Consider the following 66,503-nt stretch of genomic DNA (forward strand, 5'->3'; position numbering starts at 1 on the left):
GAGAGAGAGAGAGAGAGAGAGAGAGAGAGAGAGAGAGAGAGAGAGAGAGAGAGAGAGAGAGAGAGAGAGAAGAGAGAGAGAATGTATATATATGGGGAAAATAGGATGGAGAGAATACGCAGTTGACAATCATACCTGCGAAATTTTTTTTTAAATACTTTCTCTGGTAAAGGCCTCATTTCTCAAATATAGAGAGAACTTAGTCGAATTTGTAAAAATGCAAGTCATTCTTGAATTGATAAATGGTCAGAGGATATGAACAACTTTCAGATGAAGTAACCAAGGCTATTAATAGTCACCAGAAAATAAATGCTCTAAATCACTATTGACCAGAGAAATGCAAATTAAAACAACTCTGAGGTACCACCACAAACCTGGCAGATTGATTAAAATGAAAGAAAATGAAAATTACAAATGCTGGAGGGGATGTGGGAAAATTGAGACATTGATGAACTGTTGGTGGAATTGTGAACAAGTCCAGCCATTCTGGAGAGCAATTTGGAACTATGTCCAAAAGGCTGTAAAACTGCACACCCTTTGACCAAGCAAAACCCCTACTAGGTTTATATTGTAAAGAGGAAAAAATAACAAAAAGAAAAAGGTCTCTGTATTTGCAAAAATGTTTGTGACAGCTGTTTTTGTGGTGGCTAAGAATTAAAAATTGCAGGGATTCTCAGCAATTGGGGAATGACTAAGTTGCAGTATATGACTGTGATGGAGTACTATTGGGGTATAAGAAATGACAAGCAGGATGCTCTCAGAAAAACCTGGAAAGACTTACATGGGCTGATGTGAAGTGAAATGAGCAGAACCAGAACATTGACCACAGTAACAGCAATGTTACATAATGGTCAAGCTATTAGCTATTCACAGAAATTCAATGGTGCAAGAAAATTCCAAAGTACTTATCATGAAAAAAATTCTTTGCACATTCAGAGAAAGAACTGATGGAGTCTGAATGCAAGTTGAAGCAGACTTTTTAAAACTTTCTTTTTCTTTTTGATCTGTATTTTCTTTCACAACATTACCAATATCGAAATATGTTTTGCATGACTGCACATGTATAGCATTTATCAAATTGCTTGTCTTCTCAAGGAGGGGGGAAGGGAGGAGAGAGGGAAAGAACTTGGGAACTGAAAATAAAAAAAAGTTAAAAGTTGTTTTTACATGTAATTGGGAAAAATAAAATATTAAAAAAGAATAGATTCTATGACATATAATAAGACAACTCTCTATCCTCTACATGAAGAGAGATTTAAGATTGGGATCCAAGAGGGTGGGAGTGCATGAAATAAGAGAATTGAATTTTTATTGAAATATATCTATTTACCTAGATTTGGAAACAGAGCCCTGGGACACAAAAAAGGTTGGAAAAGATAGGTCTTGTCTGTGCAGGAATGGATGGAAATGACCTTACATTGTGAACTTCCAGCAAAATTTAGTGGTGTGCACTGGCTTAAAGTCCTAACCCCTTAATTCTTGTGGAAACACTATCTCCATGGAAGAAGACAGGTAACTCTGTTTCATTTAGATGGTTTCATGTTTGTGGGAGTTAGGAGAGGGGACTGAAATGTGAGGGGTTGGTAGCTTTTGGAAGAACCATTTACATCTTTTTATGAGGAACCTCAATGGCCACAGCTTTGGTGAGCCAAGACCCTGTCTCTATCTGGAAGAAGGGATAAGGAAATGTAGATCAAACCAGCTGGAATCACTGATTAGTCAGTTATATAGCCTATTCTCTTTCCTGGGATGTCTATAAGAGTGTCTGGCATCTGATTTCCATACTCCAGGTGATCACCAAACTATGCCTGGAGCCAAAATTTCTTAAGTCCCAGATTAGGGGATGGAGAACTAGTGGCTCTTCAGTCATGGTGTGTAGTCTTTAGAGCAAAAGGTATCCCACCAGGTCTTGTGTTTATTCTGCATGGCATCCTGGATATAATGCTTAACATGGACCCTGCAAGACACGGATTCAAATATTGCCTCTGACGCCAACCAAGTCATTCAATAGCTCTTTGCCTCAGTTTTTTTTTTTTTTGTGGTTAAAATCAAAAGAATAATACCCATAGTATTTATCTCATATAATTGTTGTGAAGCATAAATGAAATGATGAATAAAAATCCTTTAAATGCCTTAAATTATTCTATAGATGTATAATTAGCTGTATGACTCTGAGAAAGCAATTTAACCCTTTCTAACCTCAGTTTCCACATCTGTAAAATGGGGGTGAAGAATTGGATTTGATGGTCTCTTAGGTCCCTTGTAACTCCAAATCTTAATTCTGTGAAATGATAACAATATTTTCTAAACCTGCTATAGAAAAGTTAGATATTTGTCCTATTCAAGAATGGTATATTCAGAGGCACTTGAGGTCTGCTTTCCCTAGGCTGGTAAAAGGCTCCACTTTTGTTCATTATAAAATCCAACAGGCTGATTCCCTGAGCTGCCCAGGCTGGGTTGTCTGTCTGGGACAAACTGGACTGCTCCAAAACCAGAATATTCATACTCCAAATGGCAGTGAGGACAGAATATTACTATTATCATAGGATTTAGAGCTGCAAGGGATCTTAGAGATCACTCATTGCAAAGCCATCATTTTACGTGTGGAGGAACTAGGCCCAGAAAGGGAAAGTGATTTATTTAAGTTCACACAAGAAATAAAGAAGAGAGACAAGATTCAAACTCAGGTCCTCAAAGTTCAAAGCCAACATTTGTCATATCATGCCAAGACACATCTATAAAGGTACTTGCAGAGGCATGGAGCATACTTGGTTAACAGTAGATATAATATACATATAATCCTATAGTTATATACATTATAATATAATAATACTATATTAATATGATAAACTACTGTAATATTCATTATAACCCTACAATTTTGGCTTGGTATTACAAGGGTACTTATCACAGTGTAAATGTGAATTAAATATACAATATAGTTAACATTCTCATTTGCATATATACATATACATGCAGACACAGTGCATATGTATATGTATATACATACACTCACACACATACTAAAACAATTAATTTTTTTTTATTTTTTTAAGCAATTGGGGATAAGTAACTTGCTCAAGGTTACACGGCCAGTTATTTTGTGTGGGTGCCAAGTATCTGAGGCCGGAACCGATCCCGGGTCTCCTGATGCCGGGGCCGGTGCTCTTATTCACTGTGCCACCTGGCTGCCCCTACTATAACAATTTAAATGAAAAGCAAAATATAATTCAACCAATTCCCTGCATTATAGAGGTCCCCACTGCACTGGGAACTAGTTGGCATTATTGTTAATCAAGTACAAGGTTATTAGAGATAACTAGGACATTAATTATCACACTTTATTAACAATAATGTCATAATAGACTTTCTATACTCAGTTACCCTTTGTGGAAAGATGATTACAGCTTCCTTCTCCAGAGGAAAATCTTGAAGTGGTAAATATTTACATCTTCTAGAGCATGACCAATAAGATGAAATATAAAATCCTGCCTAGGCACCTAAAATCCTTTAAAACCTGCCCACTATTTTTTTTCAGTCTCCCTACACTTTACTCCCTTGCAATGAACTCTATTTTGATCCTATTGTGACACTGACTCTTTGCTATTCCTCATGCAAGGAATTTCAGCTTCTAACAATGCATTCTCACGAGCTGTCCCTCATGCCTGGAATTCTATTTTTCTTCCTCTCTGCCTCTTGGTTTTGATGGCTTCGTTCCCGGATAAAGGTGAATCTTCTGCAAGAAGCCTTTCCCAATCTCACTTAATGCTGATGCCTTCCTTCTGTTGATTATTTTAAACTTATCCTATAAATAGCTTGTTTGTACATAATACTTCACACGCTGTCTCTTTCATTAGATTGTGAAATACCTGAGAGCACAACCTGTCTTTTGCCTTCCTTTGTGTCCTTGCCCCTTAGCACAGTGCCTGACACATGGTAGACCTCGAATAAATGCTTTTTAACTTCTTTTTTAACCCTTCTTAGTGGGAAGACCACCATGCATTAAACAGAGGACGGGATTCAAGATCCAACTTGACCTATTATTATTTATATGACATCAACCAAGTTCTTTAGAGGCTAAAGTCTTTTTCATGTTTAAGTCTGTGATTTGGTTATTCTATGATCCCTGAATGGGCAAGTACTAAAATGGGGATAATATAAGGAGGGTAGTATGTTGATAAGAAAGGTCTAGATTGGAATGGCTAGGTGGTGCAGTGAATAGAACACTGGCCCCGGAGCCAGGAGGACCTGAGTTCAAATCTGACCTCAGATGCTTGACACACTTACTAGCCATGTGACTTTGGGCAAGTCACTTAACCCCAACTGTCCTCCAAAAAGCAAAAAAAAAAAAAAAAGAAAGGTCTAGGTATACATAAAATCCCCCACGACTCAACTTAGATGCCATATTTGCTCTCCTGGTGATAGTTTCATGTAACAATAAACAGTGTTAAATAAGTTCAAATTGGAGAAATCTCCAACATACTGAAAACAATGTATTACACCCATGTTTTAACCACCATAATACATCCCTCCTGAACCTTCACAGAGTTTCAGAGGCTGCTTTGCGGTTCACGGATTTTTTCAAAGCTTCTTTGACATCTTTGTTCCGTAGGGTATAAATGAGGGGATTAAGCAGAGGTATGACAAAGGTATAAACCAAGGCAAACTGCCGGTCCTCGTCCTCTGAGGTGCTGGACCTGGGACGCAAGTAGACCAGGCTACAGCAGCCATATTGCAGCAGGACCACAGTGAGATGGGAGGAGCAGGTAGAGAAGGCCCTCCGGCGCCCCTCGGCTGAGCGGATGCGCAAAATAGTGACAGCGATGAAAATATAGGAGATACAGATGAGTAGGAAGGGAATAACCAACACAAAGATACCCACCACATAGAGCACAGCTTGGTGCACATGGGTGTCCTCACAGGCTAGCCTTAAGACGGGCGGGGCATCACAGAGGAAGTGATTGATCTCTTGGCGATGCCCACAGAAGGGAAGGGAGCAAACCAGTGCTGTGAGTGGCAACGTAAGGAAAACAGCCAAGCAGAGGGAGCCAACCACCATCTGAATACACAATTGCTGGGTCATGATGAGGGTATAGTGTAGGGGATGGCAAATGGCCACATAACGATCGTATGCTATGACAGCCAGTAGGAAACAATCAGCACCGCCAAAGGTGAGAAAAAATAACATCTGGGCCCCACAGCCAGCCAATGAGATGGGTCTCTGAGCTCCGAAGATGTTGGAGAGCATCAGGGGCACAGTAGTAGTGGTGTAACAGATTTCTAGGAAAGACAGGTTGGACAGGAAGAAGTACATGGGGGTGTGGAGGGAGCCATAGGTGCACACAACCCCGATGATGGCGCTGTTCCCACAGAGAATCATTATGTAGAGGAGAAGGAAGAAGCAGAAAAGGAGGACCTGGATCTTGGGGGAAGTGGTTAACACTCGGAATACAAACTCAGTGGGGTCAGACTGGTTGAGATGGAGAGTACTGGGAGAAGACATCTTACCTGCCAAAAAGAAATAGAAAGTCAGGAAAGCTTTATTATGGTATTACCTAAAAAAATGGAGTCATAGAATTTTAGAAGTTTATGGCACTTTAAAGACCTCTACCTTCTCTGTACCTCAATATTTCCAACTAACACTATAATAATAATCGCAATAATAATAACTATCATTTAAATACACTTCACGGTTTATAAACTGCTTCACATAGGTTATCTCATTTAATCCCTGCAATTCTTCTTTGAGGTAGTTGCCATTATTCTCCCCATTTTACAGATGAAGAAACTGGGGCTGAGGAAAGCTAAGTAACTTGCCCACAGCTGTCATGCAGCTGATAAGTGATGAGGTAGGGGTAGTTCTTGATGGGCTCAAATTTTCTTTCCAGCTCTTACATACTAGATTCCATTTCTTTTTTTCTTTCTTTTTCTTTCTGGAGGGGGGAAGGTAGGGCGATTGGGGTTAAGTGACTTGCCCAAGGTCACACGGCTAGTTTTGTGTTAAGTGTCTGAGGTCAGATTTGAACTCAGGTTCTTCTGGCTCCAGGACTGGTGCTCTATTCACTGTGCCACCTAGCCGCCCCACTAGATTCTATTTCTAAGTACTTTCCTAGCATTGGCACTCCATGTTGCATGATCCAGTGCCCTTTCCAGCTCTGACATTCTGTGGGCTCCCAGTTTTAAAATTCCACACTCTATGTTCAAAGGTCCCTTTCTACACTCCAATTTTATGTGTCCAATTCTATCTGATTTTCTCCAAGGAGTAGTATGGTAGCACGGCCAGTGCACTGGATTTGAAGGCAGGGAAGGCACGAGTTCATTCCGACCCACGTATTTAGGAGCTGATCAATTTCATTTTTCTCATTTGTAAAACGAAGCAGTTGGACATGAAAGCCTCCAAAGTCTTTTCCAGCTTTGAATCTATGAGTCTATTATTTAGGACATAATTTTCCAGATGGCTATGGAAATAATCAAATGAGGAACTTTCTGATTTAAAGGCACCAGAATGAATGAACCAGAAAGGGTGTGAAATAACATTTTGTGGTGGTCTTTAAGAAGGAAGCAGTTATTATAAAAGACAAATATTCTAATTTTGGGGAATAGAAAATTCTGGAAGTCTCTTATATCCCCAGTAGTCTGAATCTGAAATCTTTTAAATAAGCTTCTTTGTCAGAACTCTCAAAATGTTTTTTTAAATAGAAATTGGTCAGATTCATAAAAAGTCTGTATGATTAATTTTTTCATTTTTATTCATGGGTTTTCCATAATTATAATGAAGACTGATGCATATGTGACCTTATAAGGTTTGAAAAGCACTCACATTATCTCATTTAAAACTTTTTTTTGCCTTTTTTGGAGGGCAATTGGGGTTAAGTAACTTGCCCAAGGTTATCATTTAAAACTTATTAAAATAATTTTACTGATGGAGAAATTTAGACTGAGAGAATTTGTGACTTGTCCAGGGTCACAAACTAGTAAATGTCTGAGGAAGGATTTGAACCCAAGTCTTCCTGACTCTAATCCAAGGATTTTTGCATATTTTATTGTCTCTAATATCTATCATTATGTTTCTGTAATTGTGGGGTAAGGTTACACCTGCTAAAGTCTCTATCATCCTTAGAAAAACTCTCATGTCATTTGACTGTCCTAGTTAGATGTTGTCTTAAATCTCTTCCTACAAACTCCGTTAAAAGCCATTGCCCAATGGCTTGTCCAATCTCTTCCTCCAAACTCCATTAAAGGTCATTTATATATCTTAGATATTTTTGCACAGGCTGTGGCATTTACCTGGAATTCTTTCTTACCTCCTATCTTCACATCCTTTTGACATTCCTGGGTTCATGTAAGATACAGCTCAGATGCCACCTTTTTTTTGCCTTTTGGAGGGCAATTGGGATCAAGTAACTTGCCCAAGGTTACATGGCTAGTTGTGTGTATGTGCGCGCGCGCGCGTGTGTGTGTGTGTGTGTGTGTGTGTGTGCATTAAGTGTCTGAGGCCGGAACCGAACTCAGGTCCTCCTGACTCTGGGGCTGGCACTTTACTCACTGTGCCACCTAGCTGCCCCCAAATTCTACTTTCTGCTGGAAGACTTCTCTCCCCCCAGGAACTTGAATCTTCCCCTCTGAGATTACCTTTCTTCTACTCTGCATGTGTCTCATCTTCCCCATTAGAATGTGATCTCCTTGGAAGCATGGATGGTTTTTTTTTTATGTTTTTGCCTCCTCCATGGCTTCACAATGTCATGAACAAGACCATGACTTCTCAAAGCTATAGCAGTGGAAGGAAAAAACAACAGAAGATTTCAAGACAAAACAAAACCTTTGGTGATGGCCGGTATGCTCTTTATCTCATGACCAGCCCAAGCATAAAGCAATTTTTCATCACATTGGTCTTAGCCAATTTTCAGACCCAGTCACTCTCAAAGATTGTCTATTGAGGCATAAGCTGGCACATTGGTGGAAGGAAAGATGGTATTCAGCAAATCACAGATCCTTGCACTAATGAAGTGTTGACATTTAGAGATGTTTCAGCATCACATAGACCCAGACAAACACCCCCCCCCACTTGATCTTCTTATGATATATGCTCCTCCTCTCTCTCATCCTATGAAATCCACCTGTTAGCTCTCAACAGAGAAACAATCTGAAACAATGTAGGATCTTTTCCTGTAGGCATATGACTCATTTCTTCTCTAATGTGATCTTCCATCCATTACAAAGATACATTAAGGATCTGTGTTGTCATTTGTTGCGGTAATATCTAGTGTAGATATTCCTTTCATTAACTCAAATTTCAACCCAACGATGGCTTAACAGATGCATCCTAGGGAATTGCCAAATGTACTTACCCACAAATGGGGTCAGTGAACAGTTGGACACAGATGAAATGACTTAACAACAACCTACAGGTGAATGCCTAGGATTACAGAACTAGTAAGGTGCCATTTGACCCCATATCTTTTGGACCCCAAGCCCAGTGCACCATTCAGGCCACCTCTGTATCGAACACTTTAAATGCCAGCTGCTTTCCCACTTTATGACTTCCTTTCTTGGAGCTAATGTCTACCCTCTCACAACATCTACTGCTATTTCTCATTGAACACTCTTTGCTTTATTTACCTGCATGGGGGGATGCAATGAGTTATATACACAGAGTTGAATAGCCTGGATTACAAACTCAGCTTTATCACTGGCTGACCTTAGACAAGTCACTTTCTCTCTCAGTTCAATGTCCTGATTGGTAAAATGAGGAAAATAGTACCTGCTTACAAGTGTTGCTGTAAGAATCAATTCAGGGAATTAATATGAATTGTGCTATGACTTCCAAACATCCTATAAATGTAGATGATTCTTAGTAATAATTATTCATGTAGTAATTATAATAAAACAAGTAATTATCATAAACTCAGAGATCTAATTTTTAGGACCTTATAATTATGACTCACATTTGCATAGTGCTTATGATTTACAAAGATGTCTTCCTATAATTCCTCAAGATTACTAATGGAGGAACATCAGGAAGAGGAGATGGAGGAGAAAGGGAGGAAGAAGAGAGGAAGGAATAGAGGAGGAAGAAGGGAGCAAAGCAGGAGCAGGAGAAGGAGGAAATGAGGAGAGAGGAGAGCTGTAAGTACAACCACAGATCACTATGCCAACATTTCATATTATTTAAGTTATTGTTGGAGGTTCTTGTCAGACTAAAAATTTAATAGGAGAAAAGAGTTAGAATGGTACCCAGAAGCCATCTAGTCTTGCTTATAATTTACTAAAATCCTTCTTTATAATGGTGACTGGCCTGAGGTTTTCCAATGGTAGCAAATACATTACCCGAAGCAGTAGTCCATTCAGTTTTAGGACAGCTCCGATTGTTTGGAGTTGAATTCAATTTCTCTGTGACTTCTCTTTATTCTTGGGTTTGTGCTCTGGGGTCGAGTAGAATAATTTGAATCCCTTTTGTACATGATGACATTTGGAATACTTGGAGACAACTATCATGCCTTCCCTAAGTCATGTTTTAAGTTTTAAATTATTTGACTGGAAGTAAAAACAAACAACCTCCCCTCCCCCAAGCAAACAGACGTAAAATGGGCTATGTTGTTGGACTGTTGAACTGTCACTTACTAATTACATGGCCTTGGGCATAACACTGCTCTCCTAGGACTGTTTCTGAATTTTAAAAAAGTGTGTTGGACTAGTTGATGTCTGATGATATAGCTCTAATTCTAGCTTTAATTCCTGTGAATCCCAGGATATAAGCACTCTTCACTCTATGAATAAATCAATGTCAATAAAAATTTATTAAACACCTACTGTGTGCTAATGATGGATGTCACAATTACTCTCCTAATTGGCAACCTAATAAATCTCTTCTCAATGGAACCTTACTCAGTAGATCATTTGGGGGTAGGGGAGCAAAGAAGAGAGAGGGAATAAGCATTTATTGAGCACCTACTATGTGCCAGGCATTGTGTTAAGCATTTTACAATATTCATTTGATCCTAACAAGAATGCTGTGAGGTCACTGCTGTTATTATTTCCATTTTATGTTTAAGGAAACTGAGGTTCAGTGACTTGCCCAAGGTCACATAGCTGGTAATTATCTGAGTCTGTGTTTGAATTCAGGTCTTCCTGATTCCAGGTTCAGTTTTATGTCTAATACACTATCTAGCTGCCTCAGTAGAGTCCACTGTTTGAGAAAGGGATTGTGAATCAATAACCAGGAAAAACTGACAAACGCTGCCAACTGCCAACATTAACATTCGATTTGTAAAGTACTTGGTTTCTGGGTAGGTTTGAGCAGGGAGAAAGGGACATCATTCCTGTCTTCAAGTATTTTGAAGACTTGCACATGTTAGGAGAATTAGGATAGGTTTAGGATCATAGGAAAAAAGGCTTCCTAATAATTAGAATATGTCCAGTTTGGCAAGGGCTGCTTCCAGAAGGAGGGATTTCCCTATCAGTGGAGACCCTTCATCAGACACACTTATGAATATGATCTTTAAGGCCACTTTCCAAACTTCCATTCTAGTGGTCTGTATGTTAGAACAGACTTTGTGATCCCTTTAGGAGGGAGGAATAAAACACCCTGGCTCCCTTCCATAGACCAGCTGATAAATGAAACATTCATTGACTTAGGGAAATCGTTTAGGGCTTGGTGAGAGGTGACAGATAGCTAACCTGAGTACTACTGTGGTACAGGTAGAATGTTAGAAAGCTTGGAGATGGTTCCCTAGGATATTGGGTAGCTCCATCACGGAGGGAATGTTTGAATGACTGGTAATCTACACCTGTGCAAGTGTGGTCCACTAGACAAGAGATCAAGGACCCATCAAAGGAATTTTTAGGTGAAGGACCCTGAGCTCCTAGTTTCCTGTGATGAACATACCCTACAGGGAATGTGCCCTGAGGAAAGTAGCTTTTACCTTTCCAGGACAAAGGCTGGACTGTTCCCTTTCCCTACAAAGCTAGACTCAAAGACATTTGCTGGGGCTATGGACTTAAGCGACAAGGGACGAATCAAGAATTTTACAGGCAGGACTTGGAGATACTTTGCTCCCATTTTGTATAGTATCTGAAGCAAAGGCATTGGCTTGGTGCTCTCTTAAGGAAGCCCACTGGACTAACCCAAACTCAATCAATTGAACACCCAGCCTTTAATGAACATTCTCTACTTGCCCAGAAACTAGGGAATATGGACAAGTGGAAGATGTACCCCATGCCTTTAAGGAATTGGAGGCAGAGAATGTCAGAGGGAATTTGAACCTTAGAACAGAGAACAGGATTTCAGAACTGGAAGGAATCATAGGACTGTAGGCTTAGAACTTTAGATCAACTTACCCATTATCTCGTTCACTTCCCTCATTTTACAGACAAGGAAACTGAGGTCTAGAGAGGCTACATTTGTAGTAAGTGGCAAAGATGTGATTTGAACCTTTTGATTCCAAATCAAGTCCATTTTATACTGAATCACACTGCACAGTACCTTAGAGATTGAATCTAATCCTCTACTTTCATAAGAGGGAAAATTCAGATCTAGATAAGAATAGTGACTTGTGCAAGGTCATATAGTAAATTAGCAGCAGGGCCAGAATTAGGACCCAGGTGTCCTGATTCCCATTCAGGGCTCCTTCCTCTAAGTCACTCACCTGGCAAATCTTCTACTGTTGCATACTTGCTAAAACAAGACTAACATGCAGATAAGCATTGTAGCATGGTCTGAAGAGCAGGTCAGTTAAGTTCCCCTTCCCCCGCAGATGAAAACATTCATATTTCTCCCTTCTTTGAAGAAGTTGTTGGGAGGGGGGCCATAAGGGTGTAGTGTTATGCACATACTATTAAACTTGCTTGATATGTTAGTTTTGCTAACCTCATTTCCCCCCCCCCCCCTTTTAAATGTTCTTCCAGGACAGGATTTATTGAATAAAGAAGATCTAAAAGGTACATTAAGAAATGAAGGTAAGGTAAAAATACATATGAATATTTTTTTAAAGAATAGCTCAATAATTAGGCAACTCTGTGACCACGGGCAAGTCACTTAACTTCTCTAACATCAGTTTCCTTATCTGTAAAATGAATGGCATGGACTAAATTGCCTCTAAGGTACCTTTTAGTTCTAGAACTATGATTCTGTGATGTGTGTGAGTATGCCTAGATAATTTCCTCTGTAAAATAAAAAGTATTATACTAGAAATGATTTCTAAGTTCTGAAACCTTAGAACTAAATGAAAATAAATAAATATATAAATGTAGTATCACAAGAACCTTCTCATACGTGAGCCCCCAAAGCAAAATACCAACTCAGAGTATATACAGAATTCTCAGAACCAGAAGGCATCAGAATCCTCAGACTCAGAGCCTAATTAGAAATTAGCAATAAGATCAATAAATAAATTATACCACATTCCAGTACTTCAGACTCCATTAGCCCTCTGAGGAAAAGCTCTGCTCCACAAGCTGTCTTTGTCCTGAGTTTCTCCTGGACTCAGTTACTCTCTCCCTCTTCATCTGCTTGGATTTAATAGAATGGAAGTCTATGACTTTCAGATGGCACATAGTTTCCTAGAAAGGAAGTCCCTGGATCATGGGTGGGCTTCCTGCCTCTGCTCTCTGGTTGGACCTCATATAACTGAAGAAAGGGAAAGGCTGTGGTCCCTTTAGCTACCTGTGTGTCTTTAAGAGAAAGGCTGTGGTCAAGGGCACCCCAGAGGCTTCCTAGATCAGAGAGCTTGGTGTCTCTTCAGCATCAGAAAATCAGCAAGGAGAGTTTGTTATCTCTGCTCATAGTCTAGTCATTCCTGCTTCAGCCAGGTTATTACTGTCCTCCCTGAGCTCTCTATCTCAGTGGAATGGATCCCTGGAGCATGGAGATTTTTCTAGTAGCTCCCTCTAAACTGGATGTGAATAAATATAGAAAAATGTCTAAGTCAAGGATGGCAAAGGAAAACTTAATGGGCAGCCAAATCCTCTGAGGTTTGATCAATGGAGATCAGAGCTGGTGCCTGGGGACCAGTGGGAGAAAATAGACCTCTTTTGCTCTCTCACGATCAGGGACTTAGATCACATGCCAATAAATCTTGGCAGTGAGAAATGGAGAAAATGAATTTAAAATAATTCAAGATTTTTGAAATGTGTGTGATATAATGCACAGAACCCTGAATTAGGAATGAGGGGACCTGGGTTTGAGTCTCAGCTTTGCCACTAACAAGCAAGGTGATCCTCTGCTATTTAGGAGGGATTGGGATGGAGTGGACACATAGTATAGGCATCTCCTCCAGCCATTTTCAGTGGAACAAATGGTGTTTTAACACCGAGTAGGCAAAGATGAAACAAGGCACAAATGCTATCCTATATATCAGCTTATTTTCCAGTAATTTCAGATGTTCAAGACCTTTAAAATTGCGTGTACTAATAATGAAGCTTAGGTCACACTGGTCAATACACAGAGATATCTGTGATATACATTATGTGTTATATACACATGTATATACATATATGCACATACATGTATTACACATACACATATACATTTGTGTGTTTATACCAGTTAACTTTTACATGGTCCTTTAAGGTTTAATAAATATTAAATCATTTGATCCTCTCAATGACTCTGGGTGATAGGTGGTATTATTATCCCCATTTTCCAATGAAGAAATTGAGGCAAAGAGAGTTTAATTTACTTATCCAGGATCATACAGCTAGTAAATGTCTGAGATGGACTTTGAACTCATATCTTCAGCATTCCATCTGCCTAGTTGCTTTGATTGGACTTGGAGTCAGAAAGACCTGAATTAAAAACTTCCTCTCAGATGCTTACTAGCTGTGTGGCCCTGGACAAGTAACTTAACCTCTGTTTGTTTCAGGTTTCACATCTGTAAAATGCTCATAATAATAGCACTTAGTTCAAGGCCAAGGATTGTTGTGAGGATAAAATGCAATCATATTTGGAAAGCTCTTTGCAAACTTCAAAGCAGTGTATAAATGCTAGCAATTTTAAATGCAGTAGAAGAGAACCTCCTAACAGTCCATTCCATTTCTGGATATCTCCAATTAGTCAGTCAGGAACATTTGGCATTTTTCTCTTACACCCAACTTAAATGTGTGTGGCTACAGTCCTTACCCATTTCTCCTTGTTCTTTCTTCTGGGATCAGTAGAAAAAGTCTAACACTCCTTCCATGTAACAATCCTTCAAGTACTTGAAGACAGCAGCCGTGCCTTTCCTCTCTCTAAGATTTCAGTTTCAAGTTTCTTCAATTCATCTTCCTGTGGTACGGTCTTTGGGTTCATTTTTGGTGTTCTCCTCTGGGCTGCCTCCAGTTTTCAACGTCCTTCCTGAAATGTGGTGCTCAGGAGTGAACAGAATACTCCAGATTTCTTCTCATGAGAACAGAAAGCAGAATCCTTTCACCTCCTTCCTTTTGGATGGTCTGTCTCCATTAAGGAGGCCTACGATCATGATCATTTTCTTTTTTTGGCCTCAACCTTGACCATCCACTTTGTGGTTCACTACCCCTTCTAGATTGTTGTCAAAGGAACCATGATTCTTTCACCTTGACTTTTGCCTATTCAATTTTTTTCTCTAAAAGAGGCATCTATCCAAAGTGAATCAAGGATCATCAAAACCTTTGAACCTCAGTTTCCTCATCTATGAAATGGATACATTGGATTAGATAATATTTAAGGTTTCTTTCAGTGCTAGATCCTTATGATCTATTTCATAAGGGAAAGAGAATAAACGTTTATGTCTATACCAGGTTTTATCAATATTATCTCATTCGATCCTTACATCTCTGGGAAGCAGGTGCTATTATTATCCCCATTTGAAGTAACTGAGTTAAAGAGAGACTAAGTGACTTGAATTCAAATCTTTCTGATTTGAGGCCCAGAGCTCTGTTCACTGTGCCACCTACCTGGTTATACTTAGCATTGAAAAATACATCAATCAAAGGTGCTACAGGTTTTCTGTGCTGAGATGCTGCAAACATTTTAATACAGCAGATACATTAAGCAATATCACTAGAAATCACCAGCTCACTCTCAATTCATTGAAAGGTCTATTCCTGACCTCTTGTAATGTTAATGGGATTTAAGATCTTCCTGACCATTAAAAGGTCTAATGTGGAACCCATTAAAGGAAAGTAGGGGATGCTTGCTTGGAGGAAGGCTTTCACACCTTTTGCTAATTTCTAATTAGGCCCTGAGGCTGAAGGTTGTGATGCCTTCTGGCTCTGAGAAGTGTATATATACTCTGAGTTGGTATTTTGCTTTGGGGCTCACTTATGAGAAGGTTCTTGTGATTCCTTGTTTGAGATTCTGAGTGGCTGTATGTTCAGAGCTCCCTGTCTGCTCACATGTAAAGACTCTCTTGATCCAGGGATGTATGTAAAGTATATAGTTAATTCAGGCAGTCAGTGCCCTGTTGGTCTTTATTTCTCTACTTGTATTTTCTCTGTTTGTATTTTCTCTGAAGTTCAGGGTCCTGACTTTTGCCCTGAACTAGTGAATGTAATTAAAAAAGTCTGTTGACCCCTTAAACAGCTATCATTTCTAGTATAGCAGATCTAAGAACCTGTGTTAGCAGCCATCCTGGGTATGCCAGAGTGGTTGCCATTACACTTTTATATACCAGAAGAGAGCTTCATTGGTGCCTGAATATCTGGAAGTAACCAAGGTTCAAGGCCATTTACCCTGCATACAATGGGAAAGGAAATGATGATCCTGTCCCCTTCTGGGACAAATCAAAATTATTTTGTCGACCGTATTTATCCCTATTCTTTTCTTGGTTAAGAATTCATATACTCGGGGCGGCCAGGTAGCATAGCAAGTAAGAGCACCAGCTCCAGTATCAGGATGACCTGGGGATCACATCTGGGCTCAGACACTTAGCACCCACCCAGAAACACCTGGTCGTGTAACCTTGAGCAAGTTACTTAACCTCAATTGCTTAAAAAATAAAAAAATAAAAAAAAGGGCCTAGAGGCAGGGAAGTTCTTAAATTAAAAAAAAAAAGAATTCATGTACTCTCCAGAGCTGTGAAAGACACATGATATGCTTCTCTTCTGACAGTTTTATGGCATCATTGTTAAGGTCCAGAACACATATACTTTTTGAATTTATGTTAGAATATAGTAATAGCGAGCTTTTAAAGTTTCCAATGTACTATGTATATTAAATTATTTGATCCTCACAATAACCCTGTGAAATAAGTGCTATTATTATCCCCATTTTGCAGGTGAAAAATCTAAGTGACAGAGAGGTTAAGTTATTTACTCTGGTTTACACACATAGAGAGGGGCTGAGGCAGGATTTGAACTTAGGTCTTGCTATCTCTAAGTCCTGACTAATTTCTGCCAGGTTGTTTTCTCATTTTCTTGGGAGTTATTATTATTATTATTTTGCTTTTTGGAGGGGGGGAAAGGTAGGGTAATTGGGGTTAAGTGACTTGTTCAAGCTCACACTGCTAGTAAGTGTTATGTGTCTGAGGCCAGATTTGAACTCAGGTCCTCCTGACTTCAGGGCCGGTGCTCTATTCACTGCATCACCTAGCTGTCCCAGGGAGTTATTATTAAAAAGGGAATTCCTGACTAACAATTTGTGTTTTAGGGTTTAGTTAACATGATTATTGTTGATTTCCATTATTATGTATTCCCTCTTGTCTGATACATTTTTATGATTTAGTTTTCTATTTTTTGAAACAACATTAAATGATTTTGTTAAGTGCTGCTCAATCACATAGTTCATTGTTTAGCTTCTGGAAGTTTTATTTGCTTAGCATTTTCATATGTATTTTTGATTATTTCCCTTGATATCCTATATATTTTGTTCCTCCAAGTGAACTTTGTTATTATTTTTATCTAGCTCTGTAAAATATTCCTTTGGTAATTTTATTGATATAGCAAGTTTGCTTTGATAACATCATCATTTTTATTATACTGGAAATGAAATATCTATTTTTAAAAGTTTTTTTATCCTTTGAACTTCATTTTAATATTTCCTGTTATCTCATGTTGCCATTAAGTTCATTTACATGCATTTAAAATTTCAGGAAGCATGTTTTGCATCCTTGTATTCCTCTAGAGATTTCATTTACTTTCTGATACTTTTCTCTTGATTACCCACTAAATTTAAAATATCACTTTTTATGTCTTAAGGGATCTTCCTTCCCCATCACTCCATGCCTTGATAAACAGCTATGGATCAAGTCCATGTTGGATTTGAGATATTATTTACTTCCTAAGGGGACAGCCTCTGGGTTCAATCTTAGTCTGCATTGGTTGTTTAACTACATTTCAGAGTCTAAGCACTACAATTATTGGGTCACTCCAGTTCCTGCTCTTATGAGGGTAGAGTGGAGAGGATGAAAAATGACCACATAGTGGTCATATGTAAAAGTTAGTGCCACCAAGTATGACAAAAAGAACATTTGGGCCTTGCAACCAGCCAGTTGGGATGGCCTTTTGGGGGCCAAAGATGTTGGAAAGCATTAAAAGTACTGTGGTTTTGGTATAACATATCTCAGTTAATAACAGATTGGACAGGAAGAAGTATGTGAGTGTGTTCAGGGTTATGTGAGTGCACACAAGCTCGATAATGGCAGTATTGTTAGTTAATGCATCAGGACTCTGCTATAGTCACCCTCCAAGGCCTCACAATATCATAGAGATGGCCTGTATTTCTCAGAGACTATGCCAGTGGAGCACAAACTCTGAAGGATCTCAAGAGGGCAGAAAGACTTTGAGGACAGACTGTGTGTTAGATCATGTGCTTGTTGCTTTATGAGTAATTGTAGAGTGGTTCATAACCCATTGATAGACTTTTCAGCCACAGCAAATCTGTGGCACAAAGAGATTCCAATTTCTACTAAGAGCCCAAGGTGACTAAAAAAACATGTCTTTAAAGTGCTGAAGAATACATGTCTTAGTGTCACAGACTCAATCAAATTCCCTTTCTTTATCTTCTCTTATAATCTGTATTTCTCTTTTTCATCTTATTAAAAACATCACAAGGGATCCTTTCTTATAAGTGTATTTTTCATTCTATTCTTCTCTTGCCTTTCTGATCGGCAAATCACAAATGATCTGTAATTTCCTCAGCTGAGGATATTTATGTTGTGGGAGATACCTTTAAAAATTAAATCTCACCCATCTGCGATTTAGCAGATAAGTTCTGGGGAGGAGTTTGAGGCATGGGCCCCTTACCCAAATGAAGACACTGGGAGGGACTCTTTTGTGAGAGAAGGGCACCAGAGAGCTTTCTTCCAGGACAAGAAGACCCCAGACATTGAAGGAATTTCTAGGGTGAATTTCTGAAGGAAAAATGCTCACACCAAAAACTTAACATTCAGAGATTTGAGCTGGCTCCAGCACATCTCTGGACTTTTAGATAGAGGATAGTGATTGAAAAGGTTTTAGATTCCTTGACTTAGAAGATAAAACAGAATTCTTCAACCCAGATGGACCTTCAAATATGGAGCATAAAAATGTCAGCATCAGAAGGGACTTTATTGATCAATTAGCTCAAAATCCTCTTAACAACTGAGGAATATTTGATCCAGGGGAGTGAAGTCAATCCACATACTCCAGAGAGCCGGCCGTGGTGCTGGGAACAGAGCCTTTTTCTCCTGACTTGTTTTAAGCCCCTTTCCTTTACATTGGTCACCTGGCATAAACTTGACTTTTGTGTACTTGATGAAAGAAGTTTAATACATATAAAACAATTGTGGTGTGTTGCAACAGGAATTAGGTTAGGAGTCCTGGATCCAGTTTTGCCTTATGCCCACTGTGTGACTTTCTGAAAACCACTTAAACATTTTGCTCCTTTTTCTGTCAAAGAAAGAACTTCAATTAGATGCTGTCTAAGGTGTCTCCAAGATTTTAGTCTGCTATCTTATCGAACTATATGACTAGTATGAACCTGGGGACATAGGTTTCTTTGTCTAAACAAGTTTCTTTTTTTGTAAAATGAAGAGGTTTAGCAGATTATCTCTAATACCCTTTACAACTCTCAAAACTAGAGTCCCAAGCCAGACAAGATGAAAAGTGAAATGACATCCTTGTCCCACCTTCCTACTTTGACTCTGCCATCCACGTGGAGAAAAGTGGTGACATAGATGTTGTCTTTGTCCTGAGATGCTCTTGGTGCAGCCTCTCCCAACCCCAACCCCCACCCCCCCGGAAAGTCTCCTTGCTCCCTCCATCCTCTTAATTTTGGGTTCAATGAAATGACCTTCAAAGTATGTGGGATCTCCTCAAAAGGAGGAACTCTAGCTGGGGGCTCCTTGTCTCTGCTCTCTGGATGGACCTCATACAGTTGAAGGTGGAGACAGATGTTCTACACTGCTGGTGGGCCTTGAAGGACCATCACTGCGCAGATGAGAAAGTGGAAGGAACCCAGAGGTCTCCTGTGCCAAGATATTGGGTATCTCCCAAGAATCATTACAGGCAGCAAGATTAATCCCAGGTGTTTCCATGAACAGTTTATTCATGTCTGCTTCTCTCCTGTTATGAGAGTCCTCTCTGAACACTCTCAAGGAAATGGCTCCCAGGAATAGAGAGACTTTCCCAATGGCTCCTTTTTCTATAAAATGTGAAACTATTTATTATATAACAATCGCTAGTATTTAGAGAAAGATTTGGGCAGGTAGGTAGCCTAGTCAGTAGAATGATCGACCTGGAGTCAGGAAGATCTGAGTTCAAATCCTATCTTAGTTAGCAGTTGTGTGATTCTGGCCAAGTCACTTTACCTTGTTTGTTTCCTCATCTGGAAAGTGAATTGGAGACAGAAATGGCAAAACCCTCCATCTTTGTCAAGAAAACCCCAAAGAGGTCATGAAATGTTGGACGTGACTGAAAAAAGAACTAAACAGCAAAAAAATAGAGAGATTTAAAGTTTGGGATGTATTTTATATATGTTATCTCATATGTTCTGAAATCTTAGTCATATATAAAATTAATATCATGAATTTAAAAACAATGATTAATAATTAATATTATTACTGCTTACTAATATCATGTAGACAATGAGATGGTATAGTGAATAGAGTGCTGGGCCTGGAATCAGAGACTTATCTTCCCAAGTTCAAATCTGGCCTCAGGCACTCACTAGCTTTATGGGTAAATTTACCTGGGTAAATCGCTTAATCCTTAATCGCTTAAAATGCCTCAGTTTCTTCACCTTGAAAAAATGCTGGAGAAGGAAATGGCAAAAACCCCTTCGATATCTTTGCCAAGAAAAACCCAAATGGGGTCATAAAGAGTCAGACATGACTGAAACAATAGAACAACGGCAATATCAACATGGTAAAGATGATTATCATTATATAATTGAATCTAGGATCAGACTGGTAGAAAATAAAAGTTCTCTAAACAACTGTAGGGTGCTACATAAAGGGAAGATATTTAAAGTCATGGTCTGTAGGACCGCAGGGGACCTGAGTCCTCGCTGATTCCAAAAACCTCATTTTAAATGTGGGAAATGGATTATCAAAGAGGGTAAGTGATTTGTCCTACTTACCATAGGGAATACAAAAAGGCAGAATTTCCACTGAGAACCACTGACTCCATGGCTACTGTCCGTTCCACAGTATCATGCCTTTATCACGGAATGGGAGGGGATGCTGTGTGCCCATGTACTTCTTCTATATACTTATAAACTGATACTTCAGATGATTGTCACGTTCTACAACTAATATTCCCATTTTATGATTTTCTGTAAACTAACTAGATAGATTCCTGATAATGGGAAAATTAATTGGAAGGAAATTAAAGTTATTTAGTTTATGTATTTTAGTTCAGTTGTTAACTTTATCGATGTAAGAAAATATTTCCATCAATGTATATAGATATTCCGGCCATATCTTATTATCTAATAGTTTTCAAGAGATATTGCCTGTTAAGTGACTTGTTGAGTGTTCTATAGTTGGTCTGTGTCCTAATGTGTGATATTCTTAAATGGTGATGATGACGATGATAAAATAGGTTCCTTCCTATGGGCAGATTATTATGGCTCCTTCCTCAGGAGGCATATTTCATGGTGGCAAACTCCTATCTGGCCTCAGGATGGCAGAAGATCATGTGCAGATGCCATGTCTGATTAATATGTCGTCAGGGAACCTGAGGTCCACAATCAATTCTTCTACTTCCTAGAGCTAGACCTTAACAAAGTCATTTCTGTTCTCTGGGTTTCAGCTCTCTTATATGAGAAAAGGGTTTGGAATACATAACATCTAAGGTGCCTTCCAGCTTTGATACATCATCCTATCATGCTATATTCTTTGAGTAGACAATTGCTACAGTGAGGGATGTAGAGGGACCATAGGGTGTCACTTTAAAAGGGGCCAAGTCTGTTTACAGAATGTTTGCATTTTAATCCATGTTTGTTCTCCTTGGGTGCAGAGTCTCAAAAAGACAAAACAAAAATAAACCTCAATAGTGATATGGACCCAATCAACCAGTCAGTTGACGAGCATTTATTGAGCATATAGTATGAAGCTGAAGAAACTAAGGAAGTATCAATTGTGACTCTTACCCTTCTCCTTCACAGATTCTCAGAGGTTCCCTTTTTGCTCAAGGCCTTTGTCAGAGCATTTTTGACATCCTTGTTCCTTAAGGTATAAATGATGGGGTTGAGGAGGGGAGTGACAAAGGTGTAGACCAAGGCAAGATGCCAATTCTCATCTGCATGGCTGGTTGATGGGGGCCGAAAGTAGACCAGGCTGCCACAGCCATATTGGAGCAGGACCACCGTGAGATGGGAAGAGTGGAGAAGGTTCGTTGGCGCCCCTCAGCTGAGGGGATGTGCAAGATGGTGATGGTAATGAAGACATAGGAAATGCATATGAGCAGGAAGGGGGCGGTCAGTACAATCATGCTTATTACATAGAGGACAGCCGTTGGCACACGAGTGTCAGCACAAGCCAGGTGCAGGACAAGAGGTACCTCACAGAAGAAATGGTTGATCTCCAATAAGTGTCCACAGAAGGGCAGGGTAAAAACCAACAATGTGAGTGGCAGGGAAAGGAAGAGAGCCAGGCCCAGAGAACCAGACACCATTTGGGTACACAGCTGTGGAGTCATGATGAGAGTATATTGCAGGGGATGGCAGATAGCCACATAACGGTCATATACCATGACAGCCAATAGGAAACAGTCAGTACTGGCAAGGGTGGCAAAAAAGAACATCTGGGTTGCACAACCAGCCAATGGGATGGGTTTCCTGATCCCAATGATGTTAGAGAGCATTAGTGGTACCAATGTAGTGGAGTAACAGATCTCCACGAATGACAGGCTGGACAGGAAAAAGTACATAGGTGTATGTAGGGAGGTGTGGGTGTAAGTAGCCCAGATAATGGCGGTGTTACTGCAGAGGATCATTATGTAAAGGAGAAGGAAGAAGCAGAAGAGGAGGGCCTGGATCTTGGGGGAAGTGGTGAGCAACCAGAACACAAACTCAGTGGGGCCAGACTGGTTAAGATAGTAAGTGTTGGGAGAAGACATTTCATCTGCCAAAGAGAAGCACAAAGTTAAGTTGAATAACTAGGAACTGAATAACCTAGATAAAATCCTGGAGTAATAAGGAGATTTTAGAGTTAATTCAACGGGGGTGGAAGGATTAGGGTGGATATCAATTTTAGAAAGGTCAATTTGACAGCTGAGTGGAGGATGAAATGAAGTGGTGCGAGACTCGGGGCAGGGAGACCAAGCACCAGGCTTTTGCAGTAGTCCAGGTGTGAGGTGATGAGGGTCTGAACCAAGGTATGGCAGTATGTAGAGGAGAGAAGGAGGCATGTATTGGAGATGTTATAAAGGTAGAAAATTTAGCATTTGACAAATGATTGGATATTATGGTTCTCTTGCAACTCTGATGTTCTTTTAAAAACTTATTTACAACCTATGTTTGAAGGTAATTTCTAGTTCCTAATTCTACGTTCAGTTTTCTAGATTGCATATGAGGGTTCCATTGCAACTCTGATGTTATGTGTTTTAAAGTTATTTATAACCCTGATAGTCTTCATTCTATATTTGAAGGTGCTTTCTAGTTCTCAGTTCTATGTGCAATATTCTAGAGTCTCCTTTGAGATTCTAAAATGGAACAAGTTAAGTTCTCAGCTCTGAAATTCTTTAAGTATGACATTATTTTGCCCATAGTTTTGTTATCATTAGTGATTTAGGCTAAACATCATAGGATTATAGATTTAGAGGTTTTCAGGAACTTAGAAGTCATTAAATTTAACCATCTCATTTTATAGATGAGAAAACTAGGCTTGAGAGAGGTTGTATGACTTACCTAGTTTTACACAGCTCAGTAACTGAAGCAAGACTTGAGCTCAGGTCTTGACCCCATCCCCACACACTATCTCTTGCACCACTCATCTCTGACAGTAGATGGGTTGTAAAGACTTAGCTCAGACACACGGCGGTAATTTTCCTGGGCTCCCATAGCCAGTAAGCATTGGAGGCATTAACTGTATCTAAGCCTTCTGGTCTACAAACCTACCATACTACCTGCTGGTCCATGCTGCTTCTCTATTTAGTATTTTAAACAATCAGTTATTTTCTTATCCTCTGATCTCCTTTCCTGGAGCTTATTATGTCTTCCATGTAATGATGCTTGCCACTATTTCTCTGTGAACAATCTTCTTTGCTTTATTTAACTTTGATGGAAAGGGCAGGTGAATAACTCTATCTCACTCTGTCTCTGGTGACTCTAATCAAATTGCTTTCACTCTCAGCCTTGGCTTTCTCAATTGTAAGATGAGCATAATAATACTGGTAACTTGCAGGCTATTATAGAGCTTCAGTAGCTAGAGTGCTGGCCTTGAAACTTAGGAAGAACTGGATTAAAATCCAACCTCAGATGTTTAGTAGCTGGGTGATCTTAGACAAGTCACTTGGATAACTCCTCTAAGTAGGTTTCATCATATACAAAATGGGGATAATTAAAAGCACCTACCTCCCTTACAACAATGTTATTCTAAGGATCAAAAGAGATAAAATATGTAAGAGCTTTGTAAATCTCAAGGAACTATATAATTATGACCTATTATTATTTTGAGGATCAAATGAAATATTGAATATAATATGTTCTGTAATTCTCAAACATTGTACAGATGTAAATTCTTTGCCAAGAAAAAATGTTGCAAAGATTTAGATGTGATTGAATTACTGAACTACAGCAATATTCTTAGTAATTTTTCTCAATGGCAATAATTATTAATTATTTGAACCCGTGGGGCAAAATGATTTATCATAAAACCAGCTTTTAATTAAACTCAGAGGATATCATCCCTATGATCTTAGACTAATGATCACTTGCATATACACAATCCATTCCTCAGGTTTGCAAGTGATCTCTTTGAAACAACCCTGAGAGGTCATTAATGGGAACACTGTCATTCTTGATGCTTCATTTCAAAACATCAAAGGACTCATGACCTCATTCAGCAGTGCAGGTCAATCCATCTTTCCTTCTCAGTCTGTGTGATTTTTGTACATGACCATGTCTTATAGAGGATCTACACAAGGTTTTGGAGATCTTCTTCTGGATCGTTTTTAGTTCATGGGACTGTGGTGGACTTTTGAAGATCTGTTTGTTACCCTTTGCTTTCACAATGTGACCAATCTGCCTCTTCCCTCATCACAGTTTCCTTAGACATTAAACTTCACATATCTTCCCACACTCAAGCTGTCATCATTTTTGTATTACCTATGCCATATATCTCTATTACCTCTTGAATTATCCATAACTTTAAGGCATTTGAGGCTGTGGGGTTTTGTGATTCATAAACATGTGGAAATGTACTGGGAGAATACTGTATTCAAAATCACATGAAAAAAACAACAACTTGGGATTATTGAAAAAACTGCCAGATTTTTAAATTCAAAGAAACTCTGCTTACTTTCTTCCTTTATTCTATTTGGGGGATGTGATAGTAATGGCAATTAAAGATTCCCCTGTATTGGCTTGGTTTTCAAATTGATTGTGTTAAAACCCAGAGCTTGTTAATCCCACCTGTGGGATGGACTTTTTGATGTGAAAAGAAAGTCCTGAACTGGGAGGAGCTGGTGACGTAGATTTGGAGAGATAAGAGAGAGGCGGAAGATCTTTTTTTGGAAGCAGCACCTCGTGGAGAGAGAGAGACTAAGAGAATTGCTGGTGGCCGCTTTGAATTGCCCTGGACTTTTGAGACCTGCCCCCTGAGCTGCCAAGGACTGAGGAGACATGGCTGTTTTGCTGGTACTTTGTCTGTCTGTTTTGATGTTGTTTTGCCAGATTTGTCCACTGGTGAAAGACAGTCCTTTTGTTGAAGAAGTCCTGGAACCTGGCTGTTCGCTAAGAAGCCCTGAGACTGTCCTGCAGACAGAGAGTGAATACTGTCCACTGGTGAGGGACAGTGCTGTTGTTGCAGGGGTCTGGAGACTGTCCTGCAGACAGAGTGAATACTGTCCACTGGTGAAGGACAGTGCTGTTGTTGCAGGGGTCTGGGAGCCTTTCTGTTGGTTCAAAAGCCCTGAAGAAGGATTTTCTTGTTGTATGTTTACAGAAATCCTGGGAGAGGGCTTTGCTAATGTGTTCAGGGGTTCTAGGACTGTTCTACAGACAGAGGATAAATTCATGAAGGGACTGGCAATGTATCTTATGGCCTTGCTAAGCCTTGTCTCCCCAGGAACTAAGATTGCTGAGAACTTGCCTCCTGTCAAGATGAAGAAAAGACCTCCATTTGGGTATTAAGTGCTGTGTTTAAACTTGATGCAACTCTTGGGGTAGATTCAATTGTGATCCAGGGGTGGGGAACTTTTGACCTTATGTTTGGAAACTAATCTCCATTTGAGAAGAGGGGCTTTGTGGTGGACTTAATTAAGGTATAGCCTAGGGGTGGAGAAGTATTTAGAACAGAGACTTTGTGATTGATTGAATGATTGGAAGGTCCTGGGGTGGGGTAGTACTTGGAGATTATTTAATCACACTTAGTAAATGCTGTATTTGGAATGATGTCATGTTTTGATCTTCTCTGTTCTTGGTTTGTCACTGAATAAAATAGAGAGCACCTATGCTGGTATTTTGAACCTGGGAAGTTGCCTTTCTTTTGGCATTACATTACAGGGGAACAGTTACTATCCATATGTAACAGCTGCTCAAGACAGAGAGAGACACAAACAAAGGTTAACAATGAACTGAATATTCAGTTGTCCGGGATGCCCCACGTCTGAATTTAGGAAGAATTTCCTTGAGATGGCGAGATCTTTGGGATGTCCCTAATAAGTGGCTGACATCATGCCAATATTTTTAATGACTCAAAATACTCTACAGATTTTGCTGAAGAACTCCATAGTTATTCAAAAGGTTTATCTTGTTATCCAGATTTATTAATTTTTATAGATGATGAATTAAAAATTCATATAAGCAATTACCCTGCCCAATGTTACCTGGCTAATAAATACTGGCACTTACATTTAAACCCAAGTCTCCTGTCTCTGTGGCAAGTACTATTTCCACTACAACAAGTTTTCACTCATAGGACTTATAGGAGAGAACTTGAGTGGACAAAAATCTTTTCCAGACACCCCTCAAACTTTTATCAGTAAGCAAAATTCTACTTTTCCTTAAAACTTACCACTTCCTTTGGGAGTGCATTCTTGAGACTAAGATTAAATTGGCTCTTACCTGGCAGAAGCTCTTCTGCAGGACAGAAACAGTTTTAGGACTAATGGAAATAGATCACATGACTATCACATGCATCTTCACATCTGCTGTGCAAGTCTCACACCTGAGAGAAGAGGAAGAGGAGGAGGAAAGGAAAAAAGTTAGGGAAGGAGAAGGTCAGTTAGTAAAAATAATTCCCAGTAATTAATTGTCACTTTGCCCAGTAAGTATAATCTTTTCATCAAGGCTCTGATGACCACCATCCCACTGAAAATATTATAGAAACTCAGAGTAGGAAGAGAAGGCAGGAGTTATTTATGCCTACCCATGGTGGAAGCAAATCTTATCTGCAACATTCTCCAACTGAGTCTTCTGGCCTTTGCCTAAAGCCTTCCAATGGGAGAGAACCTACCAAATCTTGAATCAGCTGCTTCTACTTTGGCATGACTTTAATAATGAGAAGGATTTTGCTTACATGGAGATGAAGTCAGTCTTTCTCCAATTTCCTCTCCTTGCTCCTTTTCTGCCCTCAAGTCAAACAAGTCTAACGCTTTTTTCAAAGAATAGTCCTTTAAATACTTGGAGAGAGTATCACATCTCTCCTAAGTGCTTTAAAAGCATTTTAAAAGCACTTGTCTAGCATTATATACTTGGCTTTTGGTAGGCCCTTACCATCTCTGTGACGACCAGTTTCCATCCCTGAGATTCAGCTATCTCCTCAGTAACTGAGCTTTCATTAGCTCAAACCTGTAATAAGTCTTCTAACCCTAATTCCTGTGATCTTGTTCATTCTCATTGCCCCTCCCCCTTCATAGAATCTGCACATGATGGATGAAAAGGTACTCATGCTGGGGAGCAGATAGGTTTTTTGAGACTCCACCCAGTGGAAAACATGGACCTAACTCCCAGAACTGGGTTGTGAACAAAAACCCTCGAGAAACTGAGATTACGACAACACACTGGACTAGGTAGTTTCTATCTATGTATCTATGTAGTATAGTATAAGGTTGTAGAATAATTGCAAACAAGGAATGACAAGGACATACTTAAGTGGGGCAAGAGAGAAAACTTCAAGTATTTGAAAGTCTCACATGGAAGGTGGATTTGATTTATTCTAGTTTTTTCCAGAAGCAGAATATGGCTCTATGTACTAAAATTGGAGAGAGACAGATTTGAGTTTGGTGAACTTGTTCAGTTATGCCTGATTCCTGTGACCCTGTGAACCATAGTACACCAATACAGTCCATGGGATTTTCTTGGCAAAAATACTGGAATGTTTTTGCCAATTCCTAGTTCAATGGATTAAGGCAAACAGAAGTTCATGACTTCCCCAGGGTCACACAGCTAGTAAGTGACTGACCTAGATTTGAATGCAGGTCTTCCTGACTCCAGACCCAGAGCTCTATCCACTGAGTCATCTATCCACCTCTGGTGAATTGTGCCTAATGGTAGCCATCTCTAGAGTAAGGGGGCAGGGATGAAAAAAAGGAAAAAAACATTTTACAGCATTATTTGGAAGGAATAGCACCTTGTTCATTGTAGATTTGCAGTTTTACATGCAATCAACTTTTTTATTTTATTTTATTATGTTATGGAAGTGCTTGTTTTGTTTGGTGAATTGAAATAAAATAAAAATTTTAAATTATATATATGTGCTTTATTTAGTATTTTATTTCCCCCTACATTTCAATCCATATTCAGACACCATCAGTTTTTTGTCTGAGGATTGGTAGCATTTTTCATCCTAAGTCTTTCAGAGTTGTCTTGGATAATTTTACTGCTGAGAATAGCTAAGTCATTCACAGCTGGACATCTTATAATATTGATGTGTGTATGTACACATATAAGCAGAGATGGAGAATAATCTAAACTGAAAAAGGAATAATCATATTAATAAATCAAATCTGGACCCCACTGATGTATGGGAGGGCAAGCATTCCTCTCATGATTAATTTACTTTGGTTGATTTATTGTTAGTGAATTTTCAGTTGTTGTTTCATAGATGGAGGCTTTATTGTCTCAGATAAACTCCTCAGCCAAACATACTTAATAAATAAATATGCAAAAAAGGGAGTTTGAAAAAACTTCCTAGAAATGAGTCATTTCAAAGTCAAATGATATATCAGAAGTTTGGTGACCATTTTTAAGAGATGTTACCGAGAAGATTTCTACTCAAATATGTATTGGCTAAGAAGATCTCTATATCCTCTTCTATCCAGCTGTCTCTGGGATTCTATTGAGTAATGATGTTCTCAAAGGAAAAAAAAGAAGTAATGATATGTTTAGTCCCAGTTTGAAGCAGCAAATTTATAGAATCATGGAACTATGAAAAGCCTTTCAACATCATTGGATTCTACTCCTTTACTTCATAGAGCAGGAAAGTGAGGTCCACATATGTGTAGTCATTATCCTGAGGCCACATAGCTGGTCAGTTCTGCAGTGATGGTTCAAACACAGGTCTCCTTATACCCAATTCTATTATTAAATAACTGTATGAATTTGGACAAAGTGTTTCCCTCATTTCCCTTGCCTATAAAATAAAGGATATGGACTAGGTAATTCTTTCAGGCAACAGGGTAATGTAGGCTTTCTTTCATAAACTATGTTAGAAAGGAAAGACAGGAATTTACTTCCACTAATTGGACTCAATTCTGCTCTTCAGGAAAGGGGAAAAACAGTTCATGGGAATGCCCCCCTTCTTTGGAAGCAACTGTTTCTTTGTGCAAAGAGTGTAGAGTCAGCAAGTCAGGGCTGTGATTCCAATTCTGCTTTGAATTAGCTATATAAACTGAGACAAAGCTTTTTTTTTCTTTGCCTGTAATATACTAGGCTATCTCCAATGTTTCTTCTAAAAATTCTGTCATTTCACTGACCATTTCCTTCTGCTCTGCTTACTAATCAGCCATATATCAGATCATACAGATCATCTCTGGTACATTGGTGGTGCTTGATGAGTGTTTGAATTGAGCTGCATAAAAGCTTAGGTGTGACAGATAGACCCTGTCTATAGGAAAGGAGTGACTTCCATACCATGAACATTGGATAGATCATGGGATTCTGTCCCCTCCAGGTGCCTGTGTTCTTTTTACCATCACTTATACCCCTTAGTAATGAAGGGATGGCCAGTCTGAGACCTTGTAATAGTAATGGCCTTTGAAGATTCCCCTGTATTGGCTTGGTTTTTGGTTTGATTGTGTTAAAACCCAGAGCTTGTTAATCCCACTTGTGGGATGGACTTGTTGATGTGAAAAGAGAGGGCTGAACTGGGAGGAGCTTGTGATGTAGATTTGCAGAGACACAAGAGAGAGGCAGAAGAATTTTTTGGAAGCAGCATCGTGGAGGCAGAGAGAGACTGAGAGGATTGCTGAGGGCCAGTTTGAATTGCCCAGGACTTTGAGAGCTGCCACCCAGAGCTGCTGAGGACTGAGGAGACATGGCTATTTTGCTGGTACTTTGTCTGTCTGTTTTGATGTTGTTTTGCCAGATTTGTCCACTGGTGAAAGACAGTCTTGTTGTTGCAGAAGCTTTGGAAACTTGCTGTGGGTTCAGAGCTTCAGAGACTGTTCTGCAGACAGAGAGTGAATACTGTCCACTGGTGAAGGACAGTGCTGTTGTTGCAGAATTCTTGGAACCTTGCTGTTGGTTCCGAAGCCCTGAAGAAGGATTTTCTTGTTGTATGTTTACAGAAATCCTGGGAGAGGGTTTTGCTAATGTTTTCAGGGGTCCTAGGACTGTTCTGCAGACAGAGAATGAATTAATGAAGAGACTGGCAATGTATCTTGTGGCCTTGCTAAGTTTTGTCTTCCCAGGAACAAAGATTGCTGAGAACTTGCCTCCTGTCAAGATGAAGAAAAGACCTGCATTTGGGTATTAAGTGCTGTGCTTAAACTTGTTGTAACTCTGGGGTAGATTCAATTGTGATCCAGAGGTGGGGAACTTTTGACCTTTTTGTGTTGTATGATTGAACAAATGAATGTACTTTATGTATGATTGGAAAGTAATCTCCATTTGAGAAGAGGGGCTTTGTGAAGGACTAAATGAAGGTACAGCCTAGGGGTGGAGTAGTATTTAGAATAGGAACTTTGTAATTGATTAAATTGATGTAATGTCCTGGGGTGGGGAAGTACTTGGAGATTATTGAATCACACTTAGTAAATGCTGTATTTTGAATGATGTAATATTTTGATCTTCTCTGTTCTTAATTTGTCACTGAATACAATGGAGAGGACCTATGCTGGTATTCTGAACATTGGGAAGTTGCCTTTGCTTGGCATTACATTACAGACCTTCATTGTTTTTCAAATGTGAGAAATTGTTCACTTGTGTCTGGTTCTTTGTGACCCCATTGAGCGTGTTGTCCATGGAGTTTTCTTGGCAAAGTTACTGGGGTGGTTTGCCATTTCTTTCTCCGGTAGATTAAGGCAAATAGAGGTTAAGTGAGTTGCCCAGGGTCACCTAGCTAGTAAGTGTCTGAGGTCATATTTGAATTCAGGTCTTCCTTAAAATAGAAGCCTAGGACGTCCCATGAAGAGCCACCTAGTTAGCTCCTAATGTGAGACGACATGGAAGCTTTTATTGTGTCTTGGACCTACTGGGCAGTCAGTCTGGTGAATTCAATGAATTCCTTCTCTGAATAATATCTTCAAATGCATAAAGGGAAATGTATTGGATCATAAAAACAATTATATTACCATCCAATTATCAAAACATATGTTAAAAGTTTATAAACCCCAAATTAACAATGCCTGTCGTAGTGAAAAGTCTCTAGTGTTATTGGGGGTTTGTCTTCAAAGGGTTTATGTGAAGACATGGGAACGAATAGCAGAGGCTCCAAGGGTTGTGGTTTGTTTGTCATTTACACCTGAACAGATGAGGTCACCCATCCTGAGATCAAGGCCTCAAAAAAAGAACTTTGTAGGAGAAGGTTTCTGAAATCTGGCTTTAAGGACCTCCTAAAGGAGATGAATTTTCTGCAAATCAAGGGCGTGGGAGTGCCCTAAACCCTAGTTCCGAGGGAAGTATTTTTAATGGGTTTTTGACTCAGATGTGCACTCCCTCAAGGCAAGCAGACTCAGTGGCATTTGCTGAGACTGTACTGTAAGAATACAGGGGATTAATTACATCAGAGAATAGGAAAGTTTGACATATGCTTTGTTCACAGTCTCTAATATTGGATGAAATTACAAATTCATGTATGAAAGTAGTCTAGATTTTTCTCAAGATTGTCTCATTGTCTGAACCTGAGAGCTCAAAGACAATTGACCCTTAAGGACATATTGCTATATCATGATCAACACTATGTATTAGTCTATGGGAGCTAAAGGGACAGGAAAACCTGAACTTTGTTCTTATGAACTCAGAATCAAGCCAGATCTAAGCTAGCATACATGCCACATCTAAATCGTATACCATGATCCTATGATCCCTGTGACATTGGGGAATTCATTCTTCTCTCTGAGATTCAGTTTACTGTTTGGTAAAATGAGCGGCAATTAGAGATTTATTACTGTTTCATTAGACTACCAAATCCTGGGATCCCAAACCAGACAACTAAAGGAAAAAAGTCAAATGGCATATTCTTACCATCTTCCAGTGAATGTGACTCCATCAGCCATCTATGGAAAAGCTCTGATCTGAAGGCTGACTTTTGTTCTGAGGTCCTCCCTGAAGGTTCCTTCTGGAGAACTCACCTACTTTCTCCTTTCTCTTTATTTTGGGTTAACTGAAAATTATGGAGTTCCCCAGAAAGGAGAGATCCTGGCCATTGGACACACTTTTTATCTCTGCTTTTGAATTGAATGTTGGGATTGCCTTTGGGGTCTCTTACTATTTGAGACTCTTGGAAAGGAGACATTTTGAGGGTGTGGTACTCAGGGGTACCATTGGGTCTTCCTAGACCTGTGTCATGGGTATCTGCTAAGCAACAGGAAACCTAGCAAAGATAGTCCATGTTGTCTCCATGAACAGTCTGGTTCAGTCAGTTTATTAGAGAACTCTATGAGATCTCTCTTAGTGGAATGGGTCCCTGGAGTAAAGGGTTTTCTCAGGAGCTCCCTCTAATTGGACTTGACTAGAGAATTGTTGGAATTTTTTTGAGCTGTGAAAAACAACAATAAGCTAAGTGGTCCAACAGACTTTTTCAACACCAGATCATCTCAGATATGCTGGTAAATATCAAAGTTCATGTCTGGGACCAGTGGAAGGGAATATTTTTTTGTGCCTTCTTCTTGGAATTAACCTATGTTCCAGAAAATCTCAGCTATGGGAAAATTTGGAGATATAAATACATGGCAATATAGTATTCATGGAAGACTTTAGATTTAGTAGGCTGAGCTGTGAATTGGGAGTCAGGAGACCTGGGTTCCAGTCCCAGCTCTTCCATGAACAATTTGTGAGATCTTGGGGGAATCATTTAACTGTTTTAGTGGAATCATACAACCTGGTTCAGGTACTGCCTGAATGGAGGAAATACAAGAAACATCAATTAAGTTCCAGATAATCAAAGGTGAAGTAAGATGCTGATCTTGACCTCAAGAAGTACACCATTTAATTTTCTCTAGCCTTACACTCTTAAAATCACTTATTTGTTGAAAATGAAGTTTATCTTAAAGAGGTCAATACAGAGGGAGAGTTATATTTTAATGTGACCGAGTTTCTCCATCATTTAGAATTCCTTTGAAAATTTTCTGTTGATCAGGTTCTCCATGGTCTGCTTCTCCAATTCTAGCCTTGGTGTCTGGAGCAACCACATAGTGCAGTGGATAGAGTGTTGGATCTGAAGTCAGAAAGACCTGAGTTCAAATCTGGCCTTAGACACTTACTGGCTGTAGGTCCTTGGGCAAGCCATTTAACCTCAGTTTCCTCATCTGGAAAATGAAGATAATAATAGCACCTATGTCCCAGGGTTTTCATGAGGACAAAATGATATAATTGTAAAGTGTCTGGCACATAGCAAGCACTACATAAATGGTAGCCATTTTTATTGTGTAAGGCGTTTAAAAATGAAAACCCTTTTCTGGGTGTTGCTTTCCTTTCCTGTAATATAAAGGGGACACACTAGGTGCTTGTAATGGGAATGCAAATTTGGAAGATCTTCCTTGCCCGTAGGCTAAAGTGCACCTGAAGCCTGGGGTGGGAGGCTTGTTTTTCAGTAGATACTTTTTGATTGGCCAGTGGGTCAATAAGGTTGTTACATTCTCTGAGCCAGGAGAAGGCTATATAAGCCCTGATGTGTAGCTTTGTTTTGGGACTCACTTTGAGAAGTGTTCTGTGATTTGATCTGAATTCTGGGAAGCCGTTGTTGAGAGTCCCCCGGCTTTGAAAAAGCCAGATGCTGATTGGGTATGGATGTAATGGCTGGACAGTTTGGAAATCTGTCTACTCGATCTGTTAATGTCTTGATAATTCTGTCTGTATATTTGGAAGTTTGGGGTGCTGACCTTTTTCCCCTGAACAAGGTAAACGATATATGTCTGACTGATTAAAGTAAGCTTGTTAACCCATTTTGAGTTGCTTTCCTTTAACAAAGCAGATCCAAGAACCTGTATGGGTGAGCAGCCACCCTGAGCACGCTTGGGGTGCTTGCTGCTACAGTGCTCTCCAAGATTTCTTTTGAAAGACTCTCATTTCACTACCCACATTACTTCTGCTCCAATCAGCAAATAATCCATGGCACAGTGAGGGAGCTAGAAAGTGTCTGAGGCTAGATTTGAACTCTGATCTTCCTAATTCCAAGTCTAATGCTTTAGCCATTGTGCCACCTTGCTGCCTCAGGAAGCTTCTGGATGTCTTTTGTATTGGCTTGGAGTGGTTGAAAGCATTTTCTGTAGTTCATCTTTGTGGTTCTTGGTATTGGATCTGGCACCCTTTTTCAGTCCTTGCTGGAGCTCAGGTTTGAGAACAAGATTTTTCTGTGACCAGTCATGCAGTTCTCTTCACACTGACAACCACAGAGATGACTGAAGACCATGATCTACGAAGTTCAGATGAAGGAACTGGAGAAGGAAAAATTAATCTTTGGATATGCTTTCTATCAAGGTTTAGAGAAGGAAAAGCTCTAGGTGGGGAATATTCACTGACCCAATTCCATGGGTCCATTCAGATGGAAAGGGGATTATATTCTTTTTTCTACTTGACTGCAGAGGACAGAAAAAGAAGGTGGTGGCATAATGAATAGACTGCTGGTGCATAAGGAAGACCGGAATTCAAATTCTCCCCAGGACGCTTAGCTGTCAGTTCTTGGGAATATGACTCAGTCTCTCTCAACTTCAGTTTCCTTAAATTTAAAATGAGAAAGTCTTTAATGTCTGAATTAAAGAGAGTGAGCTGGATTTTCATATCTGTTTCTGCATTCTATGTACTGTGGTGTATTATTTTGGTTGAAGTACATGAAGAAAATCCAGACTCACACAGATGTGGAACTGGAAGAAAGAGGAGCATTTTAATAAATAAATAATGTCTTATTATTATCAAAGTAGTTGTAAACTCTCAGACCCTATAAAATGACCTCAGGGACCCTCAAAAATCCTTGGACCACATTTTGTATACCACTGTTGTAGAGGGTACCTCCGTTCAGGTATGACTTTATATATAGCCTCTTGCCTCTTGGTATGATTCCAACTCTGGAATTTCCTTCGTTCTCCACCTCTCCCCAGCATCAATCATGGACAGCTATTTCCAGTTCTGTTGTTTATGTATCATTCCCACATCCAGCAATTAGGGGTTCCACTGGAATAATGTGAATCTGTCCCTTGTCTTTTGCTCTTTGTAAAACAAAGAGTATTCTTTATTCTTGTAAAACAGCAAGGATGAAGACCAAAGGACATGATAAACATTAGAGGTGTTTACCAAAGCTATTTTATTTTTTCAAAAAGATGACATAATGGAGAGAGTCACATTAAAAATACATAAACACACATGTTAGCATGCAGAACTGTCTCTCTTCATTGGTTAATGTAAGCTAAACTGGTGAAAAATATGGCAAAGTATTTCTCATAGTAGGACTTGAAACCAGAGAGACAAATAAACCAAGTCTATCTCCTGGAATTTGGCCATACAATACAAAATGATCTGATATACCAATTATTCTCATCCTTCACCTAGGATCTGGAGAAATCTAGGCATGGGGCAAGGATTGATGATCACTCTATATATTAAAACTATACCCTGGGGTCTTTTTTTGGATACTCCAGAGTCAAGAACATACCCACAATTATAAGAACATTGGAGATCTGAGTGGCAAAAAACAGCTATATTTGGGTATTGTTCATGATGAAATAGTGGGCTTCATTGAATGATGAAACCATTTCTGTTAAGGATTACATCCCTCTTCAAGCAGCCTCTGATATAGAATGGAGGACATAGCCAACAAGGAATCATGGCTGAAGGTAACGGAGCTATTCTAGGTCTAAGAAAGAAGAAAGGATTTAGCACCTGAGTACCAACACTGTTATTGTATCTTCTGACTGGTGCTATCCACTGATGGGCTCAATTCTGACTCACCTCTGTCCTCCAGTCTTCCCTGGGTAATGGTAGGTATAAAGGAAGGTATCTATATTTTTCACATAAAATGAGAGGTGGAAGAGAATGAACAAGTGGACACCATTGAGACTTTCTCTGATGAGGTGGGCCATTGAATGCATCCCTTCTCTTTGGACACTATTACAACCAGCCTAAACACAATATAAATGAGTTTCTTCCACCAGTGCCACAAACTGAGAGCCTGTACCATAGAGAATGAACCAGAGCATGGTTTGATTCTTTTGGTTCCAGTGGGAAGGCACTAAGAAAACAACTCTATTAGTGTCTTTACATTTTGTAGGCCTGCATTTTGCAATGTGCTAGAAGGTCTTATGTGAGTGGATGCCTTGATATCTCCCTCTGTGAAACAAGTACCTGCTTTCTTCTACATTGTTTGAAACCTTTGGGTACCAAAGGAGGAAGGAAATGAGGAATGAAACAGCCTAAGGCAGAAGTTAACACCTTTAGTGTATCATATGCCCCCCTTGGGCAGTTTACCCTCTTCTTAGAATAATGTTTTTAAATTAATCAAAATTACATAGGGTTATAAAAGAAACCAATTATATATTTATAATATTAATAGATCATATAATGTATATTATACTGTAATATATTTGTTATATTATATATCACATTATATTCTAATGCACAGACACACAAATTATAGGTTTAGAAGGCATAATCTAAGGTCTTGTAATTTAAATTGTGGTTTATCATTCTTCCTGGCAAGAAATCTAAACATGAAGCATGGTGCTTTGTGGTTCTTACTCTCTCTTCTTGTCCTTGAAGTTGTGTCAATTATATTGATTTCTCAAAAAAAACATCTCAGCCACTATGTCTGATATTTATCCTTCAGAGAATCCTTAATAGGATGACGGGATTACTCACACAGAGCTAGTTTCAATCCTGCCTCTGGAACTTATTAGCTACCTAACCAGTCAGTTTTCTTATTTGTAAAATGAGGAATTAATTATGACAGTACCTCCTTCATAGGACTGTTGTGAGGCTCAAATGAGATAATATATGTGAGGTATTTTTAAAAGCCTTAGTGATTTGTAAATATTATTATCTGGGTAATTCATTATTGATGTAGTCAAAAATATATTGCTTATTCTTGTCACATGTTTTTATTTATAAAAGCTTCCAACAACTTCCATAGCAAATTCCAGGAACGTTAATTGTCCTGAACTGTCAAGAAATATTTAAGAAAAGTAAAGGCAGTTTTGTTTGCTTGGGACTCCTGACTATACCGCCACATCTCTAGAAACCAAAAACAATATGGCGATCTTAATATAGTGGTAAGATAATGAAGGTTGGGAATGGAATGTTTACCACTTTTAGAGCTGCCTCTTCAAAAGGAAGTTGTAATAACCTTTCCATGAAAAGTATATAGGCACTCAGGCACCACTCCCACTCTCCTAGTGCCTGGGTACCTATGGACTTTTCTTTCTTTTATGGTGATTGACTTAGGGTTATAGGAGATTACCAAAATGCAAATGTGAGATAAAAGTGAAATAAAACTATAGTCACTCTTCCTCTGTTGTGCTTTCCTGCGAAGTAATTGTATGTTTTTTTTTTTTTTTACCAATAATGGGAAAGGAAAAATGAAATGTTCATAATAAAAATAAAGTGGTAACGATGGACTTTTTCCATTTCTGGTGTATTATATGGAAATATTATTGTGACTCTCTTCTCAAGAGACAACTTTAAAAGTGGTGAACTTTTTATCCATATCTATTTTTGTAGTTATTTTTTATTTCAAATTCAATTTTGTTTTATTTTCAAGTCCACATTCCTTATTCCTCTGCCCCCCTCCCCAACTGAGAAAGCAAGAAAAATAAAATTCATGTTATGATCATGTATATTAAGGCAAAATGAATTCCACATTGGGTACCTCAGTACCTCAAATCTGCACTCTTAGTCTGTTATCCTTTTATCAGGAGTTGAGTATTGTGTTTTATCATGAGTCCTCTGCAATTCTGTGCTGACCATAACTTATACATATTTAAAAATTGTTCATCTTTACAAAGTTGTTATTGGATACATTTTTCCTCTGGTTCTGCTCACTTCACATTGTGTCAGTTCATCCGAGTCTTTCCATTTTTCTTTGAAACAATTCCCTTCATCACTTTTTTTTAAGCAATTGGGGTTAAGTAACTTGCTCAAGGTTACACGGCCAGTTATTTTGTGTGGGTGCCAAGTATCTGAGGCCAAAACCAATCCCGGGTCTCCTGACACTGGTGCTCTTACTCACTGCATCACCTGGCCGCCCCCTTCCCCTCTCTCTTCCCTCCCTGCCCCCTCATCACTTCTTGCAGAGCAAAAGCATTTAGTCACATTTGTATGAAATGATGTGCTCAGCCATTTCCCAGTTGACAGGCATCCTCTCAAATTTCCATTCTTTACTACCATGAAAACAACTGGTGTAAATATTTTACACATATAGGTCCTTTCCCTCTTTCTTTTATTTCTGTGTTGTAGACCTAGATACAGTATTACTAAGTCAAAGGGTATGCACAGTTTTATGGCTTTTGGGGAATAATTCTAAACTGTTTTTTAAAATGACTGGGCAAGTCTACAGCTTTGCAAAAGTGCATTAACATATCTGTTTTCCCACAGTCCTTCCAGCATTTGTCATTTAATTTTTTTGTTAACTTTGCCAGTCTGAGTGTGAGTTGGAACCTCTGAATAGCTTTAACTTTCATTTCTCTAATTGAAAGACAGAGGGCTGTTTTGATTCAGAGCACTTGGCTTCAAGTTTTAATACTTCCACTTACTGCTTAGATGATGCTAATCAAGTTAACCAAGTACTTAGTATCTAAAATGATGGGGCTAGACAAAGACCTCTAAGATCCATTTCTACTCCAAGTCTATGATCTTGTATTGTCAATCTGTGATAATTGAAAGGACAAGCACATGAATGGGAAATATGTAACAAGGAAACACAACTCTACAGAAGGAGCATGATTAAGCAGTTTTTATTATCACATGTTCTCTTGGGTAAGGTTCACAACAAACAATGTAAATACGAACCGAACATTTCTAAATGATGAATACTAATTGCAGAAAATTGCAGGGTATAAAGTGTGAGTGAGAAACTACATTTTAGAATCATTTTGCAAAGGTGCCATTATCTTAACAACCTACATAAAGTTTCTGCCCCACCCCTTTATTAGATTTCAGAAGTTCTTTTGCAGCTTATGGATTTTTTCAGTGCATCTTTGACATCCTTGTTCCGTAGGGTGTAAATGAGGGGGTTGAGCAGAGGAATGACAAAGGTGTAAATCAAAGCGAGATGCCGGTCCTCATCCTCAGAGGTGCTGGACCTTGGACGCATGTAGACCAGACTAGAACATCCATATTGTAGTACCACCACAGAGAGATGTGAAGAGCAGGTTGAAAAAGCACGCCGACGTCCCTCAGCAGACTGAATTCGTAGAATGGCTTTGGCGATGAAGATGTAGGAGATGGAGATGAGCAGGAAGGGGACAGTGAGCACAAGGGTACCCACCATAAATAGAATGGCTTGGTGCATTTTGATATCCCCACAGGCTAGGCGTAGGACAGGTGGGGCATCACACAGGAAGTGGTTGATTTCCAGGATATGCCCACAGAATGGCAGAGTGCAGATAAGTACTGTGAGCCGAAGTTCAAGGAGAAGAGCTAGACTCATGAAACCAACAACCAGCTAGGTACATCTCTTCTGGGTCATGATGAGGGTGTAGTGTAAGGGATGGCAGATGGCCACATAGCGGTCATATGCCATGATAGCCAAGAGAAAGCAATCAGCACCACCAAGCGTAAGAAAAATGAATATCTGAGCTTAACAGCCAGCCAATGAGATGGGCTTCTGGGCCCCAAAGAGGTTGGAAAGCATCAATGGTACCACAGTAGTGGTATAGCAGATCTCCAGTAAGGATAGGTTAGACAGGAAGAAGTACATGGGGGTGCTCAAGGAGCTGTGGGTACACACAATGCAGGTGATGGTAGTGTTGCCACACAAGATCATCACATAGAGGAGGAGGAAGAAGCAGAAGAGGAGGGCCTGGATCCTGGGGGAAGTGGTGAACACCTGGAACATAAACTCAGTGGGGCCAGACTGGTTGAGAAGGAGAATGTTGGGAGAAGACATGTCACCTGCCAAAGTCAAGTCCAGTTAATGGATTATCTACATTATACTAGGAGCTAATATTTTCCAGAATGATGGAATCAAAAAATTTAGAGGTCCAAGGACCTTGACAGTTCACCTTGATCAACTGATTTATCATGCCTGTGCCTTAGTATTCTTATTTATATGAAGAGGGAAGAACAGTAGATTGTCGCATAGGTCATTCCCATTAACAATTTTTGTTTACTTGCTTGACTTCTATGTATTAGGTCCTATAGTCTCTCATAGAGCCAATGGTTTTATTTTAAAGTCCCTTCCACCTCTCATATACTATATTCTGTATTGTAAGGCTCCTTTCAGGCCTTAGATTCTGTTTTCCCTTTATAGCCCATGATTTTATTGGTGGTTATGGGTGTAATTAGTTTAGGAAACTCCCAAGTGGAAGCAACAAGAACAAACTAACAACAGAGATCATGAAATGACATTTCTTAGAAATCTTTAAGAGAGAGGCAGAGGCAGGCACTTATCTGTATGAGTAATGTTAGATGGACATCATGGTAGTCCTGAAGTCTGAATCTAAGACATAAAAATGAACTTTTCTTCCACTTTTCGAGAAAATTTCAGTCATTTTTATATTAATTAAAATGTCTACATGATGGAATGGTTGAATTTCTCACTTTTTTCTACGAGAATGCCTCTATATTTGGTAGAATAAGACTCTACTGATGTCCTTCAAGGCTTTTTCATGACATGGAATTGACACTGACTTCATCTAGGCTGTACTATGGCACAAAGGCCAGGAATGAACAGTATGCTCTTCTGACAACCAGTCTGACCTGAGTGAGGACAGGCTTATTATCAGTTAAAACTGCCCAGTGATAGATTTTTCAGTAGAACTCTTGAAGCATATCTACAAAGGCTCTGAAAGGTTGCAATCTGCACCAGGCGCAAGAAGGTCCACTTTGACATAATGACTAATTATTTACATGACTAAACGTTAGTTCCAGAATCTAGGTGTTTTTCTATTGTAGAGCTAAAATCTCTTCCCCTAGTTGCCTCATGATTGATTAGCTCTCACTCTATTTCTTTCTCATCCCATCACAGCCAGGCGATATTCCTACCACCAAAACTACTTAGCTACATAATTTATTTCATCTCTCCCTTCTATTATGCCTAATATTATATGTAAAGGATCTGTTCTTTGTTCAGTTGTGGTCATTCTTGCTGGAGGAAGTCATTAAGATTATCTCAAATCACTATCTTAGCAGATGAGTCCTGGGGAGTTGCTTAAGGCATTAGAGTTACGCTACCCCAGGTCACACATTTAATAAACATTACTGAACCCAGGTCTTCCTGACTCCAAGCCAAACACACTATACATTGACTCAAGGTAACTTGATATTTAATATTTCAAGAAGTCAGTTGAATGCTCATGCTCAGACTTCTTTTTGAGACTCTACTTTCTTTCCTTTAAAGATGCATTTTGTCATTTCATTGAACAACCTTCACTTCCTGTGTTTCTATCCTTCTGTTGTCATAAAAAGAGCAATAGACAAAGAGTTGAAGGACCTGGGTTCAAATTTCTTCTCTTTGCCTGAGTGATCATTGACCATGACCACTCTGCTTTAGTTTTCATTTCCTGATTTGCAAAATGAGGATAATCATTTGTGTAGCTTGTGGGATTATTATGGATCAAATGAAATAATGGCACTAATGTGCTCTGAACTTGTCCAGCTCCAAGCCATTGTAAACATAACCTTTCATGATAGTAATTATAATAAAACTCAAGTAATTATGATAAAATTCAGAGACAATGCTTTTTGGGTTCCTAGGATAATAATTGTTCACAATCTCATAATGTCAAAGGTTTCCTCTTTCTGCAAATACTCTGGGCATTCATCATTGGGAGTAATACTGTCCTGATTTCATACATCACTACATGAAAATATTCATGATTATGTCTACCTGGATAATCCTTCCAAAATCATACATCCTTATACACCTGGGCCTTCTTGACCTGTCTAACTTTTGTCCATGACCTCCTATGAATCCTTTGTAGATGACCTTCACTATGTGATAGAGGTCTTCTTTTTACTTTTATACTTTTTATTGAGATTATTGTAGCACTTGAGACGTCTCTATCTATTGTGCTTTGTTCTTTTTATGTGACCAGGTGTCTCCTTTTCATCTCATGTATTCCCTGGATAATGTATTCTAGTCCACTTTCCCAGCAGAAGATGCCATTAGTTAAATACCACACCTACTCAAACGCGAATCTCTAGCTCTATTGGTCACTCCTAATTTTATATATATTTTTTTGAAATTGTGGGATTCTATGATTTCCAGATATATGGAAAAATATCAATATTAGAAAAGGTAAGTTTTTACACAAGCAACACCTTGGAATGACTGAAGAATCCACGTATGTGTTTAAGATTATGCCTGTTATATCGATTATGCCTGTTCTTACTCCCTATTCAATACTGTATCCAGCCCAATTCATTGGCTATCTTTAGTAGCTGTCATACACACTGGCACCCATGAATGAGTTAGGTCCAAGGACCATCATTTGCATAGAATGTCTAAGTCAAATAGAAATTCTATGAAGATAATGAGGTCCTCCAAATGTTCCCACTTGCAGATAACACCATGCAAATTTGATCATGACCCCAAGATTACATGTTTGACTCAGTGAGATATATGACTTGTCTAAAGGAGATCAGCATGACAATACTCAAAGAAAAAATAAAGAGATGAGTAGTACCTATTTCCCAGACTTTGGTCATTTCACAGTAGAAAATTTCTTTAAATTTTCCAAATCTCTTTTACATGACAACATTATTTTCTAATAATGAAGGTAGAGAGAGCTCTTACCTGGCAATGATTCTTCTCTAGAACAATAATAAAATTAAAAAAAATGTCAGTAATAGCTCACATGATTATATAATTGCAGCTTTTCCAGCTGATGTGTAAAATCATACCTGCAATTGTAGCAGTGAGAAGGAAGAATAGAAGAAAGAAACTTATGAGGACAGAGAAAAGGAGGAAGAAGAGAAGTGGGGAAAAAGGAAACAAAAGAGAGGGAAGGGGAAGGAGGAGAGTAAGTAGGATACAACAATTGCTGACTTCCAGGTCAGAGATATTTCCTCTGCTTCAGTCACTTGATAAATTCTTTATTTTTGTGCACATGGTGATATCAGCTTAACACACATAAAACAACTTGAGCACAAGCTAGCAGAAAAGCCATATCAGGAGCCCTGGGGCTCAGCATTGTTGACAGTTGACTTTGTGACCTTGGGTAAGTCACTCAAATATCTGACTCTAGTTTCCATATCTGTTGAATGGGGCATGTGGTCTAGATGACCTCTAGTGTGTTCCATCTCTAGAGCTATATAGAGTGGCTTGTGAGACTTTGGGCCAGTTATTTTTGTAAAATGAGGGCAGACAATTAGATTTTCTTTATCAATCTTTCGAAGTCTAAATTCTAGGATACGAGACCATACAAATTAGTGAAAATAAACTAGAAAAATGGAATCCTCTTACCACAGTCTCCATCAGTCATCTGGGGAAAAACTCAAATCCACAGACTACCTTTGCACCAACAGCCTCCTGGGACAGGCCATCTGGAAAGTCAAGCCCTCTGTTTCCTTTTCTCTTTTAGTTAAATGGAATGGGGATCCATGACCTTTCAATTTGCTGTGGTCTCCAAGAAGAAGAAGCCCTGGCTGGTGGGTAATTCTCTGTCTGCTCTCTGGCTGAGCATTTTCCAACTGCAGGTCTGGAAAGTCTTTGGTACCCTACACTATGTGAGGTCCTTGGGGAGGAGACATCTTTGGGCTATTTTGGTGGAGGGTACCACAGAGGCTTCCTAGACAAGGATACAGTCTCAATGTCTCTCTCTCTCTCTTTTTTAAAGCAATCGGGGTTAAGTAACTTGCTCAAGGTTACACAGCCAGTGCTGAGTATCTGAGCCCGGATTTGATCCAGGTCATCCCGACACTGGAGCCGGTGTTCTTACTCGCTGAGCCACTTGGCCGCCCCTAAGCAATTGGGGTTAAGTAACTTGCTCAAGGTTACATGGCCAGGTGTTTCTGGGTGGGTGCTAAGTGTCTGAGCCCGGGATTCGATCTCCAGGTCTTCTCAACACTGGAGCCGGTGCTCTTACTCGCTATGCTACCTGGCCGCCCCTTCAATGTTTAAGCATCATTAAAGCCTGCAAAATTATTCCCTGGTGACTCTATTAATACTCTAGTCATGTCTAGTTCAGATGAGTTGTTATCAAATTTCCTAAGATTTTTCTAAGGGGAATATGTTTTTGTAAATAGGACTTTTCTCAGTGTTCTCCCTTCTCTCAGCTTGATGTGACCAGAGATTTGGAAGAATAAAAAATGTGAGCTGAAGACAACAATGACAAGGAAAATGGGAAATAAGATTTCAGCTTTGCTACATGGAGATTATTGGTGGTGTCTTGGGACCAGTTGGAATTGTGCTTTCATACCCTCTAAATCTTCATCAGGGACTTGTACATCCATGTTCCCAAAAATTTCAGCAGTAGAAAATAATGAAGACACATTTTTATGCCAATATAATACTCTCAGGAAGCTTTTGATGTGATGGGAAGAGGTCTGGCTTATATGTCAGAAGATCTGAGTTCTAGTCTCAGCTCTATCATTAATGCACTCTGGGTTCTAGAGCAAGGCATTCAAATCTCTTGGAATTGGGTTCAAATTGATACCTGATGCTGGTACTTGATCGGCCATCTTGAAAATAACAAATATTAATTATGTTTTGGGTAATCAAAGGGCTTACATCTAATCTTCTCAAACATTCTAGAAAGATTAATTTTAGCTTATTCATATGTTGATAATAAAAACCATCTCACACTGATCAAAGCAGAGGAATAGTGGAATGTGTTGGGGATAATGTGCATGTTTATATGACTCAGCATTTCCCTTGCTTGATTCCACTTTTCAAACTTCTAGAAACTTTGCTAGGCTCCTAATTTTCTAAACTCCTAAGAATTTTCACAATTTTGGGGCGGCTAGGTAGTGCAGTGAATAGAGCACCAGCCTTGGAGTCAGGGGGACCTGAGTTCAAATTCAGCCTCAGACAAAACACTTAGCCATGTGACCTTGGACAAGTCACTTAACTCCAATTGCCCTGCCCTTCCACCCTCTACCCCTCACAAAAAGCAAAAAAAAGAATTTTCATACCTTAAGATCCCAACCCTTGTTGGATGTAGATCTTTTAAAGTGATATAAAAGTGACAAGTTTAATATACTCAAGTGAGGTCACAGATATCTGGAAACTGGGGCAATATGTGAGCACCAGACTAAAGAACCAGGTGCCAGGTGAGTGCTTGGGAGAGGTGAGGGAGGCAATCGCAGAATATCAGAGTTGCAAAAGACCTTTTAGATAATTTATTCCAATCCATGCCTCAACAGAAATATCCACAACACCAGAGCTGTGAAACAGATAGCCCACAGACTGCATGTAGCCCACAAGAGAAAGACAGAAAAAATCCTAACTTTGAAAAAAGTGGCAACATTATAGACAAATGGAGGAAATGCAAGACTCTTTAGTTTAAGTGTGACGATTGATTGAATGATTCAGTGAAATAAAAAAAAAAAATAACATTGCATAAGAAAAACTCCTCACAATGTATTGCTTACAATAAACACATTTTTAAAAGATAAATATACACAACCTGTATCTCTTTTGTATATAAACCTTGTAGAACAGCAGGATCAATGACACAAGTTGTTTAAAAATTTTGTTTATATTTATTAATTTTTTTTTATAATTCTAAATTCCTTTCCAGAATGTTTGTACACATTCACAGGCCTACAAAGGATGCACCAACGTGCCTGTTTTCCCACAGCCTGTCCAATATTTATCATTTATTTTTGTTGTAATCTTTGCCACAATGATGAGTTTAAGGCAGAATCTCAGAAATGTTTTAATTGGAAATTCTCTAATTACTAGTGGTGGCAGCTAAGTGGTACAGTAGATAGAATGTTGGGCCAGAAGTCAGGGAGATTCCTCTTCCTGAGTTCCAATCAGACCTCAGATACTTCCTAGCTGGGTGACCCTGGACTAGTCATTTAGTCTTGTTTCCCTCAGTTTCCTCATCTGTAAAATGAGCTGGATAAGGAAATAGCAAACTGTTCTAGAATCTTTGCCAAGAAAACCCCAAATGGGATCACAAAGAGTTGGAAATGACTGAGAAATGATTAAGCAATCATTACTAGTGATTTGGAGATTTTTTTTAAAGATTAGGTTATTGATAATTTGATATTTTCTTGATAACTATACCATTTCAGACAATTTATCAACTGGGGAAGGACTATATTTTCTTATAAATGTGAATCAGTTCCTAATATAGAAATGAGGCCTTTTTAAAAGAAAGTTGCTACAAAGATTTCCCCCCAGTTAATTATTTCCTTTTTCATCTAAGTTTTATTAGATTTGCTTATGTAAAAATGTTTTGATTTTATATAAATTAAATTATTAATTTTGTCTTCTCTGACCCCCTACTCCTTGTTTGACCACTACGTGTTCTCCTATCCATAGGAGAGGTATTTTTTGTTGTGGAGGTCATGATCTGAGATGCATTTTCCCCCCAAGTTTTAAAAATTTGTTTGCAACAAGACTTTTATGCCTATGGTTACTTTTATGTAAGGTGTGAGGCTTTGGTCTAAATCTAATTTATTCTATATTACTATCACATTTTCCCATGGTATCTTTTGGTTAAATCCTCATCCAAGTAGCTGGATTCTATGCTTTTATCAAGTACTAGAGTGTTAGATATAGTTGCTTCAGTATGCTGTGAACTTAATCTCTTCCATAGATTGTTTTTTTTTTTTTGAGAGGGGAGGGCAGGGCAATTGTGGTTAAGTGACTTGTCCAAGGTCACATGGCTAGTAAGTATTAAGTGTCTGAGGCCAGATTTGAACTCTTGGAAGATGTTGTCCAGGCTCATTTTTTTCATCATGATTTTTCAGTATACTTATGATTCCCAAATTATCTCTCTTGGATTTGTTTTCCAGGTCAGTTATTTTTCCATTGAGATATTTTACCTCTTTTTCTAATTTTTCATTCTTGATGTTTTGTTTGACTAATTCTTTGTTCCTCATAGAGTCATTAGCTTCAATTTGGTTGATTCTAATTTATAGCAAATTATTTTCCTCTATTAGTTTTTGAAGCTCCTTTTCTATATGTTCAGATTTCATTTTTAGTTCAAACATTTTTCTTTTTAGGAGCTGGTATTTTTCCTTGTAATGTTTTCCTAATTTCACAGTTTTTGTTTTAGAAAAATTATTCATTTTATCTTCTAACTCTGTAATTTAGTTTTCACAGTTCTTTTTGAGCTTATCTGAGAATGCTTTCTATGCTTGAAGCAAGTTCGTATTCGCTGTTGAGGCTTCAGCTGTGGGTGCGGAGTCAATACTGTCTCCTTCTGAATTTGAATCCTCTTGCTCACAATAATAGGATTCTAGAGTCTTTGTCTTTGCAGTCTGTTTTTTACCCATTTTGAGGCAGGGCCTTAGCCACACCCTTCCTCTAGGGTTCCCAAGCTTTTACTGTTTAACATTTTGCTTTGGGGCAATAATTACCGTGTTTTCAGGGTCAGAGCAGGAGGGGATGGGATTCAAGCAGATAGCGTTCACTCTGCCATCCTGTTCCCTGGAAGTTTAGATAGGGGATTTTTAAATTTCTAGGCTGTGGGTTGGTAGTCCCAGGAGTAGCTGATGCCACTGCTGGGGCCCCTGTATTCGTCTCTTACCTAGCTCCATCAGATCCCAGCCCTGCAGTAATAGGCTTGGGAATGGCCCTTGAGGTTGGTGGATCAACTTGACCCAACTTTGACCAGGATTCATCTGGGCCTTGCCCAGAATAATTCTTATCTCTCTACCTTGGAGGGCTGTGATAAAATTCATATCTACTAGTGTATGTTGAAAAGCCAGTTCATGAAAAAATATATGGAACTTACATTCACCTTACCTCTGTCCCTTACTTGCTGGGCAACCTTAGGCCACTCACCTAGATTCTCTGATTCTTAGCTTTCTCATTGTATTTTATTTTATTTTTTTGCTTTTTTGGAGGGGGGAAGGTAGGGCAATTTGGGTTAAGTGACTTGCCCGAGGTCACACGGCTAGTAAGTGTTAAGTGTCTGAGGCTGGATTTTAACTCAAGTCCTCCTGACTCCAGGGCTGGTGCTCTATTCATTGTGCCACCTAGGTGCCCTGGCTTTCTCATTTCTAAAATGCAAAACAAACAACTTCCCTACCTTGTTCATAAAATCTTCATGATGGAAGTGCTTCATGAATTGGGCAATATATGTATCATTATTATTATTCAATTATGCATCTCTCCTAATTCTTTAAAGTGTTTGACAACAACACAAGTCTTTGTTTTACTCTGGACAACTCTACCAACAGGGGTACTATACTGACTTGTCTGTGCACATGTTGTCTACCCCAATAAAATGTAAGCTCCTTGAAGATCTTTTTGTTTTGCCATCATATCATTACAGTACTTGGCTCATAGCAAAAAAGGACTTACTAAATATTTGTTGTCTGAAAAGAGAGAGAGAGACAGAGAAAGTGAGTGAGACAGGGAGACAGAGAGAATGAGAACAGATGAGAACAGAGAGATGGAGGGAGAGAGAGAGAGAGAGAGAGAGAGAGAGAGAGAGAGAGAGAGAGAGCACCTAGATAAATACTCTGTGATCTTGCTGATTCAAGATTTCCATTCAACAGTGCTTATACCAACCCACTGATGGTTTCTTGTTTTGCACAACTCTCATTTATTCTCTCCCCAATTTTTACCTCAAAGGGTTCATTCCAATGTGCTAAAGGATTTGCTTGATTCCTTGACACCTCAAGCATGCCAGTGTGGTATTCTAGTCCTTCATTTATCATCCCTCACTATGGCTTATGATGAGATCATCTTATCTTTTATACAGTCCTTTGATGCCTTCTCTAGCCTTGTTCTTTACAGTTCATTGTTGGTTCTATATCCCATTGCCCTTTGTTGGATGCTTATCTTTCTTTGGAGACAGTATCATTCCAGGTCTGGTGACCATGTGGCAGCACTGGTAGAATATTTAAATTGAAGAGATGGCCCTTTGCTCTTATGGAAAATGTGAAGCCAATACATGTATTATTTCATAGTGTTCAAGATTCAGATAATTAGAAATAGTTCTTTTGGGAACTGGTTAAATTTCTAGACCTTAGAACTTAGAGTTCAATGGAATAAGGGCCCATGGCTTTCCAAGGGAGCAGGGTTTTCTGGAAAAGATTGGCTTTAACTGGTGCTTCAGTTCCCCATCTTGCTCTAGGAAAACTAATCCCATCAGTATTCTAATTTCTTCTGAAAAGAGCATCATAATCATTAATTGGTATATAGTTCCACTCAACAATCTTGTGGACACTCCCCCCACCCCCACAAGAAGATATCCTATCTCTCTTATTAGAATATAATTTCTGCGGTCTTTATGCAGTACCTGATTACTTGAGTGGGAGTCAGGAAGATCTTAATTCAAACCTATTCTCTGATACCCATGAGTTGTCTGACTTTGGGCAAGTCATTTAATTTCTGTTTGTCTCTGTTAACTGTAAAACAGAAATAATGATATCTACCTCCCAGGGTGTTGTGAGGATTAAAAGAGGTTGTACTTGTAAACTGCTTTCTAAACATTAAAATTCAAATTGTTAATTATTATTATTATCATCTTTTTTGAGGGCAGAGACCATGTTCCTCATGTAGTTGTATTCCCAGACCATGACCAAAAGTAGATCTCTATATAATTATTCAAACATCCATCTGTAGGTATCCATCCATCCATCCATTCAACATCTTACTGTCCCAGGCAAATTTCTAAGATTGTAAGTCATAGACCAGGTGCTAACTAACCTCTCTTGGGAGAGAGAATTTCTCATCAGACATTCCTAAAGTTGTGGAGCAAGACTCTATACTCACTCTTCCAACCTCCATGCACAACAGCACATTAAATATCAAGAAAAATACCAGCTATACCTCTGGGTTCTAGTTCTTTCTCCAACGCTGCCCATTCTGAATCCTCATTCCCTCAATGTTAGTTGCCTGTGATTAATGCCCCAGATTCATTTAACCAGTTATAAATATGCGTCTCTGCTTCTTCTGGGCTGAGTTAGGAAGGGGGCTCAGGATTTCCTTGCTTACCATCTGATTTCTGGCAAATGCCACTATGATGGATTCTAGCTCCTAGACTTCTGGTGTCCCACTTTCCTGAACTTTCAAAGCTTACAAAACAGGGAAGAATAAATGAAAAGAAGCAAAGAACAGGGGCCTGGATTTATGGGCTTCATGATGAATGCAGGTGGGAAGGGCCCATTTCTCTCTCCCTCTCATGCTTTGAGATAGGGAAAAAACCCCAAAGCTAGAGCAAGACCTCATTCAGATGATTAGGGACACTTGAATGTCCCTGTTACCACACCTGGGTCCAGGGGTAGTACAAAGGATGCTCTTTGTCATGTGGTTAGCAGAATAAAGTCACTCACCAGATACAGCCTTGACTCCATTCTTGGGTCTCAGCCATTTCATAGGCTCCATCAGCAGGCAAAACAAAATCCCAGTGCTCTCCTCTTTGAACTGAGGGGCAGCCTTTCTAATTGCTCTGTGAAGTCATTTCTTTGTCTTCTGAAACCATTTATATTAATTTTGAAACTACTTATTATACAACAATTGCTAGTATATACAGAAAGGTTTTGCAGCTAGGTGGTTTAGCCAAGAGAATGTTGGGCCTGGAGTCAGGAAAATTTGAGTTCAAATCCTACCTTAGTCACTAGTTGTGTGACCCTGAGCAAGTCACTTTCATTTATCTCAGTTTTGTCATCTGAAAAATGAGCTGGAGAAGGAAATGGCAAACCAGTCCAGAATCTTTGCCAAGAAAATGACTGTGAAATGTCCGATAAGACAGAAAACTCAACAGCAAATACGTGGAGATTTAAGGTTTGGGAAGTGCTTTGTATATATTGTCTCATATGTGCTGAAATAATAGTATTATATGTATAATTATTGTCATGAATTTTAAAATAATTATTAATAATTGATATTATTACTACTTACTAATATTAATGTAGACAGTGAGATGGCACAGTGAATAGAGTGCCGGGCCTATAATCAGGAAGGCATCTTCCCAACTTCAAATCTGGCTTCAGACACTCTCTAGATATATGATCATGGGCAAACCATTTAATTCTGCCTACTTCAGTTTCCTTATCTTTAAAATGAGCTGGAGAAGGAAATGACAACAACCACTTTAATATTTTTGTCAAGAAAACCCCAAATGGGGTCATAAAGAGTCAGACACGACTGAAACAATGACAATAACAATAATACTATTATATTATAGTTCATTATCACTACCTTGAAATCTATAATGAGACTGGTAGAAAATAAAAGTTCTCTGAAAAACTCTTGGGTTCTACAAAAAGTAAGATAGTTCAATTCATAGTCTGCAGGACTGCAAGGGACCTTAGTCATCACTGATTCCAGCCATCTCTTTCTGAATGTGGGAAAATGGATTGTCAAAGAGGATAAGTGATTTGTCTGAATTCACAGAGGGAATAAAAAAAGAGACAGAATTTCCAATGAGAACCACTGATCCCATGGTTGCTGTCCATTCCACAATATCATGTCTTTCTCATGGAATGGGAGGGGATGCTGTGTGCCCATGTACATCTCTTCCAATATTCCTATAAACTGATATTTCAGGTGATTACCACAGAGTTAATACCAAGTTGTGCTATATCACAATCATTACTCCATTTTATGTTTCCCTGTAGACTAACTAGATATATCCTTGGTAATGGCAAGATTTATTGAAAGAAAATTAGAGTTATTTAACCTGTTATTATATTTTAGTTCAGACTGTTAACTTTATCTGTGTCAGAAATTCTTTCTATTAATATAAATAGACATTTAAGCCATAATTTATCTTAGAGCTTTCATGGGATACTGTGTAGTTAAGTGACTTGCTGAGTGTTCTACAGTTAGTCTGTGTGCTAATGTGTGATATTCTTAAATGGTGATGATGATGATGATAAAGTAAGCTCCTTTCTGTGGGCAGATTATTATTATAGCTGCTTCCTCAGGAGGCAGAATTCATGGTGGCAAACTCCTGGTGCCCCAGGGTAGCAGAAGAGCATGTATAGATGCCAAATCTGATCAGTATGTAATCAGGGAATGTGAGGTCCACACCTCAACTCTGCCACTTTCTAGCTCCATGACCTTAACACAGTCATTTTCTTTTTCTGTGTCTCAGCTCTCTTAATGTGAGAAAAGGGGCTTGGAATACATAACATCTAAGGTGTCTTCCAGCTTTGATCCATGAACCAATCATGCTATATTCCTTGAGTAGACAATTGCAACAGTGAGGGATGTAGAGGGAGCATAGGGTGTCACTTAAAAGGGGCTGTCTGTTTGTAAAATGTTTGTATTTTAATCCACATTTATTATCCTGGTGTAGAGTCTCACCCCCCCCCCCAATGGTGATATAGACCTAATCAGTCAGTTGACAAGCATTTATTGAGCACACACTATGAAATGGAAGAAACTGAATAAGTATAAATTATGGGAAATGATGCATTGGAACTGTGCTTTTTAAAGGCTCTGTGTTTTAGGAACCATGTCCTACCATCTTCCTTCACAGATTCTCAGAGGTTCCCTTTTTGCTCAAGGCCTTTTTCAAGGCATTTTTGACATCCTTGTTCCTTAAAGTATAAATGATGGGGTTGAGGAGGGGAGTGACAAAGGTGTAGACTAATGCAAGATACTGATCTTCATCTGCAGGGGTGGTTGATGGGGGCCGAAAGTAGACCAAACTGCAGCAACCATATTGTAGCAGGACCACAGTGAGATGGGAAGAGCAGGTGGAGAAGGCTCTCTGGCGCCCCTCAGCTGAGGGGATGTGCAAGATGGTGATGGTAATGAAGACGTAGGAAATGCATATGAGCAGGAAGGGGGTAGTTAGTACAATCATGCTTATCACATAGAGCACAGCCTGTGGCACACGAGTGTCAGCACAGGCCAGGTGTAGGACAGGTGGTACATCACAGAAGAAATGATTGATCTCCAATAAGTGTCCACAAAAAGGCAGGGTAAAGACCAATGATGTGAGTGGCAGGGAAAGGAAGAGAGCCAGGCCCAGGGAACCAGACACCATTTGGGTACACAGCTGTGGGGTCATGATGAGAGTGTATTGCAGGGGATGGCAGATGGCCACATAACGGTCATATGCCATGACAGTCAATAAGAAACAGTCTGTGCTGCCAAGGGTGGCAAAAAAGAACATCTGGGTTGCACAACCAGGCAATGAGATGGGTTTCCTGGCCCCTATGATGTTGGAGAGCATCAGCGGTACCAATGCAGTGGTATAACAGATCTCCAGGAAGGACAGGTTGGACAGGAAGAAGTACATGGGGGTGTGCAGGGAGATATGTGTGTACACAGCCCAGATAATGGCAGTGTTCCCACAGAGAATCATTACATAGAGAAAAAGGAAGAAGCAGAAAAGCAGTACCTGGATCTTGGGGGAAGAGGTGAACATTCGGAATACAAACTCAGTGGGGCCAGATTGGTTGAGATGAATAGAATCAGGAGAAGACATGTCACCTATCAAAGAAAAATAGAAAGTCAAGCCCCATTATTAGATTCCCTTGATAATATCATCGAGTCTCAATTTTGTTGCTAGAGGCATACTGATAGAACTTTGAACTTTCAACATTTACTAAGGATCTGTTGGCAGAATTAATTTTACATCTTTGACCCTCAATTCCACTGGTTCATGGAGGAAGTGAGATTTGATGATCTCTATGGTTCCACCTTTCTTTTGCAGTCTCATAATGTATATCTTCAGTGCAAAACTCTCTATGTTCACTCTCCAAACCCTGCACTTGAAAAGCTAAGTTGAGTCTCTAGAGATCAGTTCACTAGCATTCTAGGGGTAACCATGAGTGGTTGTGATTTTAACATCATTGTTCATGAGCCCCCATTCTGAGTAATCTTCCCAATATTAATTAACCAGTGGATATTAATTTGCTCCTACAAAGGTATATGTACTGAGAAGGTTTATAAAAGATAGAAATTAGGAAAAAACCTCTTCTGAAACCAAGAGTTTTATTTTCCCTTCCACATAACAAAGTCCTTGAAGAGCATAGACTCAAATTTAAACTATTGGTATAAAATAGTCCCCTTCTCCCCAAGGACCTGCCCACCCTCATGCATTCTCCTTAACAAACACACACACAGACATGCATGCACACATGCAACCATGCACAAGAAAATCTCCAGGCAGAATCGATTCTAACTTCATTAAAAAAGATATTGAGGACATCAGGTAGAGGATGTAAGTCATCACGTGGTACCTTCTAGGCTTAGGCATCTTTTTCTTTACTGGAATATCCACCAAGATTACTTCTGGGAGTGACATAGTCAATGGATTTTGAGCAAACTTTGTAGCTTGGTTGGGCCAGTGTCTTGTAGGATGAGGTCTAGTGGCTGCTGGAGCAATGCAATGCTGGCCTGGGTCAAGCTAGCATTACTGCTGCTACCAGCTACAGTTGTCTCTGCTACTGTCACAAGTAGCTCAGGGCACTTGAGATGGTTCTTCTGATCTTTTGAATTTCACCAGTTTCTCACCTGATTCATTCTATCTCCAGATTAACATTCACCTAATATCAGGAAACATGAAACTATAAAAAAGGCCCTTTGCACTCAGGGACATATGGCAGCTGGGCGAAAGATATGGCAGCGTGCCCCTATTCCTGCCCCACCTAGAAGCACTTAGTTATCCTTGGTACTGAAGGGCTACCAGGGAGAGAGTAAATGTTTGTCTGCTCAAATCTTAAATGCACACTCAGTTTTCAAGGAAAAGATTTGTATTGCTTGGCAATCAACTAAAATATTTTTCTTCACTACACACCATATCAATAGGAAATGGGCATAGAGTATTTTTCCAAATTCTGAATTGGGCAGAGGGGAAATCTATTACATATGTGTAGATGTATGTTTCCTAAGCCACAGTGTTTTGTAGTGCCTGCTCTGTATAACTCGCGAAGATGAGTGAATCCACAAATGGTCCAAGGATGTGGCACTCAGTGGTCAACACTCATAACGTTAGCACTGACAGTCTATATTCTATGTTCTAAGTTTCCCTTCAACTCTGATTTTTTAAGGATAATTTTATTTTGCCATTTGCTTTATTAATTAATACAGAAATAACCCATTTAGAATAAAAAAAAAAACAGACTCTGGAACAAGTTACATGTAGATATTTTTCAACAACATTTTTCTATCTTTATCATCTCTAAAAGTAAAATAGGCATTTGTATACCTGTCAGTTAAGATGTTCCTTGAAGTAGAGGAGCACAATAAACAACTTTGTAATCTCTCATTGCCCTAAGACTCTGAATCTGAGATTCATATTTCATCAACCAGAGACGAACTATGGAAAATTTTAAAGACAATTGTAACATGATGAAAATGTCTGCAAAATTAACGAGATTTTTCACTTTTCATCTGGATTGTCCATCTGGATATTTTTATAGTTTATGAAGTATGTTTCCATTAATGGCCTATTCTAGGCACTGGCAAACTTGCCTCATCTTGCCCTGCAGTGATCCTGTGTTTGGGGAGAATGCCAATGAAAGTCAAGCTCTGGGAAGACCTCATCCCCCTCCCCACCAAGGTCAAAGCTGGAAAGGCTCTTGAGTAAAGTTCCAGTGATAGATTCTGCATGTGCTTGCTGTCTCCCTGAGTCTGGAAATGCTCAACAGTAGTTTAGCCAAAGGACATGACAGGCCTCAAAAGGAATGCATCAAATCCTAGGGAAGTTGTCATGTGTAGGTGGAGGGAATCCTAACAATGTAATCCATAGCTTTTAGTGAAATCCACTAAGATTGCTTCTGGGAGAAGCAGTCAATGGATTTTGAGCAAGCTTCCTAGCTCAGTTGGGCCAGAATCTTGTCGGACAAGGTCTAGTGGCTGCTGGAGCAATGCATTGCTGGCCTGAGTCAAGCTAGCATTACTGCTGCTACCAGCTACAATAGTCTCCTCTACTGTCACCAGTAGGTCAGAGCACTTGAGATGGTTCTTCTGATCTTTTGAATTTCACCAAGTTTCTCACCTGATTCATTCTATCTCCAGATTAATATTCACCTAAGATCAGGAAATAAGAAACTACAAAAAAGGCACCATGCCTTCGGTGCCTCAAAGATATCAAGGGGATTCTAAGGAGGAAAACATGTAAAAGAAAAATACATCTACACAGACTATGTCCATCTTGCAGAGCAAAAGACTGAGCATGAGAGAAGATGTGGTGCTTTGTTCAAGGCCACCTAACTAGGAAATTCTGTAGGCAGGATTTCAGCCTAGTTCTTTTGACTCTAAGACCCCACTTGTAGGGCTAGAAGGGTGAAGACTTTGAAGAAGCATCAGAAGTAATACAAAAGAAGAGGGAAGAGAAGGGTGAAGGGGAGGTGGAAGAAGAAATGTAGTTGTTACTATACCCCTTTGGGTTACTACAGTCCCTTTTTCCACCTGCTACTCACACTGGGAGCTCGGGTCCCCAGGGAATGGCTGACCTCTTCTCTCCTCAAGGATATAGGAATAGCAATCTTACTCATGACCTGTTGACTGGATTAGATTTCACAAAAGGGTGTTTTCTGGGAAGGTATAGCAAAAGAAGTAGCTCTAAAACATTTCCCTCAAAACAAGGGTCCTTCTTCTCTTGCATATGCACATGCCTTTGAGGAGGGTTCAAGTTAGACATTAATGATAATAATAAAGTTAGTGCCTTAAAGTTTGCAAAGTACTTTATAAATATGATCTCATTTTGTTCTCCCCAAACCCTGAGAGATAGGTGATATTATTATACCAATTTTACAGATAAAAAATGAGGCAGGCAGAGGTTAAGTGACTTTGCTAGGATCACACAGTTACTAAGTGTATCTGGTTAGATTTTTACTCAGGTCTTACTGACTCCTGGTTCAGCTCTCTCTCCAGTGCCCCCCTCAGCTTTGATTCAAACCACACATGTAAAAAATTCATGAGACTCCCAGCTAGCTCTCCATTCCTGGCCGCAAAGTCCTTTTCTATAATGACAATCCTTTCAGTTCATGAAGACCATTGTCACATGTTTCATATGTTTCTAGCGTGTGATTAGGAGTCAAAAGACCTGAGTCTTGGACCCTTTTCTACTCCCTACCTGCTGTGTCATTTCCCTTTCCCTTCCCAGTACTCAGTTATCTGAGGAGGTTGGAATAGATTGTCTATATGGTCCCTTTCAATTTTTAAACCTATGATCCTGTGATAGCTTCCTTTTTTGAGTATGGGAAAGAAGATAGACAGGAGCATATGTTTGGAACCAAGCAGGTCTCTCCTAAATGGTAAGACCTCACCCATTAGGACACATGGTGCTAACTTAGCTATTACTGCGGAGGGCATTACTATCCTCCTGCTCATTCAACATCCAGTAGAGATGCTATTGACTCCCCATTTTTTCTCACTCCCCAGATCCAATTATTTGCCTTGTCTCATCATTTCTACCTTCCTAACATCTATTGCACATGCCCTCATTCTTCCTCTGATATTGGCACCCCCCTGGTACAGACCCCCATCTCCAAATGCTTAGGCTACTGCAGTAGCCTCCTAGCTGGTCTCTCTGCCACAAGTCTCTCCCCATTCCAATCCACCACTCAGCTGCCAAAGTGATTTTCCTAAAGCTCAGTTCCAGCCATGTCACCTGTTCTGCCTCTTTCCCTTTAATCAACTCCAGTGGCTGCCAATTGACTCCAAAATTAAATACAAAATCTTCTGTTTTTTTAAAGTCATTTTTATCTTTATCCCTTCTTACCTTTCCAGTCCAGAGACATCGTCCCCCTTGTGTTCCTCGCACAAGACGCTCCATTTCCCAACTTAGAGCATTTTCTCTGGCTGTCCCCAAAGTTGGAATTCTCTTCCTCTCCTCACCTCTGCCTCCTGACTTCTCCATCTTTAGTCATATTAAATAACACTGAAGGATTTGATAATGAAGCATGGCTTCTACCTCTCACCATTCACGGTAAACAGTAGGTGTGGAATGAGGTATGGGCTTCCAGACATAAAATACATGGATTTTTTGCTTGACTAAACTAATTTGTTTCAGAAAGTGTTCTTTCGTGGCAGGGGGAAGTCATTGAGAAATGACAGTGATGTATTAAAAAAAAGGACATTAATTAAATTCTTTTTAAAGAAAAGCAGGATTCCTTAGATGTAGTGCATGAGACATAAAAAGGAAAGTATTCCATCCCATAAATTATACAGAGCACCAGTGATAGTTTCAGTTTTTTTTTAACTATACTCCAAAGGACTCAGGATTCAAGATTCATGAGTTAAAGTCCCAACTCTGTAACTAAATAGCTGTGTGACTTTGGACAAACTGCCCCCTCTCTCTGAGCCCCAGTATCAATACCTAGAAATGAGGAACATGGACTTCATACTCCTTACGGTCTCTTCTAAACCCCTTGGATTTCCTGACCCATATCCCACCTTGTCTTCCTGATGATCAGGCAGCAGGTTTGCCAGATCCATGGGGCCTGGCATGTAGGAAGAGCTTGATAAATACTTATTGAGCTGAACTGATCTGAAAGCAGCTTCAGTGTAACAAACACCTTGCACTCTGTGCAAGTCATGACTTCAAAAACCTGTGGAGACTGTGGGATATTTCCCCTCCACATTTAGAATTAATCAATTTAGGACTTATTGAGGGTTAGGAGGACATGCCAGACCATGAATTGGTCCCCATGAAATGTACAACGACCTTGAGCAAGGCCCCCTATGCATTGGACAGATCTACTGTGAAGGGTTTGTGAAAGGATGTGGGTGAACCTGACACATGATGACAAGGCATGTCTGATATTTCATCTAATCATGTAGAGGTGAATTCCTTCCTCAGCATGGTGGCAGAGAAAAGCACATGGGTTTGGAATCAGAGGCAATGGGTTCAAATACCAGCTCTACATGGGTTTTCTCATTTGTAAATGAAGGGGTTGGCCTAGTTGACTTCTAAAGTCCCTTCAGAGATCTAAATCTAGGATTTTATGATTTTATAAGATCAAAGATTCTTATATTATCTTCTGGACAATGGACCAGGGACTCTGCTTTTTTTTCTTTCTTTTTGGAGGGGAGATGGCAGGGCAATTGGGGTAAAATGACTTGCCCAAGGTCATATAGCTAGTAAGTGTTAAGTGTCTGAGGCTGGATTTGAACTCAGGTCCTCTTGACTCCACGGCCAGTGTTCTATTTACTGTGCCACCTAGCTGCGCACCTCTGCTTTTAGACCCATCAGAGAAGAACCAAGTTTTTAGCAACCTAACGAGACATAAATGCCCCCAGTACTCTCCCGGGGGAATCCGTTTCCTCAATAGTAAAGCTAGCCTTGATTATTCAGCTTGCCAGCTTTCTCTGGACAGGTGGACTTAATGTTTACCGGTGTCCACACATTTCCCCAGTCTACACAGGATCAGCCAGAGGTTGGAGTTTTTGTAAGAGCTGCCTGTGCTGCCTAAGGAGCTGTCCATTTAACCCTTAACTAATATTTATTGAATGCCCATCACATGCCTCCAACATGTGTGGTGCTGCATGGAATGCAGAGAAGAAGATGCAGGTCCAGTCCTGAGGATTGTGAGTCACATAACATCTGAGCTGGGAGGGACTCTAGAGGACAGTGCTGAAAGGAGTATTGGAACACATAACATGGAATGCATCAGAGCTGAAGTCAAGTGGGCAAGCATTTATTAAGTGCCTACTATGCACCAAGAACTGCACTGTGTGAACAGTAACTTAGACAATGAGTCCAGCTTCCTCACTTTACAGATGAAAAGCCTGAGGTGCAGAAAGGACAAGTGATGTAGCAAGTTGGCAGCAGAGCCGGCATAGAACTGAGCATGCCCGGATCGCAGTTAAGGGTTCTGTCATTGATAGCAGTCACTTGGCATACAGAACATCAATTTTCCTGTACTTGAAGAGGCAAGATTAGCACATGCTAAATAGCAGCAGTGTGGCATAATGGAAAGAGCTGGGTCCCATCTTGGTCATGAGCCAACTCTGTGACTTTAGGCAAGTGACTCATTTGTCCCCGACCTCAGTGTCCTTTTTTTTTGTAAAATGAGAGAGTGATTGAGAATGAGCTTGAAGATATCCACCATCTCTTAAGTAACCAGCACCACCACAGCAACTAGCATTTGTATAGCTTTTAGGTTTGTGAAATGATTTACTTAGTTAAATGAATTTGATTAATATATGACACCTATGAAATCCTTTTGGCAAAAGCTTCAAAGTAGAAGCATTCAGGATATTTGATGTATCTTTCTAAGAAGGTCATGCCAGAAAAGCTTAGTCTGGGGGCTGGAGCCCAGATTTGCAGTTGGAGGATATTGGTTTCAATCTCATCCTAGCTCAGGAAGGTCACTTCTTTATCGATCTCAGGTTTCTCCTCATAAAATAAGAAGGTTGGATTAGATCTAGGGTTCTTAATCTAAGGGTGATTAATTTTTAAAATTCATATTTCAGTAACATTATTTCCATATAAGGGGTTCCTGTTGTATTTCTATCTATTTTACTTGATGCATTTAAAATTTGATTTTAGGAGTCAGAAGTTCATTAGCTTCACCAGGCTGCTAAAGGGGTCCATGATACTAAAAAGGGGATGTCTAAGCTCCCTTCCAGCTTTCAAAACTTTGATCCTTGGCTAGACTAAATGAAAATAAAGAAAGCAGTCATATTCCTTACCACCATCCAGTGTCTTTAACTCCATGAGCCATCTAGCAAAAGACTCATTCCAAAGACTGTCTTGGACATGCAATGTTTTGGCCTCAGTCCTCTTGGAAAATACACTTATTCCCTTCCACCTCTTTGTTTTGAATTCAATAGAATGAGAGCCCATGACTTTCCAAGACAGCAGGGTTTTCTGGGAAGGAGAGACCTTGGCTAGTTCCTCAGCTCCACACTTCTGCTTTCTGGCTGGATTTCATTCAGCTGAAGGTGAGGAAAGCCATAGGTGGCTTTCATGACCTAAGGACCTTAGAGAGTCGACACCTTTGTTGTATGGAGGGTAGTCAGGGGTGTCACGGTCTTCCTACATGTACATGAATGAGTACAAGTTCTCATATGCCCATTCAGTATTGCCCTGGCTACTTTGGCAGGGTTATTTAGTGTCTTGTTTGAATACTCTCTCAGGGGAATGGTTTGCTGAAGTACAGGAATTTTCCCAATGGATCTTTCTAAGTGAACCACAGACAAGATTAAAGGGCACTCGAATCCTCTTTGTGATGTGCAACCACAAATGATATCTAGGGACTTATAGGAGGGATTCTCTTCTGTCCTCCCCTCCCTTCCATCAGGGACTTCTTCAGGCCACATTCCAGGATATCTCAGTGGTGGGAAGTGGTAAAAGCATGAGTTTATCCCAGCAGTGTCAAGAGACCAGTATTGGGAATCAGGAGATTAGGGCTAAAGTCCCAGCTCAGCCACTGAACAAACTGTGCAACCTTAGGCCAAGTTACTAAGCTCTTCTGGTTGGATGGAGATGAAGCAGGCCCCAGGCACAGGCTCTCATTTAGCCATCTTCTTTTCAACCAACATTTGTTATTGGAGAACCAGATAAAGTAAAGCTCAGGTGCTGTCTTCAAGGAGTTTAGGGTGATCTTATGCCAGGTGAAGCTCATTTCTTTTTTGACAGGGGCTGGTTGACTTTTTTTTTCAGTTAAAAATTCCAACTCCCAAGGGATGTGGTGGGACCCAAGTAGGCGCACATCACAGATCTATAGCGTCTCTGGGCTTCTTCATCTGTGAAGTGAGGCATTTGGACAAGCTGATTCCCAAAGTGTCCTCTAGCTTATTATAAAGCCTATGGTCCCATGAATGTGACAGGATGGGAAAATGGAAATAAAAAGAAACAGATTTGGAGTCAGAGGACATGGGTGCAGATCCTGCCACTATTTACTTTCTATTTGGATCCTCCATTCTGCTGTGACATCGATCTTCCGAAAGTGCAGTTCTGACTATGTCACACCCTGCCCCCATGTAAGAAATGCCAGCAGCTCCCTGTTATTTCCAGGATTCAATATAAAATCTTTGGTTTGGTTTTCAAAGTCCCTCATCACCTTCCCCTCTCACCCAACCTTTCCAGTCATCTTGCACCTTCTTTCACTCTTCCATCTACTCTCCAGTCCACTTGTTCTTCACACATGACAGTCCATCTCTCAACATTGAGCATTTTCATGGCCTGTTCCCTGTACCTGCCTTCATCTCTGCCTTCTGGCTTCCCTGGCTTCCTTCAGGTCTAAGCTAAAATCCTATCTTCTGCCTCACAATGTCCTAGAAAGCTCCTGCATGTTTCTAATTTGTATGCAGCTCTTTGCATATTATCTTCTCCATTAGACCATGAGTTCCTTGAGAGCAGGAACCGTATTTTTGCCTTTCTTTGTATTTCCAGTGCTTAACACAGTACCTGAAATGTATTAGGCCCTTAATAAATACTAATTTATTTACTATTTTATCTGGATGACCTTAGGTAAATCCCTTAACTTCTCTTGCCACCAGTTTCCTCATCTGCAAAATGAGGGGTTGGACTAGACCAATGGTGTCAAATTGAAATAGAAGTGAGACCACGAAATTGCCATAACAGTCTCTGAGTATTGTATGTTGTCTTAGAAAACTGCATATTAACATTAACTAGCTTCTATTGTATTTTAATCTATTTTTCTAACTATTTCCCCAATACATTTTAATCTGGTTTGGGCTGCATTCAGGAGTATTGGTCTAGGTAGACTGTGGGTTTGACCCCTCTGGAGTAAGTTATTTATCCAAAGTCCCTCCTGGACTGGTAGGGGGCACCAGGATTAGAGTCAGGAAGACCTGAATTCAAATCCAGCCTCAAAAACTTACTAGCTGTGTGACCCTGAGCAAGTCATAGCAAACACTATTTGCCTCAGTTTCCTCATATGGAAAATGAGCTAGAGAGGAAATGTCAAGCCACTCCAGTATCTTTGCCAAGAAAAAAACAAATGGGGTCATGAAGTTGAACATGACTGAGAATGATGAACAGCAAGGTTCCTTCTAATTCTAAATCTGTGATCTTGGGAACTGCCTCACCATTACATTTGGTGCTGAAAAAACAAAAACAGAGACCTTTTCAAGGTCCCTAGAGGTGTTGGTGATGAAATGCAACATTTCACTATGGCATACATATTGTGGAATATCTCTGGTCATGACCAGTTCTAATGTAGCTGGTTGAAAGGCTTACTTCTGCCCTTTAATACAAGAGAATAGCTTCAGTGGTGTATGGATGTTTGGGGTAAGAAATTCCCAGGCCTTTTACCCTGAATACATTAGGGAAGAGGAAGGAGGATGGTACTGGACCCTTCTATAAGGAGGGAAGCTGCAATATTGCTCCTACTGGAGACATAAGAGGTAAAGAATTAGTGCTTAAAGGCAGGAGCCCTGGAATCACCCCTGGCCCTAACACTTTGAGCTGTGCGACCCTTAGCAGGTGATTCAACCTTTGGGGTTTCAGTTTCCTCATTTTTAATTCTACAAATTTGACTTTCCATGTTAATTGTGCTCATTGTGTCTGAGGTACAGTTAGGTACTGGGAAACAAAGATAAAACAATGAGACAGAGAGCTAATGCCTATGGGGGGATTGGATATGCTATGTACTCAAGTGGGTGTGATACAAGGTGGCATGTGAGAGGAATCAAGGAAAAAAACTAAGGCCAATAAGAAAACTTGAAGGGAGGGAGCTCACTATCAGTTGAGACAATCTGGGAGGATTTTCCTGTAGGAAGTGCCTTTTGATTGAGGCTTTCAAGAAAGAGATTTCAGCTCTTAGTGAGGATGAGGAGGTGAATTCTAGGCTGGGAAGTGGTTTTATGTGAATGAGCAGAGGCAGGGTAAGGCAGGAAAGACCAGCCATTCCTTCAGTGTGTCTAGGATATCACAAAGTGGGGGCACTCGAAATGGGGTTGATAATAATCTAAACCAATTCCCAATGCATAGAGGACCTCCCCTCAGGGTGAAGCAGCTGAAATAGTGAGAATCAATAAGAAATAGTCACATTTGATTATTACCCTAAGTTTAATAAATTCTTTGTATGTATAGTTTCATTTGATTTTTGCACCTTAGAAATTGGAAAATGAAAGTATTTTTAAACATTTATTTTTTAAATTAATAGGCATTTATATATTTTCACTCCCTCTCACCCCTATTTTTTAAAAAAAGAGTAACAAAACCCTTGTGACAAACGTATATCCAATCAAAACACATTATTGCATTGGCATCATTCAAAAATATGTCTCATTCTGCATATTGAACTCATGGCCTCTGTCAGGAGGTAGGTAGGATGCTTCATCATCATTCTTCTGGAATTATGGTTGGTCTGTCACATTCATTGGAGCTCTTAAGCCTTTCAAAGTTGTTCATCTTTTATTTTTTTATAAGCAATTGGGGTTAAGTAACTTGCTCAAGGTTACACGGCCAGTTATTAAGTATCTGAGCCCGGAATCAATCCCAGGTCTCCCGACTCTGGGGCCGGTGCTCTTACTCACTGCGCCACCTGGCCTCCCCTAAAGTTGTTCATCTTTGTAATGCTTTTCTTCTGGTTTTGGTCATCTTAATCTAAGCATGTTGATCACCTTAGCTCAGAGGTAAAGTGACTTGCTTCCTTATGGTCACATATGAAGTAATTATCAGTTGTCAAACTAAACTCTTTCATAACTCCAGGAAAATGGATAATTACATAGTACAAAACAAAATAAAATAATACATATATATGAGAAATAAAATAAAAAGAAAAGAAAAACATCAATAAATTAACCAAATAATACAGAGGAATTTTGAATAGCTGAATGCAGGAAAAAGAGCAAATAAAAAATGAATTTCCATAGAGGTGTCGGGGAACAGGGTTCAGATGATTTACGAAGTGAATTCTATTGAATGTTCAATGATGGCTCTGACTGTTAAGATACTTTTTTTTACATCAAACTTATATCAATCAATCAAGTAACATGCATTTATTAGGCACCTGTTATATACCAGGCACTTTGCTTGATACTGGTGAACACAGAAGATAAAGTGGAGTATGTTTTTTCACTCAAGGAACTTACATTTTATCAGAAAAGGTGACATACACACATACATGCACAAATGTATGCAAAATAATTAGGAGAAAATTTGGGCAGGGACACAATTATAGATGAATTTCTTTTCAATTTTAACTCACAGTTCCAAATTCTGCCCTCTGAGGCCACACATAGAAATATAAGACTGTAGATTTATGGCTAGATGGGGCCTTAGAGGCAACTGGATACATTATTATTTTACATATGAGGAAACTGAGATGTTCTGTAATTTGTCCAATCACACAGAATGTTATATTACACCCTCAATTGGATCCCTGGTTAACCAAAAGAAATAAATATCCATTGATAATAATAACATTTGAAATAATAATAAAAATGTTAAAATTTACATTTTGGACCAAATTGATATCATTTTAACAAATGACAGAAAAACTTAAAATAGATAGATGCCCCTGGATTTGTCAAGTGTAATAAAAAATGGTTTACCTTTGGATGGAGCCTATGAAACAACTTAGATCCAAAATGGAACAAAAAATTCACCTATGTGCAACATTCATGTAACCTCGATAATTCCTCTGTCTTCCAGGAAGAGTTAATGATTGTCTTAATTATGTTGATTTGTTTTTAGAAAGGAGTTTTATCTTAATGTTCAAGACTAAGCCACTGATACCATAAATTGAAGAAATGTCATCCTTAGTCCAGATTACATAAGGAGAAATTGTGCAACATATTTCTTCAGGTTGCAGTGCAAAACTTGAGAACCTACTGAATCTAAGCAGTCATGGTTAGATAGACCATTAGATTGGCATCTGTAAGGGTTATGGGATTTAAAGATCTTCCATGCCCCATGGACGTGCTGACATAGCAGAGCAAGAGAAAGTGGAAAGCGAGAAAAAGTGAAAGCCGAGCTAACAGTCCTGCGGTTGGCGGTTGGCAGCGGTTGCGGTTGCCCTTTTTTTTTTTTTTTGAGTTAGGACTCCTGCTGAGCACTGCCAGGGGCCGGAGCTGCTGGGAGCAGGACTTTCTGCTAAGGACCCCTGCTGAGCACTGCCAGGGGCCGGAGCTGCTGGGAGC

General features: G+C 39.5%; 2 protein-coding genes and 2 pseudogenes across 2 annotated transcripts; all 4 read right to left on the reverse strand.

Annotated features, from left to right (window-relative positions):
• Positions 1-4,540: 4,540 nt before the first annotated feature.
• On the reverse strand, positions 4,541-5,503 carry LOC138177014 (olfactory receptor 10Q1-like). The gene has a single exon (XM_069107996.1). The coding sequence runs from the start codon at positions 5,501-5,503 to the stop codon at positions 4,541-4,543; it is 963 nt and encodes a 320-aa protein (XP_068964097.1).
• A 16,029-nt stretch (positions 5,504-21,532) lies between these two features.
• LOC138177015 (olfactory receptor 10Q1-like) lies at positions 21,533-22,491 on the reverse strand (annotated as a pseudogene).
• Positions 22,492-39,329: 16,838 nt separating this feature from the next.
• LOC138177090 (olfactory receptor 10Q1-like) lies at positions 39,330-40,289 on the reverse strand (annotated as a pseudogene).
• Positions 40,290-52,956: 12,667 nt separating this feature from the next.
• Positions 52,957-54,230, reverse strand: LOC138177016 (olfactory receptor 10Q1-like). Its single transcript, XM_069107998.1, has one exon. The coding sequence runs from the start codon at positions 53,917-53,919 to the stop codon at positions 52,957-52,959; it is 963 nt and encodes a 320-aa protein (XP_068964099.1). The 5' UTR covers positions 53,920-54,230.
• Between the last annotated feature and the right edge of the window lie 12,273 nt (positions 54,231-66,503).

The sequence above is a fragment of the Petaurus breviceps genome, unplaced genomic scaffold (genome assembly GCF_028583685.1).
Source record: "Petaurus breviceps papuanus isolate PSGF00001 unplaced genomic scaffold, PetGlider_PUasm1.0 90330, whole genome shotgun sequence".
Classification (NCBI taxonomy): domain Eukaryota; kingdom Metazoa; phylum Chordata; class Mammalia; order Diprotodontia; family Petauridae; genus Petaurus; species Petaurus breviceps.

Excerpts from the sequence above, each read along its gene's own strand:
- LOC138177014 (XM_069107996.1), bottom strand. The coding sequence starts at position 5,503 with ATGTCTTCTCCCAGTACTCTCCATCTCAACCAGTCTGACCCCACTGAG.
- LOC138177016 (XM_069107998.1), bottom strand. The coding sequence starts at position 53,919 with ATGTCTTCTCCTGATTCTATTCATCTCAACCAATCTGGCCCCACTGAG.